Source organism: Gopherus evgoodei, chromosome 7 (genome assembly GCF_007399415.2).
Source record: "Gopherus evgoodei ecotype Sinaloan lineage chromosome 7, rGopEvg1_v1.p, whole genome shotgun sequence".
Classification (NCBI taxonomy): domain Eukaryota; kingdom Metazoa; phylum Chordata; order Testudines; family Testudinidae; genus Gopherus; species Gopherus evgoodei.
The window spans coordinates 119872682-119944770 of NC_044328.1; the positions used below are offsets into that span (position 1 = coordinate 119872682).

Sequence of the window (72089 nt, forward strand, 5' to 3'; positions counted from 1 at the left end):
GCTGCGCATCAGAGAGGCTTTGAAAACCAGTTTCATGACTGGCCAGGCTACAATGTGACCGTTGTGTGTGTTTCTCCTTGATGCAAACCCACTCCCTTTGTTGATTTTAATTCCCTGTAAGCCAACCACCTTGCCACCTTCAATCATAGCTGGCAAAGGAATAAAGTCACTATTGTTTTGAAACCATGCATTCTTTGTTTATTAATTTTTTTAAAAAGAGAGATAACTGATAAGGTAGCCTGGGTGGGGTGGAGGAGGAGAGGAGGATAGGGCCACATAGCTCATTGTAGCCACACTAAAAAAAAAAAAAAAAATCAAACTGTCTGAATGACAGCCTTCTGTTGCTTGGGCCATCCTCTGGAGTGGAGTGGCTAGGTGCCCGGAGCCTCTCCCACTGCGTTCTTGGGCATCTGGGTGAGGAGGATATGGAACTTGGGGAGGAGGGCAGGCAGTTATATAGTGGATGCAGTGGCTGTCTGTGCTCTTGTTGGCTTTCCTGCAGCTCCACCAGACACCTGAGCATGTCCGTTTGCTCCCCCATTAGCCTCAACATTGCATCCTGCCTCTTCTCATCATGCTTACAATTCTTTCCTGGCTTCTGCCACTGAATGCTTCCATGCATTCAGCTGTGCACGGTCAGTGTGGGAGGACTGCATGAGCTTGGAAAACATGTCATCGCAAGTGCGTTTCTTTGGCCTTCTAATCTGCGATAACCTCAGGGATGGAGATGATAGGGAGAGCAGAGAAACATTTGAACCTGCGGGGGGATAAAAAGGGAGAGTAAAATGTAAGATGATACATTTCTGAGAACAAAAGGGAGACTCTTTCACAGTGAATCAAGCAATTCACAGCGGACCACACATGTGCTTTAGGTACAAGGTCACATTTTGTCTTTTATATTGAGCGCCTGCTGGTATGATGACACATCACACATGGCTGGGCAACAGAATTTGATTTCCAGGAAGCCATGGTAAGCCAAAAGGTACGCGGGTTTGGCTTGTAATGCCTTCATAACATGTGGCAATGTTTTCAAACTGCAGCGCCCTTCTTTTCCATAGCAAGCAATGCCGGTTGGGCTTGCCATTTAAAAGGAGGGGCTGGGGTTTTTGGGTGGATGTGCAGCACACACCTCCGCCCATCCCTCTGCATGGCTATGTGGGATGATCCCTTCACCCCGCTGCTTGGCTATTCTCAGGGATGATCCCTTTTAGCCAAGTGCAAACAACCCAGCATGAATGGGGTCCTTTTATTGTTGCCTTACAAAAATTCCCCTATTTCAACCAGCTGACCATGAATGATCTCACTCTCCTGAGGCTAACACAGAAAGATGTAGACCAAATGTTGCTCGAATGCAACCAAAACCCAGGACCATCCGCTGCCATGCTTTGTGCTGCAATGATTCCAGACTACTTGCTACTGGCTTGGCGTAGTAAGGGGCCCTACCATGAAGGACGAAATAAGGCATCCCTCCCCAGAAACTTTCTGCAAAGGCTTTCAGAGTACCTCCAGGAGAGCTTCATGGAGATGTCCCTGAAGGATTCCCACTCCATCCCCAGACATGTTAACAGACTTTTCCAATAGCTGTACTGGCCGCAAATGCATCCCAAGTCTTCAGGACAAATCAAACATTAAATACTATTGCTTTTAAACCCTGTACTGCAATTACAAATGTGCACTCACCAGAGGTGCCTTCTCCACCTTCAGGGTCGGGGATCCCGCCTTGGGAAGGCATTAGCTCCAGGGTAATGAAAAGGTCCTGGCTGCCAGGGAAAACAGATTCATCGTTTGCCTGCTGCACATTCTCCTCCTCCTCAAGATCCTCCTCCATATTGTCTGAGGCTCCTCCCTTGAAGGTGTCCACGGACAATGATGGGGTAGTGGTAGGGTCCCCCCCTAGAATGCCATGTAACTAATCATAGAAGTGGCATGTCTGGGGCTCTGACCCAGAACAACCATTTGCCTCCTTTGTCTTCTAGTAGGCTTGCCTGAGCTCTTTGACTTTCACACAGCACTGCTGTCCCTGTTGTAGCCCCTGTCCATCATGCCTTTACCCAAGAAGCAAATGCATGTGCTTGCACCAAAAGACGTACACACCTCCCATTACTGGAAGAATATACCTGTTCTCCTATTATATTTTACCATGGCTATTGCACATGCAAGATTAACACAATTACATTGTGGTGAATCAGTTCCTTAGGCTATTACATGGAGTTTAAGGGTAGGTACCATGTTACAGGTGAACAGGGCCGCCCGGAGGGTAGGGGGGAAGCAAGTGGGACAATTTGCCCCAGGCCCCGGGCCCCAGAGAGGCCCCGCGAGCCCTGGCCCAGCAACGGTTTGGGTCTTCAGTGGCGGGGGACCCTTCAGTGCTGCTGAAGATGTGGAGTAACTAAAGGGCCCCTTGTCATAACCTATTTCCAGATTTGGACCTTAGCGTCCAAAATATGGGGGTTAGCATGAAAACCTCCAAGCTTAGTTACCAGCTTGGACCTGGTAAAGCTGCCACCACCCAAAAAATTAGAGTGTTTTGGGGCACTCTGGTCCCCCCAAAACCCTTCCCTGGGGACCCCAAGACCCAAATCCCTTGAGTCTCACAACAAAGGGAAATAAACCTTTTCCCTTCCCCCCTCCAAGTGTTCCTGGAGAGATACACAGAAGCAAGCTCCGTGAATCTAAACAGAGGGATTCCACCCTCTCTATTTCTAGTCCTGGAAACAGAAGCACTTCTCTCTTCACCCAGAGGGAATGCAAAGTCAGGCTAGTAAATCTAACACACACAGATTTCCCCGACTTCTTCCTCCCACCAATTCCCTGGTGAGCACAGACTCAATTCCCTGGAGTTCCCCACTAAAGAAAAACTCCAACAGGTCTTAAAAAGAAAGCTTTCTGTAAAAAGAAAAAAAAATACATAAAAATGCTCTCTCTGTATTAAGGTGACAAATACAGGGTCAATTGCTTAAAAGAAATATGAATAAACAGCCTTATTCAAAAAGAATACAATTCAAAACACTCCAGCAACTACACACATGTAAATACAAAGAAAAACATATAAATCACTATCTGATCTTTTGTACTTACAACTGGGAAACAGAAGATTAGAAAGGCAGGAAACAGAGGTCCTCTCATAGCCGAGAGAGAGACTGATTCAAGCAAAGAACAAAGGACTCACACACAAACTTCCCTCCAGCCAGATTTGAAAAAGTCTTGTTTCCTGATTGGTCCTCTGGTCAGGTGTTTCAGGTTACTTCTTTCCAGGTGTAAGAGACATTAACCCTTAGCTATCTGTTTATGACACCCCTCCCGCCACTGAAATGTCGCCGAAGACCCGAACCGCTGCCGGGTGAGTACAAGCGTCGCAGATCCCCCGCTTTGCCCTAGGCCCTCTGAATCCTCTGGGCAGCTCTGCAGGTGAAATGCAGGAATGTTGTTACATTAAATACTAGAGATTAAGTAACTAACAAGTTGAGGGAAGGGATGTTTTGTCTTGAATTTCTTCAGTCACCATTGTTTCAGAAGAATTTCTAACCCTCAATGACAAGGCGCTCAAGTCACAAGCAGAGAGTAACGCTGGAGGTTACCTAGGCAGCAGGTGTCTCAGAGCACAGAGAGCATAGGATGTGGCTCTCTCTCTGGGGGAACCACTAAGACTGCATCTAGATCACTGCATTTAGTCTGAGGACCTCATTACCAGAGAGATATTGACATAAAGAAATGAGTTCACCAAAGATCAACACAGTTAGGAGGAAGTTTTCAAGCCAAGTATGTGCAGTTTGGCTAAGTCATGACTAAGACATGTGAATGGATGTGAACGCCGAAGGAAGACAAGAGCTATTTGTTTAGGGCTCTATAAGAGGGAACAAGTGATGCAGTCGTCTTCTAAGATAAACCCCTTTGCTTGTGATAGAGGCAGGAGCAGCTGAGCAAAGTGTGTTTATCATCCCTAATTTCTATAACAGATCTGGTGTAGAGGTCAAGGGGTTCAGAACAGCTGGCTTGGCTCCTGTTTAAACACCCAAGTAAGTAGCCTGATTTTCACAAGTGCTGAGCATCTAGCAGCTCTCACTAAAACCCGTGGGAACTCAGTGGTGTTCAGCACCATTGCAAATCAGACCCCCCAGTTCAGTGCGTACAAATGAATTTAGGAGCCAAACTTTTAGGCAAACATTTGTGAAAGTCTTGGCCCAATCTTCCAGCTCTGTGACAGCTTACACCTTCCAGGAACCCAGGTCTGAAGTGTCCCCATGGGCCATATCCCACAACAATGTGAAAATTAAGTCAGAAGAACGTTAATTGTTAATGACTTAGGGCCTCCTCCTACCTCTCCTCATAGGGCTTCTTCAGGTTGAATTCCTGGCAAACTCTCTTTCTGGCTCCCTCTCTGCAAAGAGCCATTGCTGGTCCTTCCACAAATCCCAGTCCCTGGAGAGCCCCATCTGCACATTGCTATTCATGAGTGCCCTCTTCCTGGACTTTTGGCCTTTTAGCCTACATCCCTCTCCTGGCCTACAGTCATGTGATTCCCCTAGGGACTACCCAGAATGCTGACCTTTAAAGAGCCAGAACTTCAAGCAGCAAGCCAAGGGACAGTGCACCCTGTTTTTCTTTACAGACTTGTCTAGACAGCAACTCCTCACTTAATGTTCTAGTTATGTTCCTAAAAATGCTATTTTAAGCAAAACATTAAGAGAATCCAATTTCCCCAAAAGAACTCATGTAAATAGGGGGAGGTAGAGTCCAGGGAAATTTTTTTGACCAGACAACATAGGCAGACTCTTTGTGTTTGTATATGTGTGTAAGTTTTAAACAAACCATTTAATACTGTACACAGCAATGATGATTGTGAAGCTTGGTTGAGGTGGTGGAGTCAGAAGGTGGGATATTTCCCAGGGAATGCCTTGCTGCTAAATGATGAACTAGCACTCAGCTGAGCCCTCAAGGGTTAACACATTGTTGTTAATGTAGCCTCACAATCTACAAGGCAACACAAATGGAGGAAGGAGACACAATAGACGCATGGCACTGGCTGCAAACATTCCCTGCAGAAACTGAATGTGATGATGAACCCACGCTATCCTACTGGAGTGCACCACTCCCTCTACTTTCCAAAGTGCATGTGCGAGAGAGAGAGAGAGAGAGAGAGAGACAGACAGACACACACACACACAGCCCCTTTAAGTACGCTGACCCCACTAAGTACACTTTTTTTAAGTAGATCAGCAAGTTGAGACAGCAGCTGCTGCCAGCAAGCTCCCTCCATCCTGAGTCCTGTCGTGTTTGTTCCCCACTGCTCTGTGGAGACGGGGTTCAGGAACAAGGGGACACCCTGACATCACCCTTCCCTCTCACCCCCAGCACAGCAAGCAGGAGGCTCCCAGGAGCAGCTCCAAGGCAGAGCAGCACACGGCAGTGGAGGGAAAGGTGAGACAGCTGAACTGCCAGCAATTGATAGCCTGCCCATAGCCAATGCGGGGAGGGGGAAAGAGCCAGCCCACCCTGGTTCCAAGTCCCCATTAGCTCGCTCCAACGGGCTGCTCTTCCTGCAAGCAGTGGACACAGCAGGCAGCTGCCAAATGACGTTATAAGGGACCCTTGTGCAACTTTAAACAAGCCTGTTCTCTAATTGATCAGCAATGTAACAACGAAACAACGTTAACCGGGACGACTTTAAGTGAGGAGGAATATATACATATATGATTTAATTCATACCTTTGGCTATTTCAATGCAAGTCGATGTGTGGGCATACCCTGAGTGCCCGTAAGTGGTTCTACTCTCTGCTGTAGCATCGCCTCTTCACAGCATGACACTGCAGAGGTCTTCACCTCTGGCACCTCCTGCTGACCACTTCTTCAGTGTAGAGATGGCCTGTCTCCGACCCTCCAGCTGGGTCACCTTTGAAACAGAAGATCCTTTGCCCCTCTCCGGCTATGCTAAAGTTCCCTGCACTTCACCCCTTCTCCTGGAGACTGCAGATTTCCTTCTTTTATTCTTGGACTGAGCACTGTATCCCCAGGCTTTTTCCCTGGAGGCCCTTCTTCCTAGCCTCCCCTCCTTAGAGACTCTGGCAGCTTCTCACAGGTTTCTCTCCAGGCCTAATCTGCTCCCTGAAGTCCTCTCCAGCCTGCCTTCACCAGGCCCTTCCCAGAGAGAGGGAATTCCCCCTGCTATCTCCCCTGTCTCTGTAGTCTCCCTGACCCTTTCACAGCTGAGACGGCTAATTTTAATAGAGGCACCAGATCAGGATCAGCTGCCCTGAGCCCCCCCTGCAGTCCATACCCCTCCTGCATCCCTGCCCTGAGCCCCCTTGTACATCCCGCACCCCAGCCCCTACTCTGAGCCCCCTCAACCCCAACCCCCTTCCAAGCCCCCTCATACACTCCGCACCGTTCCTCTGCCCCAATCCCTTGCCCTGAGCCCCTTCCTGCACAATGCACCCCCCCGCCCTCTCCCCCCCCACACCGCACTCCCTCCTGCACCCCAACCCCAGCCCTACATACAATTTCCCCACCCACCTGTGGCCCTCGGCCCAAAAAGTTTGCCCACCCCTGCTGTAAACAGTAACTCCTCAAAATCTGACCCACCAAGCTATGTCGCTATTTCCCCTTCCCCAAAATCAGCTCCAGGGTTTCTTTCAAACACAGTTGTTCCACCCACACACATCCAACAAAGCACAATTGCCTCCTTGCCACATTCAGTGAAGAAGGGTGACATACAGCACAGTGGAGAGGGTGTTAGAACCTTACAGCTAACAACTTCATTACAGTTCTTGACCAACAAGGATTGCACTTAGGGTGACCAAACAGCAAGTGTGAAACATCGGGACAGGGCCTGGGGGGTAATAGGAGCCTATGTAAGAAAAAGACCCAAAAATCAGGACTGTCGCTATAAAATCAGGACATCTGGTCACCCTAATTGCACTCCCTCCAGTCACAAGTATAGCAACACCCATGGTAAATATGCACTAGCAGCAGCTAATTCCCAAAGCCACACCACTCTCCTTGATTTCCTCTGCTGCAAGATGGACTCTCTCCTGAACTCCACTCTCAAAAATCAGGCTGCAGTGCCTCCTTTTGAACTGAGAACATAAATATACCAGGTCTGAATAAGAACAGGATTGATTGTCCTTGTTTACGATATTGGAGCTATGAATGTGTGTGGTTTGGTTTTGCTTTTTTCAAAAAGCTGGAATACTTTTCTTGAACAGATGGAAGATCAAGTATGAAAGGCATGCTCAGTATTACAGCACAGGAATAAACAACTGCATGAGTGTAACAATAGCTTTCTCTATGCAGAGCTGATTGAAAAAGGCTGGGGGTGGGGTGGGGGGGAAGTCATTTTAACAGGTCTGAAACCAGTCAGTATTTATGCTTATTTCACATTAAACTCCACCTACTAACAATAAGCCAAGACAGCACACAGGTGATAGTAAGAGCTTAAGGCCCATTAAACTCTGAATTTCCTAATGTATCAATTACAGAAGAGACATATACCAAACAACATTAGGCTGAATCACTGTTCAACTGAAAACCTCACTGAATCACTGTGGTCCTGAAAACCTCATTTCCTTTACCTGCAGAGGCAGCCCAGTGATTCTGAGTTTGGCCACAGAATATTACATGCAAGGAAACTGCCAGACTTTTAAAAGGAATGTTTGTATCATGTATCTCAATTGTAGACAGGAGATACATCCATTGTGTCAAAACTTAGATTCCCACTGACAGCTAATAATGATAATTGGCCAGTCATTTTCAGTGAATAAAACTAAAGTTGCCTGCCTCCTAGAAATAAGGATATGACCAAGCTCCAGCTCTGGATATTTGTCTTAGTTCTTCCACGAGTGAGAAAGTTTTGTTTTTAGTTTCTTTCAGAGATGCCATTGTAGTCTTTTGTACTGAACCCATGAAAGGAGAGTACAATATTTTGTGCCTTTCTATAACTGGAGTCACAGTGCTGCACTTGCTTGGATCCCTGCAGCCAGTGCACTTCCTGAACTTTGAAAGTTTACAGCAAAAAGTACCCCGTGATTAAGACAAAGAAATACACTTTTCAGCTAGTTTCATGTATCATCTACACCAGATGAGAGCCGAATGCAGTTCTAAGTTAGTTTCCAAATTACTAAGTACTCCCTGCTGAAATGTTTAAATAGCCAGATGGCTTTTGTAATGTGTATTGAGGAATCTTAGGCATTGATCTGATACAAACATTTTGGATATGGATTTTTACTTTGCCCATCTAGATGAGCAGTAGATCCAAAGGGATTACTTAAATCCAACCTATGCTTGGCTCTGTATATGCAGAAGACAGACCCTCCCCCAAAGATCTTACATTCTAAAATAGAAAAAAATTTTTTGCATTGGATAATCCAAAGGGCATAACTGAAAGGTTTCACGAATTCAATTTATGAAATAAGGAGCTATATATCCCTTTTCGTTCTGTAAAGCTGAACTCATTTGTGTAGGCCCACTGGTTCTGGAATCATAAACGGACAATACTGAAGGTGTGAGTGTGCCAAAGCAGTCCATCACAGCCATCGCTCGTTTAGCCTGCTGTCCAAGAATCTGACCTGAGAGGTGTGACAGACACCTATAGTTTCCATTAAAAATGCTTCAAATTGCTACATTTAAACATATCAACTCCAGATTCTCATTCCAGTGCAGAGAAACTAAAGGGCCTTATTCCAGCTTAAGTTTTACCCTACTATAGTATTAATATTTGAAGCATGAACACATGCTATAATATAAAATAGCATAAGTGCCACAGCAGCCAGGTCTAAGCTTTATTAGCATTATGTATGCAACAAAGTTCCTCCTCTACCTTGGTGGGTTCTGCGCTTATTGGCAGATTTGCTCGTCTCAGATTCACCATGTGGGTCAGGAAACAGCCCAGAGACCTTCCCCTCTGGTAGAAGCCACAGTCCAGGTCAATTCCCCCTGCGTCTGATCAGGAGTTGGGAGGTTTGCGGAGAACCCAGGCCCGCCCTATACTCCAGGGCCCAGCCCAGGGCCCTGTGGACTGAAGCTGTCTGGTGTGCCTCCTGGAACAGCTGCATGTCAGCTACAACTCCCTGGGCTACTTCTCCACGGCCTCCTCCCAACACCTTTTTTATCCTCACCACAGGACCTTCCTCCTGCTGTCTGATAATGCTTGTACTCTTCAATCCTTCAGCAATATGCCTTCTTGCTCTCCACTCCTAATGCCTGCTACAAACTGAAGTGAGGTCCTTTTTAACTCAGGTTCCCTGATTAGCCAGCCTGTCCTAATTGATTCTAGCAGTTTCTTCTTATTTGGCTCCAAGTGTCCTAATTAGCCTCCCTACCTTAGTTGGTTCCAGCAAGCTCCTGCTTATTCTGGAACTGCCTGTTACCTTACTCAAGGAAAAGGGATTTATTTTGGGACTAATATAGCTGCCTTCTAACACTCTCCTGTAGCCATCTAGCCTGACCCTGTCACACATAGTATCCATACATTTTAATTTAAAAAAATTCTTTAATTAGCAATGTAGCAATTATAGTGTGTCATCTGACACACCTTATTCTGAACGTTGACTCAGTGTTTGCGGATTAAGTATGAAAGACTAACACTAGCTCAAAACTAACTAGAGTAGGACTATTCTAAAAAGACTAACTGGCTACTCCTTAGAAGTGAGGGCGGCCAATAAATAAGATTCTGATTTTTTAAAAAAGAGATGGCACATAAGCTACATGCTTATTCATGTATGTAAATACTAAAATAGCTTGTACATGATGTATGCTGTTGTGGTATTTGTAGGTATTCATTTTTTTTTAAATCAAGCCATAAGTGTGGAGATATGAGTACATGTAATTACATGCATTTATAATAGTAGGGAACAATGGTTGTCTATGCAGTCATACACATTAGAGATCTGACTATGCTTCTGCTTTGGAACTACTGAATACCAATTACTAGCATGTACAGAAAGTTAGCAACATGTGCACTTACCTGTGCTATTTCATAATTAACTGGTGTTTAAATGCAGATATATTTAAAAGCAATTAACACTTACGGTATGATGTGTATTCAAACATGAGTTTACTTTAGCAGTAGTTATTCTCATTGCAAGAGAGCAACATTTGCTGATTTACAAGGGGATACATCTGAGTTATTCAAGCAAGTTTAACAGTTCTGCAATACTAAACATTTGCTAAAATAAACATATCAAAAGGTCATAGGTGCTTAAAGAATAGGTTTATTGACAATATTTTCACAAATAAACATTCTAAAGAAAATTTCAGAAATCTCAGCTTCAAAATTTTAAAATTTTGTTCTCATTGGTAAAATATTTCAAAAAAAAATTCCAAAAAACCCCAAAAAAGGTATGATGTCAGTATGTTACGTCATTTTTGAAAAACGTTCCTAATTCCAACATTTTGGTTCAGTCCTTTTATTTTTATGATACAAAGCCAACCCTTCAGCATGGTGAAAGAAAACAAGCTGTTAATGTTTGATTTCCATTCTGTCTAGGGAACACTAATCTTAAAAAAATCCTTTTAACAAGCCTCTCCCCTGAATACATCCAGTCTGCTTTGAACTTGATGGGCAAGCAAAGTCAGTAAGTAGTACATTACCTTACAAATATACAAACTGAGCCAAATTATTCTGGTACTATTCAAAACCTGTATTTCCCCAAACGTATATATAAAGCATATCACATAGAACAAGAAACTGTTAGCATGAGGTCATTTTTGTACTTCAGGAATCTGAACTTCAACGAAAAAATGGAATCCTTTTATATTGTGATAAAAATGTACTCAAATGTTTTATAACATTAATATTTATTGCTTTATATGAATACTGTATTGAAAGCCCAAGCATTCAGTTTACACACAGAAATTATACAATTATATACCGTTTCACAATGGCAGTGAGCACTCATTACAATCTACAAAAATCTACTTTACAGAAATTTAAAAACTCTAAATATCAAAAAGATACAGTTGAAGAACAGGTATAAATTTGGCAGCCAGTAATTATGATTGGGAGGTTGCAGTTTGGATATCTTTAAATATGGGAATTGGAAAACATTGCGAGTTTAAAGCAGTAGTTGTGCTTTGAGCTGGTTTGGAAAAAAAAAAGTAACATTGGCTGTCAAAGTAGCATGTTCAAAAATATTTAGTTCACTTCCAAAATGTTATACAAATTATGGTGATTTCTATGCACCCCTAAAACATTTAGTCATTTAGCTCAGGTACATAACTAAGGTAATATATTAATTCTTCCAATACAGTGGTGTATCATACCAATGACATTTGCCTACATAGAACTTTGAAAGAAACTCCTCTGTAATATTCACAATGCTCTGAGAAGCATTCAAAAGGCAAGTTAGCTGTCCAACTTTTCTGAGATATTATTAGGTTTGCAAACATTCCACCTACAAAAGTTTAAGATCAAGTTTTGATTACTCCGCCCTCCACATAAAGCACATTTTCTCATAAATAAATGAAATCCTTTCACTCAGGCACCTCAGAAGTATATAAAAGTGTTGTAGTCTTAACAGTTTTCTTGGAATGTGTTTCACCTGGTGTTTCCAACAATGCTAAGATTTCCAGTGTTCCATATGGGCCAGATTTTATTTGGTTTATTCAGAGGCAAAAAACTGCCTTGAGAGGTGAACTCAGTCTTTTCCAATAGAAAAAGTGTACACTGTATTTATCTTTTGTAGAAACAGAAAAATATAACATTTCCCCCCTCAGAATTGTGTGTGTGTGTGTGTGTGTGTTTCTGTGTGTGTTTGTGTACAAAGTAACATTTTAAACACATAATTTAAGGTTCCATAGTATGTAGTCAAATAAGTCTGGAAACCAGCATGAAACCCTACAATTCACATGTTAATGTTGAAACTTAACCAAAATCTGAAGTAACGGCTATAGCTGTCAGAAAGACAAGACAAAAAGCTTTCTTGCGTACATATAACTAAACGTGGTAATCTCCAAAAAATTGTCAAAATTATAATTACCTTCCAGTTTAAAAACTTTTATTCTAAATAAAAAAACTATACACAAACCACTGATTTGACCAAACCAAAAAGTCAGCGGTAAGCAGGACCTGAAGGAGCTGGTATTCACAGTTCTTAACATGTACAGCTCTTTCAGGGTTCGATCCATGGAGAAGTTTATTTTACAACCTGCTTCTCTTGTAAAACTAAAAGGTCCACTTTATTACATAAAATTATTTATACAGTGTAAAACCAGAGCCTTATGGAAAATACTGCATCTAAGTGTATTTAAATTATTAGTCTTGCTCCATAGGTTCTTCTGCAGCTTCTGTGGCTTCATCACTGTTTTCCATAGGGGTCTCTGATGTTGTTTCAGGAGTTTCACTGGCATATGATCCTAATTCTTCAGTTTCATTGCAGTCAGCTCCCCTAATGAGAGATCCACTATTTTCACTGTCTTCAGAACATAAAACCTTCTCTGCTTGAGACTGGTCAGATTCCTCCATTTGATTATTCTCCTCGGAGATCTCTTCATTCACAGTTAAGGATTCAGTGTCTTTTTCTTGATCTTTTCTTTCTGGAGAAACATCTCTTGGGGACATGAAGGACTCTGAAAGCATTTACATTCATGACTTAATATTAACAGTACATTCTTTTTAAACAAGTCAACAATAGTATTAAGTTAGTTTGAATACCCAAACATTTACACTAGGGAACAGATTTATTTTGCGTATAAAAATGCATTCCTCTGTTTTTCCTCTATAGAAAATATGAGTTGATGTAAATTTTAAACTCTGAACCACCTTAAAAATACTAAAGTTACCAACTTCCACAACATCATATTATACACAGGATTTACAATATAAATATGAATGTAGTCTGACACCATTAAACCTTGTGACTTTATACAGAGAAGCTTTTAAGCGATGAACGGGCTTTTCTTACTTCTTAACATTTCCATATCTTTTCCCAAGAGTAGCCAGTCTTCTTGATATGAGTTGTGAGAACATAAAATTGTTCTGAACACAACGCGGACATCAAAATTCCACTTAGCAGGATATTTTACAAACTACGCTGTGAACCTTGAATGTAGGGAACCAGAACGGAAGAGAGGAAGAATCTGCAGATACAAATTAATGCCAGCCTCTTCTAGATATAATATGTATTTGTTTACCCTGCACTAGTGCCAGCTTCACGGCCCTCTGGATAGTACTCCGCATTACAACTCACAAGGCTGTTAGGTTTTTGACTTGCTACCCTGGCACTGTTTGAGATACAAATTGCTGTGTGATGCTCAGCTTCAAGGACAAGAATCACCTTACATTCACTTCGCTGTAATTTAGGAATAACACTGACTGTTAAGTGTAGTCCCTGCCCCGTTCAGGCGTCCTCAAGAGAAGGAAGGTCCCAAGGTAGATCTAGATACAACCTAGAGGATTCCCAGTCCCTAGAAAAACATTACACATATATGGATAAATCTGAAATACCTTCTTCTTCTTCCTCTGTACAATGCTGTCTGGTACAGCTAGTATCTTTTTCTTTATCCTGAGGTGTAGAAGATGTTTCAGTCTCTTCTGTCATGACCGAAGGGACTTCACTGGAGGAGGTTTGGTTAGATGTCTCTCTTGCTTCCCCTTCTTTGTCAAATTTAAGTCTTTTTACCTCATGTCCCTCTGCTTCTACAGGGTCATCTTCAGGGTGCTTATTTTTTACAGGGCTGCCTTGAGTACCTTCTGATTCAGATGCTGGTGATTCACTGTCAGACCCAAAGAAGCCACGTGTGAGTACCAAAACACATTCCATATCTTGCCTCATTTCTTAAACTGCTCATCTGAGATCAACAGAGCAGCACATGGGAGAACATTATTTGCAAGGTATTCTCCAGGAGAGATCCTACACTGTAGAACTCAATCTGCTCATTATTGGCTAAAGCCCAGATTTATTATATTTTCAGGCATGAGGTAAAGACCACTCTTTTTTTCCAGCATTTGGGAAGGAGTTGTATGATTGGGCTGATGTATGGTGAGTCTGGATTATGGTTTATGATGATTTGAGGAAAGGCAGATCTATAAGTAACAAGCATTTATGATTTTAAAATGTACTGGTTTTAGCGTACCATCCTGGTAGTAGTTAAATGTGAAAACTTAGAGATCCCCTCTTAACTCAACGTTAATCATTTTTCAGTCACACTTTTTTACTAGATGTCCACACAATCAGAAAAGAGCTGGACTACTATAAATGTATAAAAACTCAGCAAATAAAGCTGAGTAACATGTTCAACTAGACAATTCTACTGGAGAGTCACAGCCCAATACAAATCTTCACTTTGCATATATTAGGTCAATAAATAAAAAGTAGCAAGTAGATATCTAATACAGCTGAGTATTTACCACAATACTTTTGAAATGTCTTTACCAAAAGGGACATTTTACTTTAAAAGTATTTACAATATTGTAAACGTGAAGCATGAGAATAATGAAATATTCAATATGTATTATTCCGCACAAACCTGTGGTTTTTCTCTTCCTTTTGCTGCAAGTTTGATTCTTTATTGTCTGTGCTGTCGGGCAAACCGTTTGTTGTCATAGGAGTTGACAAGGAAACCTTCGGTCGATTTACTGGTCTGGGAGTTCCAGGACCATTTATATTAGATCTAAAGAATACAATTAATTTGTTTAATCAAAAAGGATTAAAAAATGAAAATATACTCTAGATTCAGAAACCTTGGAAAAGGAACATGCTAGAATATTTTAATTTTCAAAGCTGAATTATTTAGCCCAAAATCCAGCATACATCCTATCATGCAAAATCAGTAAAATTCACCTGTACACGAACAGGATTAAAAAATGATTTTAAAGCATCAGTGGCATTCTGTAATACCCTACTATGGCAGGGTGTCTGGGCCAGGTGCTCCCAAAACCACAAGATTTCTTCATTCTATCACACCCCCAACCAAGTACATGTTGCCTCTTGAAAATGAACCTGCCCAACTTACCTCTCTGAATAACTTGGTGAGTTTCCTGGAAACATAACACCATTCATCCTGTTTAAACTATTGGAATTATTTTTCCTACGAAAAATCAAAAATATTATACTTAGCAATTTAAGGTTCCTTAGTTCACAGAAGGAGATTTAAAAAAAAATCTTCTTGGTTAAAAGTAATTACAGATTACTAGATTTAAATAATATATTCCTATACACTGGGTTTATTTTTACAACCAAATTGACTTCAATATCCATTAAGTGCACTGTCATTTGCCTTTATTCCTTATACCCCGAATATCTTCCTTGACATCCTCTAATTTCCTTTAAATAATTTATCTTTAATGTGACTATATCCGTATTTAAAGTGAAGTGCATGCATACCTGTTTTCTGGATTGGGGCTTTAGATTTTAAACTCTGCAGGCAGGAAGCGTTTCTACTGGCTATGTAAAATGTCATGCATGACTATTGGATAGATGTAAAAGATAAAACCACCACCACCAAGTTTGGCCTTCATTAAAGGTCAGTTTCCCCATTACACCATACCCTTTGGAGGACAATACTCTCCACACAGAATAGATGCTGATCCAGCAAGAATGCCTTCAGACCCTACACACTCTGAACCCACTCAACATCCTTCAGGTTCTGACATGTGATGAGTAGGGTTTTCACATGCCTGTGTGACATGTGCCATCCTTAACTGTTATGACGGGGCACAGTACTGTCATTTTTATACTTAGTTCTGCTTCACTGCAGGGGACTGGATTACACGACCTATCAAGGTCTCTTCCAGTTCTACATTTCTATGATTTTACAGCCTCATCTTAAGATAATAGCATTGCAAGAGCTTGTTTCTGTGCTTTACCTACATTATTCAAATTAGAATGGTGATGGGGGGCCTTCTCGTAGTTGGGAAAGTAGCTTTTGCAGGCACAGGAAGACAGGCTGAGGTAGAAGAAAATTTGGCACTTCCTCTTCTAGACAACTCAACTGGCCCTACAGCCACTTTTCTGAAGTCTGTTTTTCCTCTTTCATACAAGTGTAGATTTTTTTTTTTTTAAATTACTCCCTTTCACTGCCCCATCATTGTCTCCAGATCCTGTACTTTACTTTGCAGTCTTCCAGGCACTCAGACATAATCTAGTTTTATCTAAATAGATGGAACAGCACAAGATGTCATCGGACCACTAAACTGCCTACTGTAGGACAACCCTACTAGTAGTGGGATGGGTGATTAAGAATCCTCTCTTGAAATGAGTTGTGAAGGCAGGAATCTATATTCCCTTTGGCTCAGTTCCAATGAGATTCTAATCTCTGAATCTTTCACTTTTGCTTCAATGTTTGTTTTTCAAGAGACCCAAACTAAACCCATATTTGTGCCCCTACTAAGCATCACTTTGTATGCCAAGTTGCAGTTCAGAGTGTATTTTTGCAAAAGGAATTAATTTCTGAAGAGGAAAAGAGTTTGTTATAAAGACTGACAAAATATTAGCATAAGAGTGGGGATGATGCAATTCTAAAAAAGGCATTGTTTAATGCACTCATGTATGGTTTTGAATTAATAAACCGTGCTGTAAATTTTGGCTCAGAAGCTTGTTTTTCATCCCAAAGTTACTACACAGGTAGACCAGCAAGCAGTGTATGCCTGCAGGACATCACCTCTTTTGCCACACAAAGTTTGTGAGATTTTGAAGGGCATTTGTTTAACTCATTGACATGGAAGTTGAATTTTTGAAGTGCATGTCTTCTTGTTGGCAAGAAGATACACCATTATTGCCAGCAACAAGAACACACACAAAAAAACCCCCTCCTAATATAATCCCAAATCTTTAAGTAGTTGAAAGTAAATTTATGCTTACTCTGAAGATGGGTATACACAGCTGACCACCATGACATTCTGTAATACAAAAAAAAATGTAGTGAGTTTAGAGGCAGAAAAATGAAACATTACTGATCCTGACAGAACTTGTAAACTTGAAGATTAACATGACAGCCGGATTTAAAAAATTCTAGCTGATAAAAGTAATATTCTCTACAGAACTTTAGATTATTCTGAAGTCAAATACAACCTTGGAAGTAATTTTTACATCCTAAAATCCTCAATGGTAAAGGTGCTTTGCTACTATGAAGACTACAAACCAAACAAGATTTCCAATATGCTACAGTAGAGGTCAAAGCAATTTAAGCCACATTTTGGTGAAGTTTGTAACTTAAGATGTTTTGGTTACATTAAGCTGATACTCCACATGGAACTGTGACAATCCCAAACTGCTGCCGGTGCTCTTCAACAGTGGTAGGTGTAGCAAAGCTATAATAATTTTTACCCTATGTCATGTAATCACCAGCTGTTGGTTTACACTAGTACTCCCATCAGTCCTAGCCCAGGCCGGGCTTCACTACTGCTACACCAACAGTGAGAATTTCAGAAAAATCCTTAGTGTGGAAAAAGTATAAGACCATTTTTTTATTTCAGAAAAAGGGCTGATTGTTTGAAAGATAGCTAATGCATATACAAGATGACTATGCCAATGCAGTTTTTAGTGTGCATTATAAGAATCATACAACAACAGGAATTTCTGAATTAGCAATTAAAGATAACATGCAATGTTACATACTCCAGTATGTGTGATGGTTGGTTGCTACTAATTACAGCACAAAACATGCTCCAACAACATGAACATCAACACAAATATCAGAAAGCGCTGATTAGGTTTCTAACAAAGGTGTCAAACTACCAGAAGATTCAAGGTATGTATCAGACTGCTCGATCCCCCATGATAAAAATCAGACTGTAAAATACACACACTTAAAAAAATATCTATATCTATATCTATCTCAAGGCCAAGATTTTCAAACTTGAGTGCCTAAGTCTGTAACTCTTACAATTTCAAGTACTTTCTGAACATGAACACTGTAGCACTGTTTTAGCCTGAAACAACTCTTAAGGGTGCTCTATTCATTTCAATGAGGTTTTAGTTTTAGGTATCAGTTATCAAGAGCCACGTTTTCTAATATCGTATTACTGCAATTGTACAATTACAATCCTGGTAATTGCATGCACAAAGGGCAGAAACAGTGGTGCAACTAAAGAAATGGACTGCATAATTTTTCCTCTCACTGCTGAACACTATATCAGCTTTACTAGATAAAAAAATTTAGTTACTAGATGAGTGCTACAATCTACTCTGAAACCAGCCGTAAGCATCAGTGGCAGATCCACTATAGGTCAGCAGCAGTATGGGGCCCTAATTTGCAGTCCATGACAACTTTCACATGCCCTAAATGTAACTGGGCCTTCCCAGGAGAACAACAATTTGACATCAATTCTGGAAGTTGTACTGCATGCTTTTGGAGAACATTCTATATAAATACTACAAACAAGTTCTGTATGCACTTAATGAGAGTTTTAATGTGCTAAAAAAATTAAAGAGATTTAAAAAATAAAAGCTGGAGGAGAGATTTTTGAGTTTGGTTCAAACCCACAAAGCAAGGAAGGAAGAACTTATATGGTTGCACCCATTGCATATGGCTCAGTTATTTAGTGGTGGGGCTCAGAACAATGAGCGATATTAAATCCTATATAAATTGCAATATTGGAGCACTACAAACTGATTAACAGAGACAGCCTTAATCCTGGAATTTATTTGCTTTTGAGTCAAAAACATTTTAGAATAGCTTTTTGCAGTGATCTTTTTTTAAAAAATAACCACATTGGAGTTGCTATTATAGCCATAATGAAGCCAATAAAACGTTGGGAGTCATTTAAATATGATATAGTGCGTAGTTACAATTTAGCTCCAATGCCTCTGAAAGGAAAACATACCTTCTCCACTCCTCTAAGAAACTTGTCTGTTCCTGTATAGTTCCTCCTTGGATCTGTCAGCAACTCACAAAGTCGCTGAATAGTAAAGGGGATACTGCAATGAAATACATAGAGAACAATGTAAATGGTACTTAATGCGTAAAAGGCTGCTAGGAAGCAACTGCATTATTGCTCTCCCTGCAGGCTGAAAAGGTTCAAACAGAGGAAGCAGAATTTGACTGAAAGCTTGTAGTAAAAGGGTAGTTAGTTCCCTCTGCACTTGGAGGTAGGGGTGTAAATCCCAGATCATGTCGACATAATCTCATTAGTGCTCATTAAGCTAGCAGGCTAAAAATGGTAGTGCAGCCATAGTAGCATGGGCAGCTGTGGCCTAGGATAGCTGCCCCGGAGTATGCACACGCTGTGGACACGTACTTGGGGTAGGTAGCCCATGTCACTATTTGTTGCTTCCTATGCTTCTGCATCTACGCTACCATTTTTAGCAAGTAGCTCAATTAGTAGTGCAATTATGTCTATGCAAGCTGGGAATCACAATCTTAGCTCCAACTGCAGACAGCTTTAATCTTGGATTTACATTTCTCATTTTGCATAAACACTTAGAAAACAGCACACACTTTCGGGCAATACATCCTCCACCAAAAATGCAAAAGACATCATTCCAAAAAAAAAAATAAAATAAAAAAAAAATCACAAATTCACTTAGCACACTGTATTCAATAATTAAGTTACATGTAGATTTCAATTCAAGAAATCAGTCACAGTTTAAGATTACTTTTATTGGGTAAATTATGATGGTAACAAAATATGTGAAACAGCAATAGTAAAAATGCTTTAAAACAAAGATTCACACTCCTACATCTGGCAAAAATAAGTGATTCTCAAGAACCTATTTTGATTTTACAGTTTATAGGAAATCCATTACATTTTGTAAATAGTACAACCAGTTAATAACAGTTCAGAAAAATATGGTATCTACATGTTCAGCTCTGTTGATACATATAAATAAAAACAAAATAAGTATGATTGGTTTTTCTGCGGCACTGAAATAGGACAGGGCTATATACCCATATAATATTTTGTTCATACAATCTGTCCTCTGTCTAGCAATTTAGTAATTGATTTCACACAAACACTAGCAAGACCAACTGATATTTCTCATTTTAACAATGCATAACAGGATCAAATATTTAAGTTTAGCTGATCTTAAATATTGCTATGGGAAGTGCATGTATTAATATATATTTACAGTAAATCTATTTTGTAACAAAATAATCAGCATCTAGCAAAACTTTGTGATTTACGGTACAGGAATGCAATACTGCTTTTTAAGCATTGTAACTCAATTTGTCTGAGCTTGAAGTCATTACACTTGGAACACAAAGTGCTTAGTACAACGTGAAGAATAAGAATTATATATTGTAACAGAAGTTCCTCCCTGGTGGGTCCTGCGCTTGCTTATTGGTGGATTTGTTCGCCTCAGAGATTCACTATGTGGGTGAGGGAACAACCCAGAGACCTTCCCCTCTGGTACCCACAGTCCAGGTCAATTCCTCATGTCTGATCAGGAGTTGGGAGGTTTGGGGGGAAACCCGGCCTGCCCTCTACTCCGGGTTCCAGCCCAGGGCCCTCTGGACTGCAGCTGTCTAGAGTGCCTCCTGGAGAAGCTGCATGACCGCTACAACTCCCTGGGCTACTTTCTCATGGCCTCCTCCCAACACCTTCTTTATCCTCACCACAGGACCTTTCTCAGTGTCTGATAATGCTTTTACTCTTCAATCCTCCAGCAACATGCCTTCCCGCTCTCCACTCCTAGTGCCTCTTGCTCCAAGCTCCTCGCATGCACGCTACAAACTGAAGTGAGGTTCTTTTTAAACTCTGGTGCCCTGATCAGCCAGCCTATCCTAATTAATTCTAGCAGTTTCTTCTTAATTCGCTCCAGGCGTCCTAATTAGCCTGTCTGCCTTAATTGGTTCCAGCAAGTTTCTGCTTGTTCTGGAACTGCCCCTGTTACTTTACCCAGGGAAAAGGATCTACTTAATCTGGGACTAATATATCTGCCTTCTAACATGCTCCTGCATTGGTATCACAGATATCTGGATCCTCCCCTTAGGCTGGGGGAGGTCCTTCAGCAGTGGGCACCAACAGGAACACTCTCCTGTAGCCATCTAGCCTGACCTTGTCACAATATGTAGGCAATTAAGAAAATTACACCAAAATAGTTTATATGCACACTCAACACGATTCCATCCCTGCTACAGAACTGTTACAACTGTGTTACTTAGAAATTAGACTACTAATTTTTATTAAAAAAATATAAATGAATCAAGTTTGCAATGAGTAAGTCACTCAACAAGCTAGAAGAGCACATTTTATGCCAACTTCATTAAATAAAACACGGATTTTGTTCAAACATACACTGATCTTATTTTTCATCAAGAATATGCCATCTTAGTTAGGAGGAACTATTTTCAACCAGTGAGAATGGTTACTGGCATTAATTCTATTGGAAAGCCCTTAAGGGCCAGTGTTTTTCCTATAAACAAGGAGACATTGTACCAGACTAAATATCACCCATTTTAATGTGTTTTGCACATGCGAAATACCTCAGAGACGGTATACCAGCTGTACTGTGGATTAATCAATATTTATCATTATCATACACCTAAACCATGACAGAATCTCATCTTTATTTCACTCCTGAAGAACAAAGAGTCAGTCTGACAAGCTAATCTTTGTGGGTCAGTACATAGCTCCTTCAAATGGCAGAGAATTAAATGCATGTACGGCTTGCGACAGGAGCAATAAAACAAGAGGACAAGAATATTCCCAGAACAGACCTTCACTGTAAATTCCTTTGTATCAAAAAAGTAAGTTGAAAGGTAGGAATTTAGTGAATGTTATGGCAGGCATATTTTATTTGTCCACCAGGTGTTTGACCCCTCATCTGCCTAGCACTGACCAAAATTATATTTTGACTGTTTTTTCTAATTTGGTTCCCTAAAAAGTTTGACTAAAATGAGCTCATGTATTCCTTTTGGTTCAATTCACTCAATGAGAACGTCCTTGAGACTGTGAGGGTTCACTTCCTGTTAATACCGCTTAGAACATCTTTGCTATGGATTAATTTATACCTCGTGTTTCAGAAAGTTTTGGCCAAGGTATTTAGTGACTTTACTCAGAAATGCCAAACCAGAAAACCTCTGCCATGCACAGATTCTTCAATTTGCTCCCCTTGTTGGTAGTTTCACTCACTCTCTCCCCCAATCTTGGTAAGTGTGCAGGAGGATTTAATTGATTTGTGAACTCACCCATATATGTGCTGCAAATCTAAATCACATGCATAGCTGATAAAGATATAACTGCTGCTCATTTGTTGGGCACTTTTTGGGGCTGTCAGCAGGGACAGGACAGTAGTATACTATCAAAGCTGTAACAGCTAATCTTTAAACAGTAAATTTAAATTACCTGTCTGCTTAAACATCCATTTTACACAGACCTATAGTTTAAGGAGTAGCAGGTAAAAAAAGTGAAAGTGTCCAGTCTCGTTAAAAATAAATTAATAGGTATTGGATGTTTGGAATACAATTTGAAAGACTAACATACATGAAGTAGTTTATGAAACTCAGTGGGATTCAGCTTATTTAGGTGATATCAATCCCCATAAAATGTAAGATTTGCAGTTTCAAAGTAAATTGTATGTTTAATTGTTTATTTTAACCTACACTATAATCTGTGTTCTGGCCAACAGCAACGCTGTTTCCTTTACAGCATCTACAAAATAGTCAACTTTGTTTAATGTGTAGTAGATGGCACCATGCATCACAGTATGTCTTTACAATAAACTTACATCGAGTTACTTTGTTGACTTTTTTAATTAGCCGACTTCCAGAGGCAATGATCTCAGCTATAGTGAAGTATGTAAAAGTCGTATACAAGTACATACTATAGAAATTAAAGGTGTGGCTTTAAACCAACTTAATTAAAATAAGTGCAACTTTGTGCCTGGACATTCAAACAAATTTAAAAGTGAGTGTACTGAGGGAGTTGCACCTACAGTACTAAATACGTTTCTAAACTCTTAGTTAAATCTGTGTACAAACTGCATGATAAGGCCAAAGATTTCTTCAGTGAGCAAAGGGATTAGGAATTCCATAATCAAGTGAAAGTGATCAGAACTGCACTTCCCATTGCCATTGGTCAGAGCACTGTAAAGACAGCCTGATCACAACAGCCATGCTGCAGTGTGTTAAGCAAAAAGAGACTGAAGAGAAGACGTGGAGAAACGCCTTTGGTTGGTCACATGACTAAGGTGAGCAAAGAAAAAGTTTGTATATTCTACACATGAATATTTCTCTGAAGTACCCAAACAAGAAGTCCTCCTAACACAATAATCACAACTGAGACAGGGAGACTAGATGAGAGACGTGAAATATCGGGATGCCGGAGCAGGGAGGACAAAAGCAAGAACCACTGGAGTATAGGAAAAATTGGTGGGGGCTGAGCACCCACCAGCTCCAGGCCCCACCCCCCTACCCTCGCTCGCCTTCACTCTGCCTCTACGTCCCGAGCTGGCTGCTGCATTCTGCTTCTCCTCCCTCCCTCCAACGCTTGCACCGCCATATAACTGATTAGCGCAAGCCTAGGAGGGAGGGGTGAGGAGGAATGTGGCTTGCTTGGGGAAGAGGTTGGACCAGGGCAGGGATCTGGGGAGGGATCCAATGGGGGAGGGAGGCAGGGGCAGAGTCGGGCCAGGGCGGTGCAAGCCTGTGCGCCAGAGGGCAAAATATCGGGACCATTCGCGTCCCGACCGAACATTGGTCGGGACGAAGGACAAACAAGTAAATATCGGGATGTCTGGTCACCCTACAACCGAGGACCAGTACCCATCCAAAAATATCAAAAAAGATTAAGGAAGCTTATCTCTATTTTAAAAAAAAAAAAAAAAAAAGACAGCATATCTCCACCAGTGTGTTGGAAGTGGTGCTGAAAAGCCAGAAACTAACTCAGACTAGCAAGAGTGCAAGGACCACATCTGAAAATTAGCCCCAGAAGAGTTTACTTCTTGTTGTAAAGAGTTTTCCATAATCCATATACCTCCAGAAGTTAAGTTTTGGAAGTAGTCACAGTTTACTAAAAAAGGGACATGGGAAATATCTTAAGAATCATTTTGACATATAAGTTTCTTAAATGTGGCATGAGAATCTGACCCTATCCCCATAAAATATCAATTTGTATCCATCTGACATTGTGGGTTTAAACAAGCACTGCTATGTCACTATGCAGCCACCAGAAAGAAAAAGCATACCTATTCTATCTGTCAAAGTCATTTCAGCCAAAGTCACTGATTACCCAGAGAAAGCAATATCATCTCTTAGTAACTGCTTTTGTATGATGTCTTCGTTTACAGATGAAGAGGAAAGATTAAACGTGCCCTTTTTCTTCCTATCTTATGCTTCCTGGAACCAAGGCCAGGAAAACCTGTTAGGTCAGGGTCACAGCAAGCGTCCACATTTTCTGTTAGGCTACCCTGCAATGATCTGAATAAGAAGATCCATGAACTAAAAGAGTAAAAGGCCTGAAAATAACTGCTCTGAAGCAACTGGTGCTCTCTGGAGTCAAGATTTCAAAGGAGCTCATTAAGTGGATAGCAATGCTATAGATAAAATAGAGGCTCCATTATCCCAATGAGGGAGGAAAAAAACCTATATTGTTAAAAAGAGAAGTGGTGTCTGTAGGACAGCCTGACAGAGGCAAGAACATACTGGTGGTGTAGTGGTGATGTGATATGAAATCTTCATCTGACTGGTTGCTGCTGCCTGGTTGTCAGGAGCACGAAAGGATAGCTCAACGATAGAGACTGATAAACCTGAGGACACAGAATTGAGTTTTATTTACATTCTAGTGTCTAACATCACATTATCAAAAAATTCACATGTATTTTATGAAACAACTCTAGTAACTTAAGTGTTATTTTTTACTTTGCCAACAGAAACTTATAGTACATTGCTAAGGTCTTCATTGTCATGGACTTTATCAGAATCATGGGCTTTATGGAGCAGGATACATATACCATATCTTTAAGCCTTTGAACTGTATGTATTGCTGTTGTAATACAGGCCTGAGTGTAGAACTGGTCTTGAATTTGTTCAACTGAATCAGTTTAAATTAACTGACAGCGATGAGCATATAAGGTATCAGATTGTACAAACTGCAGCCTGTCCGAGTTATATGTTGCTTTAGATACACATCATTGGACTGTGATTACTCAACAAGAATCATAGCCTCATTATAACAAAGTTATATATGAGTTGCTACATGGATTATTTCATTCCTGGCTGTGAAAAGTTTTGAATTTTAGCCTTTGTTTAAAGGCAATTATTATACGGCGTCTGGTTTTTCCAACTGGTGATAGTAGCTGGTTTCCACTTTTAAATAAGACATGAGGAAAGTGTTTGGAGTTTTTCCTTAGTGTTACAGTAATTTTTTTTAAAAGTCTGCTTTGTCGTCACAGTATTTAAATAGTGTAAAAGGTTCAGACATCTAGAAGTTTTGTCATGTGCACCTTGGAACTATATGATGTGGTGACTGCCTAGCTATTCATCTCCTCTGAGTGGTTTACAAGTTTAGGTAAGCTATGCAACATAAGCAAAACACAGCTTTGAAATAACAGAACAAAAAGCCAAGACATTAGGACAAGTTTTTACTTCCTTAAAGTAGGCTACCATTAATACTAGCCAGCAGAACGTAAGAAATCATGTTACCATTTGTAGGTTTCATGGAGAAATTCTTGGCATCGCACTTAAGTCAGAAATTTGAATGTGAAAGTACCTGAAACTTTCAACACGCAAAAAACCATTTATTTCGACAGAGTCAATTCTGAAGCACAATCCATGTTTTAAATAATGTCAGTCTTAGAGAACTGTGGTAAGAACCATTGATTTAACTCCAGCATATGAATCTCAAGAAGAGTCATCAGTCTTTTAAAGTTAGCATTCTCAGAAGTAACATGAGGAAGGCTCCAACATGTCCATTTGCTGATAAGCTGAAAATACATCAGATAAGTGGTTGGTGCAAATGAACAGAACACTAATTATAATAAATTTGTGACTGAGTTTAAGCTCAAGAAAGTGCTATCAAGCCATTACAAAGAAATAGCAAATAAAAGAGTAGACGCCCATGAAAAACAAGAGCTTTATTTAAATAAAACAAAAGTCAGCAAAGTCCTTTTACAAAAGCAATAAGCAACAAGAAAGAATACACTTTGTAGTCTAGAGAAACAAACAAGTAATCTTTCAAATGCTAAAAGTATACTGGAACAACCAGTAAACACACGCTTGTTTTTTTGACCTGCAAATCTGAATCTGTAGTTTAACAAGTCATAGTAGATACACTGTCTCTTTGTTGCACTGTTTGTCACAGAATTCATTGTTCTCAATGAGCTGCCAAACTGCAACATGCAACTTAAAGGGACAAACACTGAATGGTTACAGTTCATAAAAACCTAAGTACCTAAAAATGGGTTAAAATAAATCTGATTTTTAGTACCTATTTCTATCAAAATGCCCCTCTATGTATACTTTTTGAATGGTATGAACAATGGCCATTAAAGAAAAATGGAACCAGAGATTTTAAAACAACTGAAGACACTAACAAATGTCACAAGATATTAGAGTGATTATTAAAAGACAGATTTCGGACTTTGGGTTTTTAAAAGATCACAATAAAATATGTTTAAATTGATAGGTACTGATTTATTTGCAGGTGAAATTGTCTATGGCAAGCGTTGAGCAGAACAAACATGTGGAAGTAAATCACAGTAAGACTGGAAGGGACCTCAAGAGGTCATCTATGAAGGGATGATACATTGCCTAGCCTTGAGAAAAAAAATTGTTCAAAAACAAATGAGATTTGGTTAAAAATTACATACCCATTAAATCCGGTGACAATTTTCAGGATTCGTTCCTTCATCTCCTCAAAGGGAATATATTCCACATTGGGATTAGGGGGGCCTCTTGGTTCAGGTGCAGAGGTTCTGAAGTCATCCATCACTTTCTCCAGTTTGAAAATAAAATAGCCTTTAAACTGAGACCACTGAATCCTAAATTCAAGGTAAAAAAAACAAGCGACTTAAGACACATGAAAAATATCCATATTATAATTTTGTTTAGATCAAAGCAAAAATCTTAGAAAAGCATGTATTTTTATAACCAGGTAGTTCAAAGATTTAATATTTTTAAGCAACAAATAGTTTACTGTAGCCAATGGTGAGACATTTTAGAAGACTATTCCAAGGACAGTAGACAGGACAAAATTAAACATTTTATCTTCAACGAGAAGGCTGTCAACACCACTTTCGTACATAAATTTAGATATGAAATTTTACAAAAGCTCTTTTGCAGTCCTGAAGAAGAGCTGAACATAAACTTATTCTTCAGTTGTGCAACTTAGTTACTGACAGTTAATATTGTCAGCTCTTCATAATACGGATAATTTTATTCTATATTTGTACAACACTTAAGGTCAGCAATCCTAATTATTATTCCCATTATAGTAGGCCTAGGAGCCCTATGCATGGACTAGGACCCCATTGTGCGAGATGCAGTACAAACAGAACACAAAAAAAAAGTTCCTGTCCCAAGGAGCTCACTATGTTTTAGCCAGGGGTATATAGTAAAGTCATGGACAGGTCACGGGCCATGAATTTTTGTTTATTGCCCGTGACCTGTCCGTGACTTTTACTAAAAGTATCCGTGACTAAAACATAACCTTAATAATGAGATAGCTTTGCAGATGTTTACAGGAAGCACCTCCCATGGGCAGCATAGGAGAAAGCATGCGTATGCTTGTTTGAAATTTTAAATATGTGGGCAGTGGCAGCTGGCATCATGGATTGATCAGAGATAAGCACCAACTCTCAGATAGTGAACGAGATGATAGGTAGGGTGGGGGTTCACTGTGAAAGGTCTTGAAAGTGAATACAATCAACTTATGTTTGATGTTAAATGAGACTGCAGCCAGTACAGAGATTCAAAGAGGGAAGTGACGGCATCAAAGCAAGAGACTAGGGAAATGATCTTTGCAGTAGCATTCTGAATAGGTATGAGCAGGGCAATGTTTCATTTGTCAGAGCGAAGGATATTGCAGTAATCAAGGTGTGAGATGAAAGCCTAGACGAGACTTTCAGCTGTTCGAGTAGATAACAAAGGCCCTATCTTATAGATGTGGTGCAGAAAGAATTAGTAAGATTTTAAGTATAGCCTGGATGTGAGGGCCAAGAGTGAAAGGCAGAATGGGGGTGTTGTCCACAGTGTTCAAGAAATGAGGTAGGTGGGAAGGTTTGCAGGGAGTGGGGAGATTAAGCACTCTTCTTTCTTCCAGATGCTTCTTACCACTAATAAATATGGAACAATGTTATTTTTGGTCCATATTTAATTCATATAGATATCTACAATAATAATGTAATTCATGTGGAAGATTAAAACAGAAGAATCACTCGAGCACCTGTGTAAGAAACCACTTGAGGAATATTTAGAGTTTAGAGACATAATATACATTCAAACCAACTTAGACAACCTAGCTTCTAGAAAAGCACACAATTTCCTTTATTCAAATTTAAAATTTATATGAGTCTTATAGACTTCAATTTAAAATGGAGCATGGCCCTATATAATAAGGGAGTAAATATTTCCTATTTGTGCTGAGCTGGGATATATTTATCTTTTACTTCCAAATGGCCACCTTGGTGTGCACAGTATTTTTGCCTTCACCTTTTTGCCTAACACAAGATACTATCCATTCCGCCCTCTAGTCTACAACGTCTCTGGCAAGGTATTGGCGGTAAGATAGGACTATGGCTAAAAGGCTAGAATTGTGCTAACCTAAAAGATGTGCATACTATAACTATTCTCTTATATAGTTATTGGTCTTCAGTGTGTCTTTAGAATAGGCTTAAGTTACATGCTTCCATATTAATTTGTGAAAGGAGAACTTTACAACAAATCAGATACTTTTTTTTGGTGCCTTAACTCATCTGTCTCCCAGACTTGTCAGTGCTTAAAGATTCAGATGTAAAACATGTTTATAAAAGTCATTTTTAAACTTACACAATTATTTTAAACAACTTTTATAGAGAATCTTTTGAAGTGCAATTTACCATATAACTTCAATCTCTAAATTTGATGCCAATTAAAATAATTTCCATGTATTGGAGTTTGTCAAAAAAATAGAAAAGGATGGGTCAGAAAACTATTACAGATATTATGGGCAGGTTCTGAATAAGCTTCTCTACATTGAGTCCTGTGGCACCTTTAAGACTAACAGATGTTTTGGAGCATAAGCTTTCGTGAGTAAATACCCACTTCATCAGTGTTGCTTTTTACAGATCCAGACTAACACAGCTACCCCTCTGATACTTCTCTATACTGATCACTACATAGAACCAACACTGCAAAGAAAAGTTTGGGGCATTTTCACATCACAGCACTTCCTCAGCATTGCAGGTAGAATTGTGAAACTGATTTATTTGTTATCTTAATACATTTCAATCAACTCCTACTGGTGTAGTTTATAGGATTCTAGATAATTGATGAAGTCACATTTAGCCCTCTTCAGCTGGAAAAAGGATTTCACATAATTTCCCTTTTGTCCTTGAAGATTAAGATAAAGTAAATATAGGGCTAAAGAGGGCAGGGGCTTGAAGAGGGGAGAATATAATTCAAGCTCCCCTCTCAAAAGAGATTCAGATATGAGGCATTGGTCTTTTAAAAACATATGACTGGGGCAAAAAAAAATGGAGGTGCAACAACATTCAAGTTTGAAATAATGTGTGGTTCTTTTATTTAAAATATAACAGAGGGGCTAAACTGAATTTAAAGGTGAGTGACATACTTTGAAATACACTTTACCCCTCACCCCAAAAAAAGAAAGAAGGGAGGATTGAAACTTAACTAAAAAAGAACAAAATGTGGGCTTGAGAAAGATCTATACCAAAAACATGAGGGCAGAGATAAATGGGCAGAAAGAAGGGGAAAAACAGAAAATCCCAAAATGACAAGGCATAGATAAACTGAACAGAATAATTGTTTGTGGTTACCACTCTAATTAGCTACATAATACTAAAGCAATGTATTATATTTTTAGCTTTTTTTTAAATTTAGTTTAACCCTCAATGCTAGCATCAGATTCTGCAAAACTGTAACCATGACAGACTCAAAGAGACAGAAGATGTCAAAATAAATAGCAAATAAGTGAACAAATCTCAGAACTCAGAGAGAAGAAACCCACTAAATCACCTCCATGCCAGTCAGTGCTGGATTACACCTTATAGAACATTAGCCCATAAAAGTAGATTCCAATATTGCACTAAAGATTTCACAGATCCATTAAGGATTTTTCCCCTTACTTCCAACCTAGGTTAATTTTCCCTTATTCATTTTCATTCAATTTATTATTTCTTCGTAAATACTACTTATCCTTTCACACAATATCGTTGGTTCTCAATTATTTGTAGACAGATATCAGATCCATGTGGCCTAATATGTACTACTAGTATGAAGGTTTATAGTTGGAGGTCTATTGTCCTGAGGGTTGAAAAGAGTGCCCTGTGTCATTTTAAAATGCCTGAAACCACAGAAAATACGGGTGCCACCTAGGCATATGTGAATCACATTTTCAAAGCACAAGGCAGAAGTTATCCCTACAAGTTGAATCTGAAATCTACTTGGTTTTAGTTTATTTTTAAGTTACTTTAATACACAGTACTTCTCCAGGCTATAATGCTGATTTCAGTTTCAACAGCATCTTCCATCCAAGATCTCAAAACATTTGACAAAAGACCTGTCAAGCAGAAAGTAGTGTTCCCGTTTTACAGACTGAAGAACAAGCAAAGCTAAGTAATTGGTCCAAGAGGCACGCAGGTCATTGGTACAACTAGGAATAGAACCTAAATTTCCTGATCACTAATACTGTGATTTGAACACTAGACAACACTGGAATTTAGATAATCCTGTTGAAGAGCTGCCATTTGAACTTTAAGGAGCAGTTTATCTAGGCAGTGGTACACTTGGAGGGTGCTCCTGCAATAGACTGATAAGGACCAACAACAACTCTGTTAAGTCCACAGAGCAGACGAGGCACATGATAACATCACACGCTATGCTCTTAGAATCCCTGTTCTCATTTTAAATGTCTATAGGATCTTGCAAAATTTTGGATGAAACAGAAGCAGATAGTGGAAAGCATGTTCAAGATGAAATTATACAGCTCACAGCTGCTTGGTCATGGAGGAAAATTCAGTCTTATGATACTACTAATTTTCATTTCCATAAAACCATCATCAAGAATTATCACTTCATTTACCACGATTAAGATGTTTCTGTTTAGCAATCTTGGCTGAGAAGTTGATCTTTTGGACCAAAGAGAACTTGATCTTCTCCAGATTTAACTGGAATTCTTCCCTTCCAGACTGCACCATTCAGAGTCTATTCTTTTCCAGAGATTTCCCATCTGATTAACCTGTTCACTACTCTTTCGCCATATTCAGATTAAGCTGCAGAAGAAAGATGATTTTATGTACCAAGAAATGCCAAGTCTTGGCCCAGGAAAAACAGCCTCTAGCAGCTACAAATTCTTTTCCACTGAGCTACTGCAGGCTCACAGAACTGAGCCAGGAGTGGAAGCCCCTTTGAAGTGGAGCCCGGTGTAGAGAAAGATCAATCGCTATAAAAGCTATAGACAAGACATCCCCAGATTCCCTCAAATCTTTCTAGGAGTATCTCCCTATTAAAACTGAAGGCTGAAGGGAGAAGGAGGAAAAGCAAACAAAAATTCTGGCACAGAGGCAAAGGCTCTTGAGTGCAGTAACCCATTCCTGACAGCAGAGGGGGAAAGCAACTAGTAACAAAAAAGACAAGAAGTCACTAACAGATTGGATTAGATTCAGAAAACCTGTCATTTCCAGACTGTTGGGAACAGTAGTTTCTCATGTGGGCATTGAAAGGGAAACCATTTATCTAGACAGCAATACTACAGACAAAATAAGTTCCTTGTTTCAAAGAACTGCTGAACACACAACTTTACTGAATCTTTTTAAAAAACATTTTATCACGTCATTCAAGCCTAACTTATTTAATAGCTTTAACCAGCAGGTGCAGCTAAAGCACAAGCTTCACTTTCATGGTCTAACTTACAAGTTTGAGGGTGTGAATTTGGTTTTCCTAGATACCAACACTGAACATAGAAGAATTTTCACATGCAATCAACCAGCTTAGTCAATTGCATACATACACTTGATCTGTAGGTCAAATTAATTCAATGATGGAAGTTATGTGCACAAGTTAGACATACATTTTGCATACCTAAAGTTTGAAAGTTAGACCCTTAAGATCTATCCATTTACAAGAGACTATCAAAGAAGGTATGTCACAGATATGTCTGTGAAGTTTATTATTTTTCAAAAGCTCAAATGCTCTTCATTTGTCATGTTCAGCACCTGAAGCATTCCTGTAAGAAGTCAGCATAGTAATCAGAAAGGGAAAAAATGGAGATGAGCTGATTTGAGTTTCAAGTAGTAAAGCAACATTGTACAGTGTGTCAAAAATACCTTGAGAATGCCCTCTTCAAACTGTTTCTGAAGTTTTTTTTGTTGGAGAATAGTGACTTTTAGGTCTGTAATTGAGTGACGAGGGAGACTGAAGTGTTCCCTGACTGGTCATAATTCTTGACATCTGATTTGTGTCCATTTATTCTTTTGTGTAGAGACTGTCCAGTTTGGCCAATGTACATGGCAGAGGAGCATTACTGGCACATGATGGTTATCACATTGGTAGATGTGCAGGTGAACGAGCCTCTGATGGTGTGGCTGAAAAGATTAGGTCCTATGATGGTGTCCCTTGAATAGGTGTGTGGACAGAGTTGGCAACAGCAACCCTAATAATCTATGCTTCTGTGAACAGGGTTTGTTGCAAGAATAGGTTCCTGGGTTAGAGTTTTTGTTGTGTGGTTGCTGGTATTTGCTTCAGGTTGGGGCGCTGTCTGTAAGCAAGGACTGGCCTGTCTCCCTAGATCTGTGAAAGTGAGGGATGGTCTTTCAGGACAGGTTGTAGATCCTTGATGATACGCTACAGAAGTTGTAGTTGGGGGCTGAAGGTGATGGCTAGTGGCGTTCTGTTACTTTCTTTGTTGGGCCTGTGCTGGAGTAGATGACTTCTGGGTACTCTTCTGGCTCTGTCAATCTGTTTCTTCACTTCAGCAGGTGGGTATTGTAGTTTTAAGAACACTTGATAGAGATCCTGTAGGTGTTTGTCTCTGTCTGAGGGATTGGAGCAAATGCGGTAGTATCTTAGAGCTTGGCTGTAGACAATGGATCGTGTGATGTGCTATGGCAACACCCATTTTTTTGGTTGGTGGGTGGGTGGGTGGGTGTGTGTGTCTGTCTGTCTGTCTGTCTTCCTGTATTTTTCACTGCATGCATCTGATGAAGTGGGTTTTAACCCATGAAAACTTATGCCCAAATAAATTTGTCAGTCTCTAAGGTGCCACAAGTACTCCTCATTCTTTGAGAATTATACAAGCAACTTATCAAGAACCCTGAATGGCAGTTTATTTACATGTGTAATTATATAATGTTTTAAATCACATTCCTATGATAATATTGTACAAATACTTTCAGAATCACTACACGGGGTGAAAAAATCAACTGGCCTTAAAAATATTTGCGGCTGTCCAGAATGTTATAGTTTTGACAGGCTGAATTATGACTTAAAAAAATACCCAAATTCTATGTATTTTAAAATGCTTGAATAGCTTGGTCATCCTCTATCAATATATCTAATGCCAATGACAGCATAACAAGAACAAAAGTTAATCCCCAGATATGATGCACATATGTAACAAGCAGCATTTCTCCCAATAATAATGGCTAATGCAACCCAAGGATTGAACACTAAAGTATTAAAATGGTACAGCAATATAAACAAACATGGAAACAACTACGCTTTAATGCAGTGGTTCCCAAACTGGGGTTCAGTATCAGAGGGGTAGCCGTGTTAGTCTGGATCTGTAAAAGCAGCAAAGAATCCTGTGGCACCTTATAGACTAACAGACATTTTGGAGCATGAGCTTTTGTGGGTGAATACCCACTTCGTGGGATGCATGTAGTGGAAATTTCCAGGGGCAAGTATATATATGCAAGCAAGAAGCAAGCTAGAGATAACGAGGTTAGTTCAATCAGGGAGGATGAGGCCCTGTTCTAGCAGCTGATGTGTGAAAACCAAGGGAGGAGAAACTGGTTTTGTAATTGGCAAGCCATTCACAGTCTTTGTTTAATCCTGAGCTGATGGTGTCAAATTTGCAGATGAACTGAAGCTCAGCGGTTTCTCTTTGAAATCTAGTCCTGAAGTTTTTTTGCTGCAGGATGGCCACCTTAAGGTCTGCTATAGTGTGGCCAGGGAGGTTGAAGTGTTCTCCTACAGATTTTTGCATATTGCCATTCCCAATATCTGATTTGTGTCCATTTATCCTTTTGGTGTAGATATGTGGGCAGAGTTGGCATCGAGGTTTGTTGTATGGATTGGTTCCTGAGCTAGAGTTACTATGGTGCGGTGTGCAGTTACTGGTGAGAATGTTTCAGGTTGGCAGGTTGTCTGTGGGAGAGGACTGGCCTGCCACCCAAGGCCTGTGAAAGTTTGTGAACCCCTGGGGGTTCACAAAATGTTACAGGGGTTCTTTGGAAAAAATTCCCTAATGACGGACAGAGCTGTCTCCAGGGACCCCAGGCAGCATGGGGCCAGCAGCCAGAAGTTCCTGGACTTCCAAGATCTAAGCAGATCAAAGCAAGCCTATCTATCACACTGAGGAGATTTAAACTTCAACACTCCTTATAAAAGATGGAAAGGGAGGTGGATATTTTTTGCTGTTTTTAAAATTAAATAGGCAGCTAGTATTGTTTTTTAAGTTATTATGAAAAAGTTTAAGCTTGGTTGTAATCTGTGTTGTTTGCCTGAACTGCTCAAGACCTGAATGGTTGTTTAGGAGGAACTCTAAGTTGGCTTCTTAAATACCTTCATGCTGTTTCACATCTGGTACTCCTTGATGAAACATAGGAATCTTGTCTTATAACAGGCTTATTCAAAGTGATCCAAGATCCCACTTTCGTAGCTTGTAAGAGTGTTGCCGTTTTCACAGTGTAATAAAAATACCGTAATTATAAATAATGTGTAATAAGCATGTCATAAAAACATTTTATATTTCCAAGATCGCCGGTTGTATAGTTTATGTGCAGGTAGCGGAGAAAATCCCTGGAAATATTCAGTTTTAGGAGGGGGTTCATGAGACTTGACATTTTAATGAAAGGGGTTCACAGGTTGTTAAAGTTTGAGAACCACTGCCTTAATGTTATAGTGCACTTTGGTTTCTTAAACCAAGACTTTCCATTTCATGTTGCACTCAGCAAATCAAACAAGACACAATGTTCTAGTTTTTAAAAAAAACGTTAATTACTACTGCTACATAGCAACAGTAACCAAACGTATATTGCATTATGATTCTGGGAAGTATCATGCAGTAATAAAGCACAGTCTCTGACCTTGCATCTAACAACCAGACAGACCACAAAGAAAACAGACATGAAGGGGAAGGAAAAAACATTTAAAACATTAAAAAAAAACCACAAAAAATTATATGGATAAAGTGTAGATCAGAGATGGGCAAACTATGTGGCCCACAGGCGGGAGGCTAGCCCCCAGCCCCTCCCCTGCTGTTCCCCCTCCTCCGCAGCCTCTGCTTGCAGCAATGCTCTGGGCAGCAAGATCCTGGGGCAGCACAGCCGCAGAGCCCGGCCTGACCCAGTGCTCCAGGCAGCATGATGGCGCGGCTGTAGCACCGCCAGCCACTGGTGCTCCAAGCAACACCGTAAGGGGGCAGGGAACAGGGGGGTTGGATAGAGGGCAGGGGAGTTCGGGGTGGTAGTCAGGGGGTGGGGGTTTGGACAGGGGTCGGGGCAGTCAGAGGGCAGGAAACAGGGGGTTGAATGGGATGGTGGGGGCAGTCAGGAATGGGAGGAGGGGTTTGATAGGGCAGTGGGGGGCAACCAGGGGTGGGGTTCCAGGGATGGTCAGGGGACAGGGAGTGGGGGTGGGGCAGGAGTTCCCAGGGTGGGGTCAGGGGAAGAGAAACTGTGAGGGGAGCCAGGCCAGGCCATGCCTGGCTATTTGGGAGGCACAGCCTTCCCTAACTGGCCCTCCATACAATTTCTGAAACCCAATGCAGCCCTCAGGCCAAAAAATTTCAACCGCTCCAGTGCAGATCATAGGTTAAAGTCTTTAACTGGAGACTGAGGTAAATAAATAAGGAAGTAGGCAGCAATAGAGTAGAAAGTCACTAGTGGGATTTGAGAAGGAGAGGGGGAGGCTTGCACACAGAGACAGGGAATCCATTATAAGCACAGGAACAGAATAAAAAGGGACAAAGGATGGAGAGTGAGGAATAGACAAAAGGACCAATAAGAAGAATGGACAGAGATGAAGACGTAAGATGGGAAATAAAAGGATGAGATGAGAAGGGCAGAACTGTGTACAACGAAGGCAAGGAGCTTGACCCTTATGGGGAAAGACATAAGGAACTAGGAACAATAACATGGTCAAAGCAGAACAGGAAGATGTGTTTTAATTGCTGGAAGTTGAATGGATTTGAGAGAGAGAGAAGAGAGTTAAAGCAGCAAAGAATCCTGTGGCACCTTATAGACTAACAGATGTTTTGGAGCATGAGCTTTCGTGGGTGAATACCCACTTCCTCAGATGCATACAAGAAGAGAGTTAGCGAGGACAGAGAGAAAGAGATTATAATGCTTCATAGAAAAGACCACGATAGCATGGAACTGGGCATAGACAGGAAACAGTGAATTTTAGAAACGATATAAAAGCATCAAGATTTGCTGAGAACCTGGATGAAAAAGGAAAGAAAGAAAGGGAGAAGTCAAAGGTAGCTAAATTGCAATTACACTGCATGATGATGAGTTGGGTTAAGGTGAACTGCTTCTTAGAAGTTGCACAAATTAGCCAACAGTTTCCTTGTCAAAGTTCCTTTAAGTTATACCAGTTCTGTTAGAGGAATACTTTCCCAACTTAAGGAACACTGCTTGCCTTCCCCCATAGCTTGACATTGTCTGCTAAAGTTTTCATTCCTCTTGTTACCATGGCTTCATTACAGCAATGCATTATTAACAAGCCTTTCAAAGAACGTAAAGAAAACAGTAGTTCATTCAGCAATCTAGTGCTGTGTTTTGATTTAATGTAAGAACTATAAGAACATTGCGTTTCATAAAGAACTTACTCACTTTTTAGTGTGTTACCAAGTTGTGCAAGATCATACTGATACAAAAGCTTATCCTAGTCAATTAAACAGAAAATCTAAAGTTCACTGCATACACAAGAGCCCAATCATACTGTTACTCCTCTCTCTTTGGGAGTTTGGAAGGGAGAACAATGAAGTGTAAGATTCCTGTGACGGGTTGGATCACAGAAACCCCCTTGGGAGCTGCCATTTGATGTGCCAAGACTACTTCTACCCATGCCTTCCCTGCCACCTTGGGGCCCCCGCACCCTGTCTTGCTGAGCCAGATACTCATGTCTGCTCCAACAAAGATCCAGGGTCTGAATTACTTGCCCCAAGGCTGCAGGTTTACCTGAAAGCAGCTAACAGAAGTGTTCCTGTGTTTAACATTCAGATGCTCAACTCCCAATGGGGTCTAAACCACATACATCTGTTTTACCCTGTATAAAGCTTATGCAGAGAAAACTTATAAATTGTTCACTCTCTATAACACAGATATGCACAGTTATTTGCTCCCCCAGGTATTAATACATACTCTGAGTTAATTACTAAGTAAAAAGTGATTTTATTAAATACAGAAAGTAGGATTTAAGTGGCTCCAAGTAATAACAGACAGAACAAAGTAAGTCACCAAGCAAAATGAAATAAAATGCACAAATCTATGTCTAATCAAACTGAATACAGATAATCTCACCCTCAGAGATGCTTCAGTATGTTTTTTAACGCAGGCTGGACACCTTCCAGGCCTAGGCACAATTTTCCCCTGGTACCGCTCTTGTTCCAGCTCAGATGGTAGCTAGGGGATTCTTCATGATGGCTCCTTACTTCTTTGTTCTGTTCCACCATCTTTATATATCTTTTGCATAAGGCGGGAATCCTTTGTCCCTCTGGGTTTCTACCTACCCCTCACTGGAAAAGAACCAGGTTAAAGATGGATTCCAGTTCATGTGACATGATCATGTCACCGTAGAGACACCAAGACTTGCCTGCAAACAGAGCCATCTGGTCAATTGTCCGGGTTGATGGGAGCCATTAAGATTCCAAACCACCATTAATGGCCCACACTTTGCATAATCACAATAGGCCCTCAGAGTTATATTTCATATTTCTAGCTTCAGATACAAGAGTGATACCTTTATACAAATAGGATGACCACACTCAGATCATAAGCTTTGTAATGATATCTTACAAGAGACCTTTTGCATGAAGCATATTCCAGTTACATTGTATTCACTTAAATTTTTATAAGATCATATAGACTGCAACGTCACAACTCCCCTTTTCGCTTCACCAACCATGTAGCATCTCTCCCCCTCTTCCTCGCTTTCTCCTCCATCTGTCATGGGAGCCCTTCTCCCTTCCCCCGGCTCCCTGACTACTGGGAAAGGGGGAAGCTTCTTTCATCTGTTCTCATTCAGTATCAAGCCATTTCCTACCAGTGAATGCGTTTTGCAGGCACCAGGTAAGTTTTACAATTATCTCACTAGCTTTTGGATTATCCTTCCTGGAATGATCAGACTTCACATTTTTGACCAGGAAAAACAAAATAAACTATTTTAATAAAAAAAAACAAAAAATGTCAAAAAAACCTCCCACATTGTGTTTAAACAAAGAACTTTGCACAAAATGAAGCATCCAAATGGGCTCTAAAAAGGCAGCAAAACAACTAGAAATGCAGAAAATCCTAGAATCCAAAGGATTTCAGAAGGGTACCCTAATGTTGAATATCTGGCAGACAGCAGACCAGAGATAGTTGTGCCAAAATATACACATACAACTCTACCCCGATATAACGCAACATGATATAATGTGATAAAGCAGCACTCCAGGGGAGCGGGGATGCGCACTCTGGTGGGTCAAAGCAAGTTTGATATAACGCAGTTTCACTTATAACGCGGTAAGATTTTTTGGCTCCCAAGGACAGCATCATACTGGGGTAGAGGTGTACATAAATAAATAAAATAATGGACATTCTAACTGCAGCTGTCCTCAACAAAAAACACATCTGCCCATTGGCGTGTTCCTGAAGATAACTATCCAAGACATATTTGAACACCCTACAGTCCTATGTACTCAAAAATAAATAAATAAAAAATAAAGAAAGGCAGCACACTGGAAACCTGGTAACAAAACTGTAGTATATGACACTACTATAAGGTTTGACTTGAGGTGCAGCAGCATGTTTTAATTGTGTTACAGCACTTGTCTTAACAGAACTGCAGCAAAGAATATAGTTCAAGCAGATTTCAGATCTGCTCACACTATGAGATTAACACCTTGTTCTAACCATGTAAGAGACTACTGTATAGTAAACAGATCACCAACACCATTTTCACACAGTAGATGGGACATTTAACATAGAATAAAACTGTAAACTTCAGTAATATATGTGGAATAGAAAGTCAGAATGATGTCTAAAGGAGTCTGAATGGGAGGGGGGGAGAATTAAGGTTCAGATCAGAGCAAATAATCTGAAGTGAAGGTACTGCAACTATCTCAATCTTTCTGAAATTGTGTCACAGATTAAAGGTCCAATTTAAAAAAAAAAAAATCACATCATCCTGGGGAGATGCTGAACTTTGGGAGAACTATCCATGATCTTGTAGCATTAGAGTCTGGGGAATCCTGGTGATGGCAATCTTTAGATTTTGCTGAATTTAAAGAGTTCATTACCAAGTTACTTGGTTTAAATGTTAAGAGGACTCCATCTCTTCTGAAAAAAAGTCATAATACCAGAAAAAGCAAAATAAAGAGGGAAACAATGAACACTTACTACTGTATTTTGTGAACTTGAGACCATAGAACAAAACAAAATTTTGTTTCAGATATAGGAAAGGAGGATTTTTATTTTTCCCTAACACTAGCCCAGTGAAAAGTAAAAAAACTAAACATTTTAAATACAGCTTTACTGAGGGTACGTCTACATCTACAATTTTGCAGCGCTGGTTGTTACAGCTGTATTAGTACAGCTGTATAGGGCCAGCGCTGCAGAGTGGCCACACTTACAGCAACCAGCGCTGCAAGTGGTGTTAGATGTGGCCACACTGCAGCGCTGTTGGGCGGCTTCAAGGGGGGTTCGGGGAACGCGAGAGCAAACCGGGGAAGGAGACCAGCTTCGCCGCGGTTTGCTCTCGCGTTCCCCGAACCCCCCTGCAAACCGCAGGGAAGGAGACCTGCTTGCTCGGGGATTCGGGGAACGCGAGAGCAAACCGCAGGGAAGGAGACCTGCTTGCACGGGGGTTCGGGGAACGCGAGAGCAAACCGGGGAAGGAGACCAGCTTCGCCGCGGTTTGCTCTCGCGTTCCCCGAACCCCCCTGCAAACCGCAGGGAAGGAGACTTGCTTGCTCGGGGGTTCGGGGAACGCGAGAGCAAACCGGGGAAGGAGACCTGCTTGATTACCAGAGGCTTCCTCAGGTATGCTGGGATACCTGCTTATTCCACGGAGGTCAAGAAAAGCGCTGGTAAGTGTCTACACTTGATTACCAGCGCTGGATCACCAGCGCTGGATCCACTACACCCGAGACAAAACGGGAGTACGGCCAGCGCTGCAAACAGGAAGTTGCAGCGCTGGTGATGCCCTGCAGATGTGTACACCTCCTAAGTTGCAGCGCTGTAACCCGCTCACCAGCGCTGCAACTTTGTGATGTAGACAAGCCCTGAGAAAGTACAATCAACCACACCATTTCCAGCTAACCTAAAGAAAAAGAAGCTGCATTTTCTGCGAGAGGTTCATAAAAAATGAAAATTCAAAACCAGAGGAAAAGCTGAAAACTAAGGGTATGTCTACATCTACAATTTTGCAGCGCTGGTTGTTACAGCTGTATTAGTACAGCTGTATAGGGCCAGCGCTGCAGAGTGGTCACACTTACAGCAACCAGCGCTGCAAGTGGTGTTAGATGTGGCCACACTGCAGCACTGTTGGGCGGCTTCAAGGGGGGTTAGGGGAACGCGAGAGCAAACCGCGGGGAAGCAGGTCTCCTTCCCCGCGGTTTGCTCTAGTGTTCCCCGAACCCCCGTGCAAGCAGGTCTCCTTCCCAGCGGTTTGCTCCGGTGTTCCCCGAACCCCCGTGCAAGCAGGTCTCCTTCCCAGCGGTTTGCTCCGGTGTTTTTTGAACCCCCGTGCAAGCAGATCTCCTTCCCCGCGGTGTGCTGTCGCGTTCCCCGAACCCCCCTGCAAACCGCGGGGAAGGAGATCTGCTTGCACGGGGGTTAGGGGAACGCGAGAGCAAACCGCGGGGAAGGAGACCTGCTTCCCCGCGGTGTGCTGTCGCGTCCCCCGAACCCCCCTGCAAACCGCGGCGAAGGAGATCTGCTTGCATGGGGGTTAGGGGAACGCGAGAGCAAACCGCGGGGAAGGAGACCTGCTTCCCCGCGGTTTGCTCTCGCATTCCCCGAACCCCCCTGCAAACCGCGGGGAAGAAGACCTGCTTGATTACCAGGGAGGCTTCCTCTGGTATGCTGGGATACCTGTTTATTCCACGGAGGTCAAGAAAAACGCTGGTGAGTGTTTACACCTGATGACCAGCGCTGGATCCTCTACACCCGAGTTTCAACGGGTGTACGGCCAGCGCTGCAAACAGGGAGTTGCAGCGCTGGTGATGCCCTGCAGATGTGTACACCTCTTAAGTTGCAGCGCTATAACTCCCTCACCAGCGCTGCAACTTTGTGGTGTAGACAAGGCCTAAGTCAGAGAGGTGAAGGCTTCATTCAGTATACTGTGATGCAAGGCGAGGGGGAGGAGGGAGAGAGAGAGGGAGAGAGCCCATTACATTAATGGCTTTCCCCAAAGTTACTATTATTGCTGACTTTGAAGCAAACTGAATGCTGAGCATTTTATCTTCCATTTTCTTTTATTTCAGGGGGCGGGGTTGCTCAGTGCACACTATGGCCTTTTAATACAATAAGCAAAATAATCTAGTAAACTTTTTAGCTCTTCCTTTCACTGTCATTCTCCTACCCCTTTGTACAGTACCCATAGTGGAGAAAGATATGCTTCTGAACACAGTACTTCCCCAGAGGTACTGGCAACAGCAGCATGAAATAATCAATTTCACTCTCCTAGTGTTAGCAAATGTTGGGAAAGCACAACTGAAACAGATTTATCACTAGCATTATCTAAAAATTCATGGAGAAGCAAAGAAATAATACACTCCTGCAAACTTGCACCCAATTTAAGCACTAGCTTTAAGAGCCATATTTTGCAGTATTCTTCCCTGGCCTTGATGCAAACAGTATCCAAACAGATAATTACCATTTATTATTTTTGGAAATGCCTTAACACCCACATTTTTCTTAAATTGGGTTGTTGGGGTTTTTTTTTGGTAAATTATAAGGATCACTATGCACACAATCAGAAGTGTTCAGTGATAGGGGAGGAAGTGGAAGACATTGTTTCTACTGCCTCTGAAAATATCTAGGATGAAATCCTGGTGCCATTATAGTCAATGGCAAAACTCATTATTTCAGTGGAGCCAGAATTTCACCCCTGATACTTATGTCATCCCTATGCTGCATCAAAGGAAGTGAATGAGCTAAGGAACCAGGAGAGAAAATTACTATCTGGAAGTTAGTGTGTTGCTGTACTAGGTAAAGATACTTAGTAATTTAGGGTGAGAAGAGAAAGTGTCACTATCAGTCTATAATAGATCTTATATTTTTAAACCTAGATTCAAATATTTTAAATTTCTCAACTTTAAGAATTATTTAGTCTCCCTAATTTCTCCTGCACACTTGCTATTTTGATATACCAAACCATTTCAATGCTTCTGGTTTGGAGACAGTGAAAACAGCGATATCAATGCACTGAGGATTAACATGGGAAATTCCCAACAATGATAATAGGATTTATGTATGAAGATCTCCTGTATATCAATGAAAATGACATTCTTAAATACTTTCAGCATGCAAGCAAACCCTTGAATTCTACAGGCTTAACAATAAAAGTTGTGAACTAATGATAGCTGTAGGAGCATAAAGAAATCTATACCACTGAATATAACACTCGTGATTATGTATTTATTGGGGTGTTCTACTTGAGTCATAAAGAAGTATTTCTTACTATTTTAGCTAACAGGAGCTGAGACACACAAGGTAAAAATCTTAGTGAAGGCAATCTGTAGTTTTAACACAAGTTAGAAGGACAAAATATGTGGCCTATGAGCTGTCTAGGGTTTATCTGGACCTGCTAGTGGTGTGTAGTATTAACACAAGTTGAATCTTCACTATGATTTTACCTCACATTAACACATTTTTCCCACCTCTAGTGAAGACAAAGTCTAAAGGGGAAAAACATGGAATTTCTCAATTCAGAAGACGTCCTTTTGGTTTGTTGACTACTTGTGTAAATAAAGTTTTTGCTTTCTTTTTGAGTGTATGACACGTTAGATCCAGACCTAAGTAATTAAGAATACCCACTGGCAAAACTGGTGATCATCAGTGCTGCTCCACTGGTCGTGAATTGCAGGTTCCATGTTTGCCAGGAAAGGCCAGGCCTAGTAGTTAAGGAAGCTGACAACGGTATTAAGAAAATGCCTTTGAATATCAAAGGATGAAACTGAGCAACAAATGCTGCTGAGGTCTTCCCAGTGCTAACTAGGTCTGGAATTGCTATTTTCAATAGCCATTACCATTTTTTTTTTTTAAGTTTTGTTTGTTTAAAAGGAAGACAGTAATATTTGCTTCTCTACACAGCCCATTAAAAACAGTGAAAAGACTCCCATTCACTTAAACAGGCTTTGGACAGAACTGATTATACACAGGGTCCTGATCTCACAGCGGAGGGGTGGGGGGCATGTGAGCTTGTTGCAGAGACACTGCTCAGGGATGGGAACCTCCTGGCAAACCAGCCTCCAAAATCATTCAGGCTGCACTTTCTGCGCTAGCTCAGGGGTGAGTGGAAATTGGTGGCCTCTGCTGCAGGTGATGGGAATCTCAGGTACTTAAAGCCATGGCCTAGATTTAGAGTCCCTAGTGTTGCCATTGCAAGGTTCAAGCATGCTCAGCCTTGGAATTGCCACCCCTCCCTTGACTAGTAGCTACAGCTATCTAAGGCTGGCCTCTGGCAATTGGCCCCTTGGCTATAATAATTGGAGATATACCAATCTCCTAGAACTGGAAAGGACCTTGAAAGGTCATTGAGCCCAGCCCTGCCTTCACTATCAGAACCAATTTTTGCCCCAGATACTTAAGTGGCCCTCTCAAGGACTGAACTCACAACCCTAGGTTTAGCAGGCCAATGCTCAAACCACTGAGCTATCCCTCCCCCCCTTTGGAACATTTCACAAATTTGCATGTAATCCTTGCGCAGGGGCCATGCTAATCTTCTCTGTATCGTTCCAATTTTAGTATAGCCAGAGAAGCTACAAGTGGCTCTGTGACTACTGGGGGCCATTAAGCTAGAGCACATAAAAACACTGGAGTTAACCTCAAGGAACAGAGGTCACCAGTAGTAAAGGAATGTCAAGGGGAACAGGGAAAGAGGAAGCAAGCAGGTTAGGCTTGCGGCAGGAGAATAGCCCCAGCTGGCTGGGGAGCATGTCCAAAGTAGAAAGGAAACAAGTATGGGGAGAGGTAGTAGACCAGCATGTAGATGGGAGCAGAGGGAGAAAGACTGGTGTCTTCAGATTCCCAAGGGCTAAGTCCTCACTTTGGGGAAATGGTGTTTGCAGGTGGCTTGCTCAAATGGTAGGACGCGTGCTGAGGGAGGGATTTGTCAGAATTGATCAGGTATCTACTGGCTTTAGAACTTTGAGCTGAGACTAGGACCACATGCAATGACTGGTGACATAGGGTGGTACTGGAGACATGGCTATAGAAGGTCTGAATGTGGAAGGAGATAAATCTGTGGGGGGTTTCCCTGATCACTATGAAAGTTCTACTCACTGTGGACACTGGTAAACCCACATAGGTGTACAGCTCAATGAGAAAAACTGGGGGCTGAGGGAGCTGTGTATGGCAATGCATATAGTCATGTAGAGGAGTGTGATCAAAATGAAAAATGTCTCTGAGATTCAGTACCAGATACACTATGGCACCGCCACACCAGGCCCACACTCAGAGCCCACAGTGATTACATAGGGGCCCACAAAAGGTTAATCCAGCCCTGTAGGTAGTGTCTACATTGAAGTGCTTACAGCAGCTGTGCCCTTGTAACATTTCAAGTGTAGATAAGTCCAGAGTATAAGAAAAGAACTAGTGAAGATGCTGAGGAGAAAAAGAAACCGAATTAGTGGAGGGAGGTAACAGAAATGATGAAATAATGTTAATGAATGAATAGAAGGGAAAACTGAATAGGCCTGGGTCAGGGTGTGATTAAATTAGCTGGTGTATAGAGTGACTCAACGGTAAGGTAGTGAGGGTTGTCTGTGTGAGGCTATGGGTATGTCTACACTTGCAGAGTTTTTGCACTCTAAATTCCACCGGTGATATGGAACCAGTGGAAAAAAAAGCGCTGTTTGCGTACTCACTTAATTCCTCAGGTGTCAGAGAGTGTTTACACTAGCAGCACTTACATCACGGATGAGAGTAGCGCTGTAGGGCAGCTATCCCACAGTGCAGCTCTCTCGATAGGTCTTGTAGGACTGGGGGGCACGGGGGTGGGGGGCACAAGACATTCTGGGTCTCTGCTCAGTGCCCCATGCTGCCCTGCTTCATGTCCCAGCAGCCCCATTACTTCCTTGTTTCTTTCATGGCATTTTTTAAAAACCCTGCTGTCTGGCTGCTTTCCCTGCCATATTTACAAGCAAAGGGAATGGGAGTTTCAAGAACTTGCCAGGGCTTACAGGGGGAGGGGTAGATGTGTTTACTTGGCGTCAGAGCAGCAGAGATGCTGGCCAGAGTGATCACTTTTGGCACTGTGGGATATCCTTCAGAGGCCAAAAGGTGTTTACACTGGTAGAATGTGCCTTCACAAGACAAGAGCGATAAGAGCTATATGCCTCTCATGAAGGTGGTTTTCTTCCAGCGGTGAAACTTCTGAGTTTCACCGCAAAAAGTCATTAACAAGTGTAGACACTCCCACAGGTTTAGCGCAAAAAAGGGACTTTTTCAGCTTTAAATAGTAAGTGTTGAATAGCCTATGTCTAAACTGCAGATCTGGCAGCTGTACCACTGCAGCTGCGCAGACGTAAGGTCTCCCGGGTAGTTGCTCTATGCCAGCAAACTATCCCCAACAAGCAATGGTAACTACGTCGGTGGGACAGCATCTCCTGTTAACGTTGAGCTGTCCACATAGGCACTTTTGTCGGTGAAACTTCTGTTGGTCAAGGGTTTGTTTTTTCCACACCCCTGACTGACAAACATTTTACCAACGAAAGTGCCAGTGTAGACAAAGCCTGTGAGAGGAACAGCTTGATGTTTGTAAGAACAGCAGCAATGGTGTGAAGTGAGCTTATAAGGCCTGGTATACACATAATAGAAAGTACATATAGAGGCATCAGAGAGAGTTATATGTGACAGCATATGCTCGCACACATTGACATTACTGTTATCGTGTACATTATTGCCTAGGCTGGAAAGTTTTCATGACACTTTAACAAGGCTGATACACAATACATTCAATGTGGCATGTTAGCATTACTATGAGGATCTTGGATTCTGCATTTCTTTACTCAATGTTAATTCTGCATTAATATATCTTAGACATTTAATTTCTGTGGGGCAGATTCAGAAGCATTTAGGACCCAAATTCCACAATATGAGCTACCAGATGTCCCTTTCCCTTCACTTCCAAAAATCACAACACAAAAATTTTTTTACAGTAGTTCACATTTCTGGGAGACCCCAGTACAGTTTGTGTACACTGCAATGATGCCTCCAAAGGGTACATCACTGAAATTGCACCATTACTACACAGATAATTCTTGAAGCATAAGCATTGCATCAATAACTCCATAGCTGCCAGGTAGCCAATTTACCACCTGGGAAGAGACAAATGGGAGAGTTCCTTCAGTTAATCTTCCTGTGCTCTGTAGGCTGCAGCACACTTTGGGGTACAAATCCCAGAACGCCACAAACTGAATTGAGTGGAGGATGACTAAAGTGAAATTTTTTTTACAAGGGCTCCAGAGGTGATCCTGGCAATTACAGGCCTGTAAACCTGACTTCAATACCAGACAAATTGGTTGAAACTATAATAAACAACAACATTGTCAGACACATAGATGAACATAATTTGTTGAGGAAGTGTCAACATGGTTTTAGTAAACGGAAATCATGCCTCACCAATATACTAGAATTCTCTAAGGGGATCAACAAGCGTGTGGACCAAGGGGATCCAATGGATAGAGTGTACTTAGATTTTCAGATAGCCTTTGAGAAGGTCCCTCAACAAAAGCTCTTACGCAAAGTAAGATGCCACGGGATGAGAGAGAAGGTGCTCTCATGGATTGGTAGCTGGTTAAAAGATAGGAAACAAAGAGTAGGTATAAATGGTCAGTTTTCAGAATGGAGAAAGGTAAATAGTGGTGTCCCCCAGGAGTGTTCTGGGACTGGTCTTATTCAACATATTCATAAACGATCAGGAAAAAGGGGTAAACAGTGAGGTGGCAAAATTTGCAGATGATACAAAATTACTAAAGATAGTTAAGACGCAGGCAGACTGCGAAGAGCTACAAAAGGATCTCTCAAAACTGGGTGACAAGGCAACACAATGGCAGATGAAATTTAATGTTGATAAATGTAAAGTAATGCACATTGGAAAGCATTATCCCAACTATACATATAAAATGACGGGGTCTAAATTAGCAGTTACCACTCAAGAAAGATCTTGGGGTCATTATAGATAGCTCTCTGAAAACATCCATTCAATGTGCAGCAGCAGTCAAAAAAAAACACAACACACAAACAGAATCCTGGGAATAATTAAGAAAGAGATAGATAATAGGACAGAAAATATGTTGCCTCTATATAAATCCATGATACACCCACATCTTGAATACTGTGTGCAGATGTGGTCGCCCCATCTCAAAAAAGATATATTGGAATTGGAAAAGGTTGAGAAAAGGGCAACAAAAGTTATCAGGGGTATGGAACGTCTTGTGTATGAGGAGAGACTGATAAGACTGGGACTTTTCAGCTTGGAAAAGAGGTAGCTAAGGGGAGATATGATCGAGGTCTATAAAATTATGACTGGTGTAAAGAAAGTAGATAAGGAAGTATTGTTTACTACTTCTCATAACACAAGAACTCGGAGTCACCAAATGAAATTAATAGGCAGCAGGTTTAAAACAAAAGGAAGTATTTCTTTACACACTGCACAGTCAACCTGTGGAACTTCTTGCCAGAGGATGTTGTGAAGGCCAAGCCCATAACAGGGTTCGAAGAAGAACTAGATAAATTCATGGAGGATAGGTCTATCAGTGGCTATTAGCCAGGATGGGCAAGAATAGTGTCTCCAGCCTCTGTTTGCCAGAAGCTGGGAATGAGCGACAAGGGATGGATCACTTGATTACCTGTTCTGTTGATTTCTTATGGGGCACCTAGCACTGGCCACCGTTGGAAGACAGGATACTGGGCTAGATGGACCTTTGGTTTGACCCAGTAGGACCATTCTTATTGGATGGTCAAACATTCAAAAATGAGCCCATTTTGGTACGGGATCAAGGATGTATGATCCCTGAAGAAAATCAAGCAAGACTGACCACTTTAACTTCATTTTTAAAGTGTGCACATTAAACAGTCAAATGCCCCGCATTTATTTGAAAGTTTTATATCGCACTTGGCACGGAATTTTTAAGTAGCAGTTAATCAGAAACTTGATTAAGCAATAACAGGCACTTTTCACTGAGAACTACCTATGTCCTCTGGCTGAAGTTTAAAAGTTTGCGTTTGTAGTCAGCTGAAGTAAAAAAAAAGATAATAGAAAAAATAATCTCTCTCCAGTAACTCAAAAAGTTGAATGAATTTGCCTCTTATTTTTTCTACCAAAAGAAATCCAACTTTATTCTGAGACTAAATTTCTAACTTTTAGTATAAAAAGAGCTTTTCAAAAAGTTACAAGTGAAAGTGAGATGATAAATGTGATCTTATCTATACTTACTACTGAAAGCTCTACACTAGCGTACCCATGTATAAAGCAAAGCAAATTTGAAAGTAAAATAAAAACAAGAACATTGTTCATAAAAATAAGGTTTAAATTAAAGCGGGGGAACCTTTGAAGTTAGAGCATACGTTGCCACAAAAATTTACACAGACTGACACACAAGAAAGGAACTTAACATATAAAATGCCAAAATATGTAGCTGAAATGCTAGAATGAAAATTCAAGAAACTTCTGTCCATATTTATAGTTATTTTCATCGTCAGACCAGTTTTAGAACTGGCCACTCCTTTTTAGCTCTGGTTCAACTGAAAAAACAAAACAAAACCAGAACTGATCGGAGTTCACAAAGGAAATTTTAAAAGAGTTCAATTAAAAACTAAACACTTTCCACCAGCAAGAGTAAACAACGAGATATCAAAATGGACCAAAGTACTAATGAGGTTAAAAATGTGCCCCTCTGTATCGCCTTAGGAAGAATACAATGCACAGAACATATGCTGGACATTTAGAGACCACTACATGGTAAACTCACTCCAAGGTATTTTTCAAATGCAGGCCAACCTGAGAAACTGAAAGGTTGACTCTTGGTAGCTTCCTATGTATTCAGTTAGACAGAAGCTGGGAAAAAACTTAGAAGACAATAACATCTAGGAGGGAAAACCTGACTACAAAAAAGAACCAACTATGCAATCCACAGCCTAAAGTAAAAAAGTTAAAAACCAAAACCAGGTAAACACAGAGTAATGTACTCAGAGCCACTTGGTGTAAGCACTAGTGCAGGCCTGCACAACATGTGGCCCACAGGGGAGAGGGGGAGTGAGTAGGCAAGCGTCGGGTGAGGGAGGGGGGCTGAGGAGGCAAGCGAGCAGGCAGTGGCACGGGGGGCAGGTGACCCAGCAGCAGGGGAGGGGGCCTTAGGAAGTGAGCCAGCAGGTAGCAGCTTGGGGGGGGGAGGGAGGAAGGTGAGCCAGTGGCTGGCCCCAGCTCACCTCCACTCCGAATGCTCCGCCCTGCTTCTCCCTCTCCTCCCTGATTCCCACAGAAAGCCTGGGAGGGCAGAGAAGCAGTGCAACAGCTTCACTGCTTAGGCCCAAGAAGGCGGAGGCGGAGATGGAGACGGAGTGGAGGTGAGCTGGGGCGGGGGGACGCGAGGAGGGCCGCCCACACCACAGCAGGTAACACTGGGGAGTGGGAGGGAGGTGCAAGAGAATCGCTCCCCACCCCAGCTCACCTCCCCTCTGCCTCCCTGGGCCTGAGCATGAAGCCGCCACTTGCTTCTCAGCCCTCCCAGGCTTCCCACATGAACAGCTGATTCGCGGGAAGCAGGGGAGCTGCGAGCTCGGCCTGAACCGCTGCTCCAGGCACTGCGTGGAGACAGCGTGGCCTGGCTCCAGACAAGCGGCGCAGCTGTAACACCGCCAGCCACCTCCAAACAACACAGTAAGCGGGCAGGGAGTGGTGAGGATTGGACAGGGGGCAGTGGAGTTCGGAGAGTGGTGGTAGATAGGGATCGGGGAGGTCAGAAGGCGGGGAACGGGGGAGTTATGGGGGCAAGGGTTCCAGGGGGGCCGTCAGGAAGGAGGGGGAGGTTGGATGGGGGTCTGAGGAGGCGACCGGGTGGGCATAGGCGGGGGGGCAGGTGGCCGTGTGGGAGGGGGCGAGCTATGAATCAGTGGCTGACCTGTTCTACTGATCTGGTCTGGCTCCCACCCCATCTCCAAGGGTTGCAGCTGTCTGGAGGTGCCTGCCTTCCACACCTTCCTCAGACACACCTCATTCATTCAACAGGGTAATTGATTACAAAGTGGGGGGAAGATCTTATTCTACTTCTAGCAAAAAGACATTTTCTTTTACCTTAATTATACTATCTTAGGGGTCCGCTATAACATATTAGCGAGGTTCAATACCTCTGTTTCGGCAGGGCGGCACTGGGGAAAGAGGGTTTGTTTCTGCGGGGCAGGCGGTGCTGGGAGGAGGAGGTTGTGTTTCGGGGGGAATGGGGCCGGGGGAGTTTCGGGCTTCAGCTCTTTTCTTTGGAGTAATATGGCCCTCGCCGCTTTACGAGTGGTGCAGGCCTGCACTAGTGCAACCCCACCAATTCCTGGTCACAGGTCATGAATCATAGCTGTTCCCAAGCACAGAAAAGGCCTAAAACTATTTTACAATTAATCACTCCTGCCCTCAGCCCAGATTTCTCCAGGTTTTGGTAGGATATTAAGGACACAGAAAAAATAGGTAACTAATAAAACATTTGCATTGTATCTTTTACAATAGGAAAAGCTATAGTTAAGACTGCAAACTTAAAGGTTACCTGAACTGGGAGTGGAGAGGGGAGGCCTAAGGCAGAAGGGAGGGAAAAGACAATCTATGCTTTTTGGGGTGTATAAAGACATGCCGAAACTTTTTTAAAATCTGCTGTTTTTTCTACCTTAGAATGACCAGGAATGTCCAATCTTTTTTCCCTGTTCTTACTACATTTCCTCAAAGGACTCAAAGAAATGGATTTGAAGCTCTTCTGCCATTAATTGAAGGGGAAGATAGTTGAAAGAAGGGTCTCTGAATTAGGATTCAGTTGTTAGGCATTTGAATTAAGTGGCAATACTACACAACCTCCTCCTCTCTCTCACCCACACACCTAGTTTTAAGTAGTCTTCAACAAAAAATGCTAAATCTATCAGATTTTACTTCCGCGACACTGGAAATGTCAAATACTAGCTCTCCAGTCACCTAGAGAGACTTCCTGAAAAATAGTGTTTTTCTACATTACATTAGGGTTTGTGCAGCTCCACAAGTGATACAACTGGACTGTTTTTCCTTGATAAAACTACTGAGTGATGTAGTTTAAGGCCTATAGAGTGGCAGAAAACAATTGTGCAACTTCACAGCTCTCCAGGTAGGGTTTTTAGGCAGCAGAGTTGTTTTCTGCTGAAAACTGTCAGCTGAAAGCTGTTTCACATGCACATTACAAATAAGATGGTACTAGGAAACAACTTGCAACCACCAGTTCTCAGATAGTGTGGGTTGGGCATAACTGTTGTTCAGTATCTCTTTCAAATTATAAGAAACCAACATTATTTTGCATAGCTCCAGAGTGCTTGGTTAAAAATTCAGGCCACAATCTTTCAAACACTTAAGTATGTACTTAACTTTGCACACAGTAATAGCCCCATAGACTCCAGTAGATAAAGTTATTCTTGAGCCGGTGCAGGATCAGGCTTTTACTATAAGGCGCTGCAGACCAAGTTTAGCATTTGCACAATTATACCAAGCCTTCATAATGTACCTATAAGATTTTTAATTACTAGCCCAATCCTACACACACCAAGTAATTTTACTCAGGCGAATATGTCCCACTGAGTCAGATGGAACAACTCACATAAATTAGCGTTTGCAGGATTAATACGTAGGGTAATAAATGTGCAATATATAGCATGTCCATGCTCCTCTGAAAACCTCAAGATCATTTTTTCTAGACATATTTCATTTTAAATGTTCAAAGCCATACTAATTAAAATGTAGTAACTGTTTACCTACCAGAAAGTACAGTTGCCACAGAAGGAAAAATCCTATTCTTTAAACCTTATTTTTAAAGTTATATATAAAGTTTGGAAAGAAACATTAGGAACGCCCCAACGCCTCTATCTGAAAACCAGAGGCATAACAATAAACTGAGACAAGAAAGAAAGCAAAATAGCCTCATGTTATATTATCTCATTTACCTCCTTCGCCACTAACACAAATCCTTTTTGTTCACTAGCGTAGTTGTCAGCAGGAATATGTACAACTCTACATAGCACTAGTAAAAGAAATGTTGCCAAAGTGCAGAATCTCCAACATAGAGAGTCCTCCCTAAAAAGAAGGCCTTAACTATTTAAATAATTGTGTTCCTGATACTAAGGTTTAGCAACCCTTAGAACTAGTTTCATTTTGACAAACATTGTCTCTGAATATTTCAATTTGCAATGGATAAATAAATTTAGCAAAATATTAGACAAAGAAATAATGTAGATCTTGAGGTCTAATGGGGGCAGAATTAAATGTACGGTGAAGCCTGCGTGAATATATTGTCCTGTTTGCGTACAAAGGAGAAGATTGGAGACTTGCTGAACTGTTACTAACAAATGTGAAACTATTAACAAACAGCCTACAGCAACTGAAATATCTGAGTATTTAGAAAAAAATACAGAGGGATAACAAAAGAGAAAGAAACTGAGAGTATACAAATGACGGCCCTGTACAAAGCGTGAAAAATATTTGCGTCTCAAACACAGAGCCCATTGCAGGATCAAAGCCTTTGTTAATATATTTCCCAAACAGAAAGCAAGCAAAAGTTAACAGTACAAAGATAGTTACATTATATCACGTGGCCCTAAATTCCCTATCATCAGTGATTTCTTAAATATTTCCCCTGAAATCAATATTTTGTAGTTTCCAAAACAGAAAGCAGATAGGCAAGAAAACAAAAGCCTCTAAGAAAAGTTCAGACAAATGTAAGCAATTAGCATATCTAAAAAGTAATTTTACACTTTATAAAAATAAAATTTCTTCTAAAATAAGACAGCATAAAGACTCATTAAGCAAAAATATCTGTATTACAGCTGTGCCTTTTTCTGCTAAGTTGAAGCCTTTGCTTTAAGGAGCAAAGTACATTTCAGAACTTCAGTTTTCCCTTTAAGGCCACAAATTGAAGCAGGAATAGCACACTACATTAAAAACAGATCTCTTGCAACTTAGACACACTATAAATTAGAACAAAGACTGTGAATCAGTGGTTCCTAATAGAACAGTGGTATAAGCATATATTCCTTTCTGAAGCCTGTACTAGGCCTCAAAAACAAGGAGGCAGCCTGCGAGCTAGAAAGTGAGCAAATCATGAGCAATGCACCCAGGGAAGCCTTTCTCCTTCCTGCCAAATAGTGAGACAACAAGGAAGTCACCCAATGCAGCACCAGAGATTATCCCTGACAAGGAGATATTCCAGCTCCTTTACAACTACAATGCCCCTTCCAAGAAAAAAACCAAATGGCTCCCACCCCCTATGAAAGAAAGTCTGGGGAAAGTGAAATGGGAGAAGTTGTGTGCAGACTGCATTTTATCAGGTTCTCATTTCCCAGAGTAACAAGTTAGCTCCCATATGCCTCTTGTGCAAAGAGCCCCTAAATTATTTCTCCTCTCCCCCCGGTCCACATAAAAAGCAGCATCGGAATATAAGCGAGCCTGTAAGTATGCTACACAAAGCCTGCAAAAATTAATCTAAAGTATGTCATCCACTTCTGTGAACAATGCTATCAGATATCACATTCAAAAGAGATCGCAATACACATTAAACTTTTCCTCTTTCGGGTTATGAAAACTGATCTGAGTATTCTATAAAATACAGAAAAAGCAACAGGCTCCTTGTATTTAATAGGATCAATGAAACCTGACAGATGACCCTGAACACAAGGAGAAACTTCTCAATCACAGCAGACTAATGTGTAACAACTCTAAGTGTGAAAGGAACTAAAGTGAACAAAACTCAAGAGGTCTTCAGCCATCAAGAACTGCAACTAGAAGGAAGGAGACTATATTTAGCTCACCAAATCAACTTACATGCAAAAAAACTTGGGCATTATTCAATCTATCTCTGGGCCCAAAATTGAGAGAGCTCTTAGCCTCAACTGGGGAAGAGAAGGGGGGAGTGGGGAACAGATCAGACTTACATTGTCTCTCCAGTCTTGGCAACATGACAGAGAAACTGATCCAGTACTGGACACACTTCCTTCTTCCCCCTCTTCTCAAAATCTGCAGGTAAGAAGGGGTGGGGGAGGAGAAAATCCCAATCAACATTAATGGACTTGGTCTGTAAACGCAGCTCCCACAAGCAGCTTTTCCAGGTCCCTGGAAAGCAGAGCCACCCCACTCGAGCCGCAGCCTTAGGGCCCTGCGAGCCTCTTACTGCTTCTGAGGAGGGAACCGTCTGCAGCTGAATGGCAGTAAGTCACTCGAAGTTGATTTGCAACTTCTCTGGAGCGGCTACAGCCACGAGAGACGGGCTGAGGGACTCCGGCTGCGTCCAGGGAAGCAGGACGGGGCTCGGGGCTGGGCTGGGGAGAGAAAGGGCAGGGGTGAGGGGGGGTCGGACACACGGGGGGGCTCGGCTCCGGCAGGGCAAGGGGGGGATCAGTGGGGGGAAGAGCAGGAGGGCCCTTCCCCCCCAGCAGCCCCCCCTTGAAGCCCAGGACTCCTGAGGGAGGGGGAAAGGGCACTCCCCCCCCCCATGCCTCAGAGGGCTCTGCCTCCCCAGTGGGCTGGGACAGAGGGGACTTTCCTCTCCACCGCCTGCCCCAAGGCGGCCATGGCCACCCTCAGCGCAGGGACCCACCCGCAGGGGGTCCTGCCGCCCCCGGTGAGGAGAGCGAGCTCCCTTCCCGCGTGGGGACCCCCCCTAGGCCGGCCACCACCTTTCAGCGCCTCCTGCAGCCTCTCGACGTCCATGGTCCGCCGCTGCCCCCTCTCTGCGCTGCTCCCGCCTCCTGCCCCCCGCCCCGCACAGGAAACAGGCACCGGCAGCGGCACGAACACACACCGCGGCGGGCTTAGCAAGCCTCCAACATGGCGCCCGGGCCGTCACCGCGCGCGCCGCCGACGGCGCGCCCCCGCCCACAGGGGGCGGGGCCAGGCTGCTGCCGCCTGCCTGAGGGAGTGGGAGGGCGAAGGGGTGAACTAGGGGGGCCGGGGGTCGGCAGGCACACTTGCCATGCTTAGTAAGGGGGGCTTCCCCCAACCCCCACCTGCCACACTTAGACTTGGGGGTTTCCCAGCCAGCCTCCCAGCCCACTCAGATTGGGGGGCTTCCCCCTTCTCCCACCTTCCACACGTAGACTTGGGAGCTTCTCAGCCCACCCCACCCACCCACACTTTCCACACTCTGACTGGGGGATTCCCAGCCCCTCTTCCCATTCACACACACACACACACACACCTTCTACACTCTGACTGGGGGGCTTCCCCCTTCTCCCACCTTCCACACTTAGACTTGGGAGCTTCTCAGCCCACCCCACCCACACTGTGATTAGGGGGCTTTCCAACACACACACACACACACACACCTTCCACACTCTGACTGGGGGGCTTCCCAACCCCCCCCACACACACGCATACACACCTTCCACACTTAGACTTGGGAGCTTCTCAGCCCAGCCCACCTCACCCACACACACCTTCCACACTCTGACTGGGGGATTCCCAAGCCGCCCCCCCACCTGTCACACTGTGACAGGGGGGGTTCCCCCAACTCCCACCTTCCACACTCTGGGGGGCTTCCCCTGACTCCCACCTTCCACACTTAGACCTGGGAGCTTCTCAGCCCACCCCCCACACACACACCTTCCACACTGTGATTAGGGGGCTTTCCAACACACACACACACACACACACACACACTCCGGGGGGGATTCCCAGCCCCCCACACACATACACACACACACACACACACACACACCCCTTCCACACTCTGACTGGGGGGCTTCCCAAACCCCCCCCCACACACACACACATACACACCTTCCACACTCTGGGGGCTTCCCAACTCACCCACTTCCACCTGCCACACTCGGATCAGGGAGATTCCCAACCCACCCCCCTCCCATCTGCCACACTCAGATTGGGGGACTTCTCAACCCCCCACCACCACCTTCCACACTCAGATTGAGGGGCTACCCAACCCCCCATCACCCTCCCCCACACACACTTCTTCCAAACTCAGCTGCATTCCAACTAGAGCGGTAAATACATACCTTTTCTCCTTTGCTTGTGCCATTTAATTGTCCCCTATCTCTCTTTGCTAATTGCCTATTATAATATTATTTACCTTTGCAAAGTATTTTTTGCAATGTTTGGTATATGAAAGATGCCATGTAAAATAAAGATGCTTTGTATAATAATGTCATTGTGTACCATGGTATGAATTAATATTTTCTATAGCTTTCAGGTATGTGTGCAACTGACTGTCCGTCTTAAAACTAAATAATTATTTCTTATATAAAAATCGAATAGAATTAAGACGTGTTTGTAGTAGGATGATCGCCAAGCCAAACATGAAAGGGTATTCCTTAGTTGAGATCTAATATCTTGAATACCATATTCAGTCATTAAAGGGCATACTTCGAGCAGTAATCCTGAGAAAAATATACACAACTATACAGATGTATGATTTTCCACAGTATGTAGCTTTGCACCATAAATGAAATTTAGGATGCTACCCCTAAATTATATATATGCACACATACATTGACCTGTATTTTAATAGCTGTAGGTGGTCATTCACATTTGATCTGACTTAGCTTTTGAAAATTTATGTTCAAGAGTTTATAGATAAGAAATGTTAATCAAACAGTTTTTGAACAAAACTACGCACACAAATATTTTTAAAAATTACAGAAACTCAGCATTTCAATGCTTTTCATTATTTGTAATGAAAAAGTTTCAGATTCTTTCAGTCTGAAACTCTGACTTGGCAAACAGTGATGTGCTTAATTTGGAGCACGAGTGGTTCCCATCAATGTATTAAAGTCAATAGGACTACTCACAGGCCTAAAATTAAGCACAAGTAGTAATTTCCAAATCAGGATATTTGACTGAACATCATCAAATGGGACCTCTGTTGGGAAGTTTAAGTGAAATGACAGCCTCTGCTGAGGGAAAAACAGACCCATGCACTGAATACAGATACTGAAGAAGTGTGATGGACTTCTAAAACAGTTTTAGAAATGTATTTTCAATATATATTCTTATAATGGTCCATACATTTCCTTATACAAAACCCCACAGAGGATGAACACCACAACAGTGAGGTGGTAAAATCCGTGTAATCTTCCCAGATCCTTCCTGGGGTGTAAACTGGTTATGAACAAGCCCCTAAAATTGAAGCAGAGAGGCCTGGGATTCATGGGAATCTGAGCCTCCAGATCTGCAGATTTTAACCAGCCAGCCAGCTGCACACACAGAAACTTGTCTACTGTGAACACTTCTGTAGAATTGAGGCACCTATGGTGATTATTCCTAGAAGGAAATGGAAGTGCCCATAAAAATGAAGTCGTAAATAACGTAGCCAAATATTGCAGTCAACGTTATTCTAGGCATATGTGAGCTGGCACACCTGGTGTAATTTACTATTAGGTAAAATCCTGAATAGACCTGGATCATCTCCCATGCATTACTCCAGATCTTCCCTCTTCTCATACAAAAAGGGGCAAGGAGGAATCAGCAGCCTCTGTGGCACCATCCTTCCTCCTCCCAAAACCAACTTTTCCTGCAAGTCCAGAGTATGCATAGCATGAAATGGAGATTTGACAGCCCACGAGGAAGAGTGGGAGGACCAGAGCACGGCTGGTGATGACATACGTTGTCCACCCTCCAGTCTCAGCAAGATTTCCTGGAAAAGATAATACAGCCTCAGGCGGGTGGTGGCATAGGAGATTACGCAGGTTTGTGTACAGTCTTTTCTCTGGATAAGGGCAAAACCAATAATCCTGACAACAATACGAGGTGCTCTGGCTGGGGACTACTTTCCCCTGAGCTCCCCTGTGTGAGTTTTGGCATGGGACAGGGATGATCCAGTTCCTAGAATCTAACAATGTCCTCAGGCATGTTAGATTCCTGATACAAAGCAGAGAACCACAACCCTTATTTTAGAACTTCATGGGTTGTAGAACTGAGAACCTTGTAGATCTTTTGGACCTCAGAGTACGATTTAATAGTATGAATAATGCTACTTAGTGCTTCATATTTACAACACGCTATACAAACCAGCTATTTTGTGATGCAATGTAAAAAATATGATTAGTTTAAACACACTGTATAAAAAGAATTATAAATGTTTTGTGAACTCTCTAAAAGATTTTTAAACCTATAGCAGTATGTCAGATTTAACACTTCGGAGTTCCCCCCTGGCTGAATCCGGATACCTGGTAATAACCCAAAAGCAGTAGTTGAACTGTAAACATTTTACAAAAGAAAGTTATTTTTCATGCCATCAGTCAATCCTCAATTTAAAAAAGAAAAACAGAATTGCTCCCTGAACTCAATTTCAAGAGAAAAACAGCATTAATGAGAATAATAGTAATTAGGATTTACATACTGCAGCATTTTTCATTTTCAATGTATTTTCCACACATTAAGTAATTCTAGCATCCTTTAAGTATTATTAGCTCCATTATACACATAAGCAAACTGAGGAAAAGAAGCTGTGATTTGCTCAAGCCATTGAGGGAATCAATGTCTCAACTGGAATTAGAATTCTGGAGTTCCTGTGCTATGCCCATACTACTCCCTCAGGAGATGTACAGTGGAAAGTTGAGTGGCAGTGAACGGAGGAAGGAATGCTCCCACTGGGAAAATCATTACTTGTTTTGTTCCTGCTAAGATGGTCACCCCATATTGTTAAAAATTTTCATGACTGGTGATTTTGCTCTTGTAGCATTTGTTGCCATCTGCCACTAGTTTTGTGCATGGGGGACCATCAAGGTGGAGCAGGGGTCTGCGCTATAGCAAACTGTCCATCAAGCTGCAGTTAGTTCAAGTGACTCATTGCCACACTTGTGTGGAAATCATTACATTGAAAATCTTTACAAATTAAAGCTATGCTTATTTGCTTTTATCTTAGGGCAATATTCTGCTCTCTAGTTCATTGATATTCTCAACCAGTAATATCACTGGGTTCTCCACGTGTTGAACTAATGCAAAATCTGTCGTAATGGGAGGAGATCTGCATCATAATTCTACCACAGTGGAGGAAGGAGAGAATTTTGCCCATCGAGTAAGTTGAGGGCAGGAGAAGGATTTCAAGGCAAGGAATGGATATGCAGTAGCAAATGTAAGTGTTGTGGCTTGTGAACAGATACACCAGCAAAGAGAAAGGAAAATAAAGGTCAAACCACCGTTCAGCCTAAGTTCCTTTCCTGAGGGCCTGCCCTTTTTTATTAACCTAAAGGAGATGCCAAAACATGAAGTAGCACAAAACACTAATAACAGCTAAGTAAGTCATCTCCAACTTTCGCCAAGCAGGGAGGGAGGGAGTGAGGGAGGAAGATATATTCTTCCCACTAAAAGCAGCAAAGAGTCCTGTGGCACCTTATAGACTAACAGATGTTTTGGAGCATGAGCTTTCGTGGGTGAATACCCACTTTGTCGGATGCATGTCCAGACTAACACGGCTACCCCTCTGATACTTCTTCCCACTAAATAGCTTCTCCTGACTATCTCCTTATGCCCCATTATAATTCCCCTATGGACTAACTTCCCTTCAGCTTTCCTAGCTCTTATATAGTTCCCAAAGGTGGTCGCCTGATTTTACTGGTCACATGACCTTGACTCAATCCCTCCCAGGGAACTACATTTCCCAGAATACTTGTTTTTAAAGGGCCTATGCGTCATAACAGACATACTGGGACATATGCATGGGCCCTCTTACGTTTCCCACTGCAAAAACATTAGCAGGCCAAATCGGCCCTCCTGTGCAATACTCTTCCATTCACTGGTGTTATGGACATCAGAATATGGCCCATATACTGTGTCCATTTGAAAAATGATGCAACAACCTGGGCCAAAACAAACAGACAGAAAGTTCCCAGGAAACTTGTGTTGAAATAACAATGTAGTTCACTGAAAAGCACGTTACAGACAATGAGGACTGTGTTTTCTCTAAACTGTGAATATTTCATTCAGTACTGTACTGCTATCAACTACAAATCCTCATCAGCCCAATTTGTAATAGAATTATACAACCCCAATACAGTTTTTATTAAATATTTCATTTCTGAGTCCAGAGAAATACTTCAGTGCTATAAACTGCGATTGTGGAAGATTCAGGTTTGTCTTTTAGAACCTGGCAAACAAGTTCTGGAGATGAATTCAGAATTGCCTCAAAGTTAGTTGGCTGAGCCAGGTGACCCTTCTCATTTAAGGATCAGATTCAAATGCTAGTTTTTTATTGTACTTGCATTTGAAGCATGGTCACTTTTGGACTTGTGTTTTACATTACTGGCAAGTTAAACAATCCATTGGCTTTGCAGTGTAAGAAGGATATTGCTATCTTAGGGGGTAGGAAAAGTCATTAGTGGCCACCATTCCCACAGTTTATCTGTCCAAAGAGGACATAAGTCACCAGACTCCTCCCTACAGGATCTGACTGTCAGAAAATGGCTACCTACAGCTTCTCCACATATGGGTCTTGCTATCTTATGAGTTGGATGTAACCAGTGGCCTCTAAACTAAATCTGTCAGAGGGAAAAGAAACAACTCATAAACACTAGTTCCTCAATGAGCTCTTCTAGTTTGTAGCACTCAGCACTTGCATGTGTATCTTAGCATATTAAATAAGATATTATTGTAATGTGTCCTTGGTACAACAGAAGAAAGACGGTTGCTTCACAGTGCAGCAGAGTTTTAACGAAGGAGCACACTAAACATGATTCTTCACAGTCTTGCAACTTGTGTAGTCCTTTACGTCTGTGTAGAGTGGGAGTAAAATGCTACCATATCAGAATGGTACCATTTTATACCTTGCACAGATATATGACTATGCAAGGAACAGGGCAGTAGAGAATTGGGCCCATTGGATCCTGTCATCCTTACTTATGTGGGTAATCCCATTCAAGGTAATAAGACTAATCACTGAATTAACAGTTGCAGAACACAGTGTCAGGCTGTGACACTGGCAGACCAGGGGCCAGCTCTTGCCGAGGGTGCTAGGCACTGACAAATTCATAGCTGGAAACCAAACTAGTTCACCTGTATGTTAGTATTCAAGATAGGTACTAGACATAAGAATGTGTTTAGATCCTATGGAATGCCTGTAAGTTGCTGCATGCGTTAATTTCACTTGTAATGTCTGTAGCTCATGCTATAAGGTGATTGAAGTTTTGCTTTATAACTGTAAAAAATGCTTGCTCTGAACCTGTGAACCAATAAGAATGGTCCATGGCTCATCAAGAAGGAGTACCAAAAGTAAACGGCCCATTGTGGAACATCATGATTCAAAGACTTGGTTAATGGTCCTCTCACACCCATGAAGGTGCTTTGTGTAAAAAAAACCTCATCTCATCAGCTTGAATTCTGGACAAAGGAAATAGAGATAGCTGACATGAAAATGTTTAATCTGTTTTTGCTGTTTGGATTCTTACAGGGCTGGAGCTTGGAAACAGAAAAAGAGATCCCAAAATCAACCTGGGTTAACCCTAAAAGATATTCAGTGCTCATGGGCTCCAGGTTTGTATAATTTTTGGTGGTGCCCAGAACAGGTCCAAGCAGAGCCGTCCCATCTATAGGATGGATTGGGCAAATTCCCCAGGCCCCTTGTTTTGGGGCCCCCCCATGCTTCAGGAGGATACGGCAGGGCCGTCCTTAGGATTTATGGGGCCCTACGCAGTATTATTAAACTGGTGCCCCTATGCCAGATGGCAGCCCAAGCTCCCAGCCTGGTGGGGGAGGGGGAGGAGGGACGAGACAGCAAAGGATAATGAGATGCCCAGCCTGCCTCGTAGTGGCGGAGAATCATAGTTCCCCGCAGAGACTCCCATACCCTCTCCCTCATGCAGAATGGACATGAAGAAAATACTTAATTAAAAGCACTAAAATTTGGGAATAAAAAATGTCAATCACAGGTTTTTTTGATATGCCCTGAAGTTTGTCAGAGATTTATCTGCAAAAACTTTGTAGTAAGAGTCAGTCAGCTGTCCTGCTGAATACAACATTACATATAATGGAATACATGATGCAGCTCTTCTCTGTTTTACATTTTCTTCATCAGTATTTCTAAGCTGAATTTATATTTTAAAATGTACTCAAACCTTAAGCCAGCATTCCAGATTACTACATGTTAACTCACTGAGACAAAGACATTATTTTAAACTAATCAGAGAGGTTTAGTGTTTAGAGGTTTAGAAAAAGGGAACAGTAATTTACTTTGTGTGATCTCCATAACAAGAGACATGGTTATGAAATTTCACCAACTTTAAAAAAATATGTTTCCAAAGATTTTAGGTATAACAAAGATTTTATGTCTTATTAAGGTACTGATTTTGCTGGAGGGTTCTTTTAAAACTAGTTCATCGGATAGTCAGAAGTAAAGAAAGGGAAACTCTTTGTCCAGCTATCTGGAAGAGAAGGACTGTTGTCCCTTTAAGGGCTCTCTTCAGTGGGGAGTGGGGGGGAGAGGTGGTGAAGGGATGGACAGAAAGGACAGGAAGACTTGGAAGCACTTTTTTTTTAACTATAGTAATTAAAATGTGTATTTTAGATAAGGGAGGTCTTTTGAAGGTTTTATGTAAAAAACTGTATGTCTGAAGATCCATGCATTTAAGGTTAAAGATGGTTGTGCATCTAAAACTCTATGCAAGCATTTTTTAGAAATGTGATTTTGTAATCTTCACCAGCTCACTAATTAAATATTTTTAAAGCAAATTTTAAACTAAGGTCCTGTAGACTGACATGCTCTGTGTAAATATTACATTAATGCACAACTGTTTTTGTCAGTAAAGTCAGAAACTGACAGTATAAAAATTTATTTGGGCATAAGCTTTTGTGGACATCTGATGAAATGGGTTCTAGCCCACAAAAGCTTATGCCCAAATAATTTGTTAGTCTCTGAGGTGCCACAAGGACTCATCCTTGTTTTTGCTGATACAGACTAACAGGACTACCACTCTGAAACCTGTCAGTATATACCTTGGGGTTGGCAAATGCCTGTTAAATGGCTTTATTACCCCTTGAATGTCTCTTTAACAGTTTCAATGTTGTGCTAATAGGTCTGGCAAGCTGGAGGTTTTTTCACTTTTAACTACTAGATTCCTTCCTAAGGAAGACTCACCAGGCTAGAGCAGCCATCTGTGGGAGCCTGCAGGAAGGGTCAGAACAGGGATAGGAAAAGAAGAGGGTGGACACTAAGACCCAGTGGTGCCCCAAATTTTCAGGTGCTCTACGCAGCTGCCTATGTTGCCTATGCCTAAGGACGGCCCTGGGATACAGGGTCCAGGGCAGCCTGGGAGGTTAGTGGGAGCCCTGGCGCCAGCAGCAGTGAACAACCTGGCCCCAGACCACCCCACTCTGCTCTGCCACACCGGCTCCCAGCATCACTTGGGGGAGGGAGCCAGAAAGAGGCGGGGTGGGGACAGGGGTTTGGGGGAAGGGATGGAATGGAGATGGGGAGGGAGCAGAGCAGGGTTGGGAAAAGGTGGGGTGGGGCAGAGCAGGGGCAGGAAGAAGTGGGGCAGGGGCTTAGGGAAAGGGGTGGAGTGGGGGTAGGGTGGGGACAGAGCAAAGGCAGGCCAAGGCAGGGCAGGCTGGGGCTGGGTCTCTCGCTGCTGCTGGCACCAGGCCCCCTGCTAACTCCCCAGGCCTCCCTGGACCCTGCATCCCTCTGAAGCGCGGGGCCCCCAAAGCACAGGGCCCAGGGTGGCTGCCCTGGTCCATCCTATGGATGAGCCAGATCTGAAAATATAGGCCCAAACATGGGTGAAGCCAGACCCACATTCCTTAATATTGGTGGAGCATGGGCACCATGGGCCCATATAACTCACCACCTATGTCAGTGCTGACAGATTCTACAAATCTGTTACCTTTTAAAATTACACACTCATTTGTGTATATATGTTGCCTTCTTTAACCTGTAAATAACTATCATTTCTTTTTCATAGTTAATAAATCATTAGTTAGCTTACTATAGGATTGGCCATCAGTGTTCTCTTTAAGTCTGAAATTGATCTGGAGTAAGTGACTGGTCTCTCAGGACTAGAAGCAATCTGTATCTTTTGTGATCTTTGGTGTATAGCAACCAACTAATACTAACTCAAGCTTGCCTAGGTGGCAAGGTAAACTGGAATGTCCAAGGGCACTGCCAGTGACTCCTTGGTAAGGCTGTTACAGTGCTTCGGGAGTTCACATTTGTTACTGGGTTAGTGAAATCTGATTATAGAACATACAACCAGGTTGAGGTCTTTGCCCTGCTTTTTGACAGTCTGCCCTGAGGATGGCATTCACAGTAGGGAACCATTCCAGGCAGTGTGACACAGGCCCATAACTTTATTGTCACCCACACAGTCAGTGGAAACCAAAGTTCTGGAAATCAGGCAAATCTGCAAATGTTGATTACAAACACTGATATCTGAGACTTGGCATTAGTAGAAGAAAGCATTAATCATACTGACAGTTGAAAAAAGGAATATTACTAGATTTGGACTGTTTCTTTCAGAACTGTAAGAACGATAATGGAACCTATGCCCTGAAGATGTTACATTATCATAGGTTAACACGTTTATTATGTTGTGGGAAATCTGTTGGCTCTTACATAGCTCCCTACTGGAGCTTACATGGTTTTGGTCTTGTACAGCCTAATCGGCCCCCATATCCTTGCACACTTATGTCACACCACAGTGTGTCTGCAGCTCAGCATTCTGGTGATGTTTTCCTCTTTTAGGAGATGTTTTCCTTTCATTTTGTCATTTTCCTCATGGACGTGCTGTACCATCAGTTTGGATTTCACATATTGTAAAATTAGTGTGGAACAACATTGTATGAGCTGCTGTGAAACTTAATAGCAATTGTGTACATAAGAGGTTTGCCCCAGTCTCCATATTGCTGTTTGAAGAAAACAGTGAAAGATTCTGTTTGTATATCTGATGACTGCACAGAGGAGCGGAAAAGGAATCAATGATTAACCCTTTCCTTTCTCTATATTTTCACTTTAATATGTTCATAAATCATGGTGGGGGGGGGGGAGAAATCTTTATGTCCTGTGTGTGATCCCCAGAACCTAATTAAGCACTGAGCCCTAATTAATTAACTTAATGGAGGCATTAAGTCTGACCAATTTACATTGGTTAACGAAGAACCTAATATTCAGGGCCTAGTTCTCTACTGCTTTCCCCCTTGTGCAATGCTTTACCCTGGGCAGAGTGAGTGTAAAACTCTACCCAATCAAAATGGTCAAGTTGACATCCACTTTGTAAGCAGCAGCATTCAATGCAATGTCATTTTGTTGAAAAATGCCAATTAGTCAAAAATGAAATTTATAATGAAAAAGGTTAAAGCCTAAAGTCTGACCTTAACCAGTTAAGCACATGCTAAAGAACAATTGCTTTGTCTTGGCCCGAGTTATGAAAGTGTTAGTTAGATCAAACTGGATAACGTGATCTAACATCACACTTTTAAATACTAGTCTAAACATGGCCTAAAGCCCCAATGCTGGAACTATTCATGTAATAAAGGTAGGTACAGTGCATAAGAGTTTGCAGGATCGGGGTTTAAGGCATCGTTTATAGGGGAAAGATTTTTCAATATAACCTCAGGTGTGAATTTAAATAGATATAGTTATAACCCTCCCAAATGGACATTCTTATTCCAGTATAAAAGTGATTCTGTGATTTAGCTTGGGAAGCAAAAAAAGCCACTTTTATAGCAGGATAAGAGTGTGCACATGACAGGTTATACTAGTATAACTGTACATGTATAGCTGGTAGAACTTCCCCTTATTGCTGAAAATGTGTAATGTTGAAAATGTTACTTTCAGAGCTACAACAATATTTTCACTTTTAATAATAACACTGGCCTTCATGTCTTTACTTGTTCTTCAACCATGAGAAAGTAACACAAAGTCACACTTGGACTTTATTCCAGTGGGAAAATAAAAATTGAAAGAGAATGCTTCCCCTCCCCTCCCACTCTCTTTTCCTTTTTCAGTTATGTCCCTTTTTTCCAATAGAAAAAAATGGAGGGTGGGGGAGAAGAGGGAGGACAACTGAAGAAAGAGGAGAAAGTGGGATATTTTAAAAAAATATTAAATGGAGACATATTTAAATAAAATCCCAGCTGGAATATATAAAGCACATAATAGGCCCTGCCATTGAGTTGTTGTGTGACCTTGGACAAATGAGTTAGCCCATTTGGACATCAGCTTCCTTATCTGTAAAATGGGTATGATATTTTCCCTTCTTTGTGAAGTGCTTTTAAATCCTTGGAGTAGAGATGTCATACGTGGCTATGCTTTGTGTGAGCTCCTCTTGTGTTCCTTTTTGAGTATTTACTGTGTGTTAAGCACACTGCACCTTCTTTTCTATTTTGGCAGGGGGTTTTTTTTTGTTAGTCACACAATATTACAACAATGAGACTTTCTTTCATGTCAAATTGTTTTCTAATCCAGGTTTTTTTTTTTTCCAGCAAAGCAATTTAGTAATTACCACAGGATTGAGAATTCTTAGCCTGCTATTTTCATATGGCACACGTTGCTGATTTCTTCAACATATGTGAACCTGGGTGTAAGATCAAGGATTCTGAATGGTTGTTTATGGACCCCTTAAGTTTAAGCGTAAAGCTGATTCAATACATTTTTAAAGTAAAGAAAATCAAAAAAATTGACAAAACCATTTCATTTTCACTTACTCATTAAATGTAACTTTGTTTTTGTGATTTTTTTAATATTAGAATTTTAATACAAAAAGGAAAACAAACCAAGACTGGAGCTGATTTTATTCTCCTTGGAAACCCAAAACTCTCACTTGTGTGAGAATTTTGAGTGCCCAGAGAATGAAGGATCAGGCCTCATATGTGATAATATTAATCCATCTCTGCACCCAAGCAGGGGCAGCACTACCATTTGGCAATTGCCTAGGGTGCCAGGATTATTGAGGGGGCGGCATTTTGCCGGGGGGGGGCAGCAGGCGGCTCCGGTTGACCTGCTGCAGGCATGCCTGTGGAGGGTCCGTTGCTCCGCAGCTCCGGTGGAGCGGCCGCAGTCATGCCTGTGGATGGTCGGCTGCTCCCGCGGCTCCGGTGGACCTCCCAAAGGCATGCCTGCCGCAGCTCCACCAGAGCCACGGACCAACGGACCCTCTGCAGGAATGCCTGCAGCAGCTCCACCGGAGCCACGGGATCAGCGCAGGGGGCGGCAAAATGGCCGTGCGCCTAGGGCATGAGAAACCCTGGCGCCGGTCGTGCACCCAAGGAGTGGGATTACACTTTTGTAACTCCAGAGCAGACTTTGGCCTGATAGGAATTCATTATGCCCATATGCCAGAGGGCAGAATTGGGCTCTAATTTCCCCGAGTGAGGCAATGCACAATTAAGACCACATATTTGAGCCTTATTGTGCTGAGATATTGCAGTTTTTTTATTTGTACAAGCTCACTCACTCCCAGGTTTCCCGTGCCCATTAATACTAAGGCACTTTAGAGTGAGCTAACAGAAGAGTGACAGCATTATGGCCAGAGCATGCTCTACATGGGAGGGAAAAAGACAGAAACTCAGTGAAATGAGCTTCTCTGGAATCTGCGGGGTACAGGGGGGATCGATCTAAGATACGCAACTTCAGCTATGCTATTCGTGTAGCTGTAGTCGAAGTATCTTAGTTTGACTTACCTGACCATCCTCATGGCGGCGAGTTGACTGCCGCGGCTGCCCCGTCGACGCTGCTTACTCCTCCTGCCGAGGTGGAGTACGGGCGTCGATTCGTGGATCGCTTTATCGCGTCTAGACAAGATGTGATAAATTTATGCCCGATAGATCGATTACTACCCGCTGGACCGGGTGGGGGTAGTATAGCTGTACCCTAAGGTTTGTCCTGCCTGGGGTGGAAGGTGTGTAGTTCTCCCCCAGCAGCAGTAGAAAGTCTGCTTCTTGAGTCCTAGCATTGAAAGACTTTGTAAAGGTTCCATGGAATTATACACTGAAGAACTCCCAAGGCACAGTTTGGTTATCAATAGACCTAACTGATTAAAATGATGTGAGGAATGTGCCCAACAGTTACCTTTGCTTTCAGTAATAAAGCTCAGATTAGGTATCTAGTGATCTTTGACCTGACCTGACCTAGAATAATTTAATTCATTAGAGTGTGACAGCACTGTGTGTGGCACTTCAATTCAGTCTGAACTAAAATTGATTAGTACACTGAAAGAATCTGTAACTAATTGATGTAATATCAATTAAGCCAGGAATATATACCACAGAGATAGGCAAACTAGTTCATAGCAAAATAAGAAAGGCCATACTGGGTCAGACCAGTGGTCCATCTAGCCCAGTATCCTGTTTTCCAAAAGTGGCCAAATACCAGGTGCTCCAGAGGAAGTGAACAGAACAGGTAATCATCAAGTGATCCATTCCCTGCTTCTGGCAAACAGGTTAGGGACACTTCAGAGCAAGGTTTTGCATCCCTGCCTTCCTGGCTAATAGCCATTGATGGACCTATCCTCCATGAACTTATCATCTAGTTATTTTTTTTAACCTGTTATAGTCTTGGCCTTCACAACATCCTCTGGCAAAGAGTTCCACAGATTGACTGCGCATTGTAAGAAGAAATCCTTCCTTTTGTTTGTTTTAAACCTGCTGCCTATTAATTTCATTTGGTGACCCCTTGTGTTATGAGGAGTAAATAACACTTTACTTTCCCCACACCAGTCATGATTTGATAGACTTCTATCATATCCCCCCTTAGTTGTCTTTTTTCCAAGTTGAAAAGTCCCAGTCTTATTAACCTCTCCTCATACAGAAGCCGTTCCATACCCCTAATCATTTTTGTTGCCCTTTTCTGTACATTTTCCAATTCCAATATATCTTTTTCGAGATGCAGTGACCAGATCCGCACTCAGTATTCAAGATGTGAGGACCTTTCCTCTTATCCCATGATAGCTTCCTTTTCTTAAGAGCCTTTTGGGGGCAACCTTGTCAAAGGTCTTCTGAAAATCTAAGTACTGGCTCACCCTTGTCCACATGCTTGTTGACCCCCTCAAAGAATTCTAGTAGATTGATGAGGCATGATTTCCCATTACAAAAACCATGTTGACTCTTCCCCAGCAAATTGTGTTAATCTACGAGTCTGATAATTCTGTTCTTTATTATAGTTTCAACCAATTTGCCCAGTATTGAAGTTAGGCTTACTGGCCTGTAATTTCCATGATCGCCTCTGGAGCCTTTTTTAAAAAATGGTCTCACATTAGCTATACTCCAGTCATCTGGTACAGAAACGGAATTAAATGATAGATTATCCCAACTTCAAATACCACCCAAATCTTTCAGTGATGTTTGAGAAATAATTATACTTCACATTATGTAGCGTTTATCTGAGGATCTCAGAGCACTTTGAAACATTAATCTTCATAACATTCCTGTAAAATAAGTAAGTATCATTCCCATTTTACAAATGAGAAAACTGAAGCACCAAGAAATCAAGTAATTTGCCCAAGAACATGCAGAAGTCAGTGGCAGAAATTCTGGGTAAATACCTCCTACCTACTCCAAGATAAGTTTTGGCCCCCACCTTTGAAGGACTGGTTCAAAATCCATAATGGGATTTCAACAGGGCTGTAATCTGCTATAGTCTCATCTTGGATTCATAAAGGTCAGAATAGCCCAATGCATTGTGGGGTGCTGTTCACCTGGAGAAGCCTTGAAGACTATGAGGTTTTAAGACAATAACCATTCTCAGCTGAAGAGAGAGACTACTAGATCTGCTGAGGCTGCTGATGGTCATCCAAACAGAGACATTTTTACATTAGTCCATCATTAGAATTGAGGTTCCACATTCTCTAATGCACATTATACTAGCAGTCAATAGCAAAGCACATGCCAGAGGAACTGTCTCTCTCCACACAGCCAGATGCCACAAGCCTTCCTTCCCTCTATGCCCAAGCCTAGGAAACAGAAAACCTCCTATAGGGAGCTATCATGAACCAGGCTGCCATTCAAGTGAAAACCTAGACTTGTACCATTCCCACTTGAAGATTTTAATGTGCGCAGAAATAGGGGTCCAGGTTAGCATGCCCGAGTTCCACTCAGAGGATTTATTAAGGGTGCAGAAAAATGATCCCTAGGCTTGGAGATAGGTAGCTGGAGAAGGCACCTGTTTTGCCACAGATCCTAAGATCCACTCCAGCAAGGGATCAGTCTACTTTGTGTTGCTACCTGCTTTCCCTGCTCCCCACCCCATTTGGAAGTCATGTTCTATAGCCTGCAGCTGGCTATTTGCATGACATAAAGGAGGATTTATGAACAACTTTATAAAAGCAAAATGATGCAGTCATTTGCCTGGTGGCACAATCCATAGTAGAAGGGACCTTGCTTAGGATACTGTGACATTGATTCCATGAAATATAGAAACCATACCTTAACATTCCTGAGAGTTGTCTGGTTCCCTGTCATCACATTGTGGGATAGAGGGAGCACATCTAGTGGTTAGAGCAGTGGATTAGGAGACATTGACTCTGTTGTCAGTTCTGTCACTAGGGCCTGATCTATACACAGATTTTGTACCAGTGTAACAATTTCAGTTAGGGATGTAATGATTTTTTTTACCTATATAGTTACTGGTACAACCTCAAGTGTAGATGCAAGTATACTAGTACAAGGGTGCTTAAACCAGATAACTTATCCCCTCTCTCTTATGGGAAGAGCCCATTTCTACTGCCACAGCTATGTCTGCACTAAGGGGCTCATACCACTTTAACTGTGCTCGTATAAAGTGGTAACATAAGGTAAGGGATAGCTCAGGGGTTTGAGCATTGGCCTCCTAAACCCAGGGTTGTGAGCTCAGTCCTTCAGGGGGCCATTTAGGGATCTGGGGCAAAAATCTGATAGGGACAGTACTTGGTTCTGCTAGTGAAGGCAGGGGACTCAATGACCTTTCAAGGTCCCTTCCAGCTCTATATCTCCATATAATAATTTGTCTGTGTAAACAAGCCCATGTGTGTAATCCAGTGTGACCTTGGGTAAGTCACTTAATATAAAATAAGGATACTACTATCTCTGATATCCACTAGATCCTCTGCTGAAAGACATTGTGCAATAATAATTCATAACAGGTTTTTTCTATAAACTTATGAAAATGCCTTTTCTGCTCATTCAACGCCAATTTATCTTTGCATTAAATGACTAACATGACTATCTCTGAAATTCTTGAATTGCTTTATATGGATTTGCATATATCTCACAATCCTGTCCAG

General features: G+C 41.9%; 1 protein-coding gene and 2 non-coding genes across 3 annotated transcripts; 1 reads left to right on the plus strand and 2 right to left on the minus strand.

Moving 5' to 3' along the window:
* Positions 1-10187: 10187 nt before the first annotated feature.
* On the minus strand, positions 10188-55732 carry PPP4R2 (protein phosphatase 4 regulatory subunit 2). The gene is made up of 9 exons (XM_030568811.1): positions 55569-55732; positions 54828-54909; positions 26685-26855; positions 18758-18851; positions 16794-16831; positions 14947-15021; positions 14461-14604; positions 13439-13707; positions 10188-12561 (listed from the first exon to the last, which is right to left on the minus strand). The coding sequence occupies exons 1-9, from the start codon at positions 55600-55602 to the stop codon at positions 12248-12250; spliced, it is 1221 nt and encodes a 406-aa protein (XP_030424671.1). The 5' UTR covers positions 55603-55732; the 3' UTR covers positions 10188-12247.
* LOC115655692 lies at positions 15568-15661 on the plus strand. Its single transcript, XR_004001478.1, has one exon. It is a non-coding gene; the product is annotated as a small nucleolar RNA U13 (small nucleolar RNA).
* LOC115655670 lies at positions 44347-44455 on the minus strand. The gene has a single exon (XR_004001457.1). It is a non-coding gene; the product is annotated as a U6 spliceosomal RNA (small nuclear RNA).
* Positions 55733-72089: the final 16357 nt, after the last annotated feature.

Coding starts and splice junctions, on each gene's coding strand:
- PPP4R2 (XM_030568811.1), bottom strand. CDS start 55,602: ATGGACGTCGAGAGGCTGCAGGAGGCGCTGAAAG. Junction 18,852..26,684: donor ATTGTCACCGGATTTAATGG/GTATGTAATTTT, acceptor ATTTCATTGCAG/TATCCCCTTTACTATTCAGC. Junction 12,562..13,438: donor TACAGAGGAAGAAGAAGAAG/GTATTTCAGATT, acceptor AAATGCTTTCAG/AGTCCTTCATGTCCCCAAGA.